The following is a 72,089-nucleotide window of genomic DNA, read 5'->3' on the forward strand; positions in this document are numbered from 1 at the left end:
TAAATTGCACAGTTTAGGGAATTGGAGAGGATTAAAATCCATAGGGCAAGTTCAGGGTGTCCTATTGGATTGTTTGGATTACAACATGAACATATCGAATCAAACCTAGCCTGAACCGTTAAGATTGATCAAAAAAACTGGACCGAACCGAATCGATCCTCATTGGATTGTTTGGATTACAACATGAACATATCAAATCAATTTTCTTGTTCTTTGTTGTATATTTGATTTGGGGAAGGTGAATTTAAATATTTTTATCGAATATTTCCTCACTCTAAATTATAAATTTAAGATTTCATTGTGGTTCAAACTCGAAAACAAACTGATCTAAACCGGCATTAACCCAATATTGAAAAATCATAATAAATCGAAACCGCACTAGACTGAAACCGATACCGATACCAAAACCAAACAGTTCCTTATTGGATTTGTTTTGGACTGGGGTATGACGGGACCGGTTGAAAACTGGACCGAACCAGATCGATCTGACCAAAACCAAAAACCAAAATTTTTTAATGCTTTCGGTTTTGGTCTCATCATTCCGAGACCGAAACCAAGCCGAACTGACCGTTTGACACCCCTAGGGCAAGTCTATGTTGTTGTCATGTGCTGTCCAAGAATAGACCTTGCATCCCTGAAATCCCCTTGTTAACCATTTGATTCCTTAAGATTGATAAGGTCAACTATTTGATCCTACAAAAATTCTCATGTTAACCATTTGATTCCTTGCACTGACAAGGGTCTGTAAATCATATGGTCCCAAATTAATCCATAGTGCTAGTTTATAGGGTAAATTCATTGGTGTTTAGTTTTGTAAAAATCAGGTCAAACTGTTTGTCCTAAGTAGATTGATTGACAACCCTAATTAAATGGTTCCAAATCAATCTATGGGACTAGTGTACATGCATGGTTTTAAGAGTCAGTTGATTTGAATTGAAACCGGGTGATTCTTATTCATTTTCTTCATTAGCCATCTTGAATCGAACCGATTCATGGGCCGATTCTCGAATCCATCATCAAAAAAACCCAAAATTTAAAGACATTCAAAATCTGAACACAAATTTGATGAAACCATAGAAATCCCGCCAAAAATCCCGCCAAAAGAGTGGAAAAGGAGTAAATGAGGTCGCATACCACATTTCATCACTCTCCACACTCTCTCTCTCTGCTTCCCGTCTTCATTTTCTCACAAGGACGTTGCTGATAGCCTGAAAATAATTGTGATTATGCTACTGTTATGTGTGATAAAATCCAAACCCTATAACAATCAAAACAAGCATTTTGGTTATCGACCTCAGTTCTCATGATTTCAGGTACAGAATCGTCAATTTTCTCCCGTTTGATTTGATTTAAATATACTCACATTCTGTGAGGAGAAAGCTCAGGAGCTCTAATTTATCAAAATTTCAAGGAGTTAGGGCTTCAAAACTTGTCGACATAAAGTGCTCAATATGTTGTTTTGGACGTTGGAGATTTGAGAGGCTCCTTGAAGGTAAATGCTTGTCAGATCTTGTTTTGTTTAAATACTTATGCTGCTTAAAAGTTTGATTTTCGTCTTCTATGGTAATTTTTAGTTTATTTTTTATTTTTTATTTTTTTATTTCGTTTTTCTTTCTCCTTGTCTGCATTGGATGCTTGGAAGCCGTGGATTATAACTGATTTGTGTGAGTTCTGGAGTTAATATGACCTTGAGTTCTCGTGAGGTTGAGTTGGAAAATTAGCATTTTATATTGCTTTATTAATTGACAAGTGATTCTCTGAGAGTGATACTATAGGAGAGTGACCCAATAAAATCTCACAATCAAAGGAAACCCAATCTATCCGGACTCCTAAAAATCAGAAATTAAATTAATCCCATAATCAAAGGAAACTAAAGCTATTAACCAAAATAACAAAATGACAACTCAACTCCAATAGAGCAATGTAACTCAGTGAATGTATACCATTTCTCCCTAGTATTGTGTATCAAATAATTATGTGTACCTGATGTGCACATCAACACTATGTGCTCCTGATGTGAACGGCAACACAGTGCACCTTGACTGAAGTCATGTCAGGACTCGGGCAAACCAGTTGGTTATAGTGAATGAACCACTTGAATTATCTCTTACAAGTGGCTTTTAATAATTTGATCAGTTCCATAACAACAGACAGGTGAATTATTTTTTGCAGGTGGCTTTTAATAATTCAGGAATTCTTACAAGATGAGATCATCCACCACCTTTACATAGCCAAAGAAGAATTTACTAATATTCTGTTGTATCCTGTTGTTCTTTCTAAGACATGTTCACTTTGTTAGCAACTTTTGTTCTCTGTATATAATCAACTCAACTACCCAATATCCTGGCTAAATAAGGTCGGTTATGGATCTTGTTTCACTATCTTTACTTGGGAGGCCTATTGTACTCTGGCCTCTCCATCTTCTTTTGTTTGCACTTTCTTTTAAGAACTATTATGTTGTGAGATGTGGATTAAATAATGACAAATTACTTCATTATGGGATTCATATTGCTGTCTAATGAGAAACAATTCCCCATTATGTTGTGCTATAATTTCCTTGTGCTATGGAGCAACTCAAGATAATGTTGTTGAAACTGTTGGATATTGTTGTTGCAACTCTAGGATAGAATTGTTGCTTGATTAAATGGTTTGTTGGCTAAGTTATTAGTGCTTTTTTTGTTGTTTTATTCTATATATTTTAGATTTAGTTGCAGGGTTGCATGTGGTGAAACTCTAGGATATGGTTTTTCTTCAGTTTCTACTGAGGTGGTAGGTCTTAATGACTCATACTGTGGCAATTTGTAGATGCTGGAGAAGAGGAAGTGATTTCCAGACGCGAAGAAGACAAAGCAAGCATCCATGGTGATCCTACCGCCGTCCATTAAACCCCCCCCCAATCCTTCCCTGAAACCCCTCTATCTTATCTAAAACCCTAACTTGCAACCCTCCCCTGCATGAGACCAAGTTCAAAGTCATGCTAGCAAAGATCAAGGTTGGTTAATTAACCTTGTATGCTTTTCTTAAATTGTTGTTTCTGATTCTTTTTGTTTGGGAAACTAAGGCTCCAACAATAAGCCCTGAGGGCTGTTTCTTCTTCTTTCTCGTGCTTGGACCTGCATCAGAAATTCAACTAGTTTGAAATCTCTCTAGACTATGGATGACGATAGGAATTACTGGGAGAGTAGCATTTCATGGCATTTTTAGATCATGATAGTTCCTTTTATTGTGTCAAATTTGGTATTAGAATCCTCTCACCCCCCCACCTCTAAAAAAAATGGTGGGAGTTATCTATATAAATCACTAGAGATTTTGAAGTACTAGAACCTGTGTATCAGCATGACAATCCAGATCGCTTGTTCTATCATTCTATCAACATTTTCATTCGTAAGTTGGTTATTTGGCTTTTGAAGAGATGCTTAATGTATTTCTTTAGTGCTTGTCAGTTTCTTGATCAAAATAGGATTAATTTGTTTAAAATTTTTTTGCAGGGCTATGGATTGGTGGTTTCATGATGCAAGAAATGCAGGTTGGGGGCTGGTGAGGGTGTATGTGGGCTGCTCCTCTAATTATTCATGTCATGTTTGAGTCCTGTGGAAAATTCTTTGGGAAGATTATGAAATAAAAGCTTTCATTATGCTTCTTCCCTAAGTGGCTTCAAGATAATGTTGTTGAAACTGTCGGATATTGTTGTTGCAACTCTAGGATATTATTGTTGCTTGATTAAGTGGTTTGTTGACTAAGTTAATGGTGCTTTGTTTGTTGTTTTATTCTACACATTTTAGATTTAGATGTAGGGTTGCATGTGGTGAAACTTTAGGATATGGTTTTTCTTAGTTTCTACTGAGGTGGTAGGTCTTAATGACTCGTTTATTGATGCAAGGATGATCATGTTTTAAGGCAACTAAATTTGAATCCCAACTGATTTGCTTTGGCTATATGAATCTTGTTTTGCATTCCCTTCCATTGAAGCCATAGTAGCTGTCAAGTTGTTACAGCTCAAAATCAGACTATAAGATTTGAACCTAAGAAGTTGAAATGTATGTCCAAGAAGGGTCAGAAACCAACTGTCTCAAACAATATCCCTCTTTCTCTAGTCATGTTCCATTGATGTTTAAAGTTTTTGTTTGTTTCTTATGTTCTACTGTAAATATTCCTTTGAGTCTATGGTTTTGTTATTAATGGATTTTTTCATTTTACAGAACTTTCCGTGTTGAAATCCCACAAAAAGGAACAAAGGAAACACAGCATGAAATGCATGAAAACCTCAATGGTCATCCCTGAAGTCATTGTGGAGCTTCAAGAGCAAGAACTCCGAGAGACTGCCCTAAGATATCTCAGTTCATTCCTTGTAGAGGTTTTCTTCTTCAATCTTGCTTTCACATTTATAATGTCAAAGTTTTTGGAAGTCTGTTTTGAGATTTGGGATTTTGAGCACTGTATACTCTTCAATCGTATGTGTCTGAAAAAGTAAGAATTTTGCACGTGAGGCTTCTTCATTCGTGTTGTTTTTCTTCTCCTTATGTCAGTTTCAGGGTTTCTTGGCTTGTCTTCTCTGTTGTCGTATTTTAGTTGTACCCTTTTCATTGCAAGGATCAGATGTTGCTATATCAAGATTCAACAAACTCAGTGAGGGGGGGGGGGCATTAATCTAATATGATCTGATGGATCAGTTAGCAGCAAAAGGTCTTTTGGTCCTCAACCCGTCAAAGAGGTCCTTGCTGAACATTTCCTTTGCCTTCCATTGGTGATCTCATGGTGGAGTAGCATATTGACTTCAGGACCCCAGCCTTGGGTCTGGGTGATTTTACATTTTATGGATTCCTTATTTTGAAGTTGTCAGATGGAGAGATAGTCTAGGTGGAATGCAAGACTTGCAATTATATGTAAATGAAAGTTTTGCTCTATCATAATCTTGATAACAACTTCTTTTAGATGAATCCAATAGACTTCCAACTGGTTTTGGACCATTGCATCTTCTTTTAACCTTAGATTTGTTGAGCATCATGAGGATTTTTTATTGGGTTTGGATGCCCTTTTGGTTTTGCTTTCTGAATTACTGACTAGAAAGGCTTTTTTATTCCATTTTGCAGTATTTCAGAATGAAATTTAATTTGATTCTCTTACATATGGTTTTGAAATTTGATGTTCTTTACCTTTCTAAATGACTTTGAAGAACCATAACGCCCATTGATCACATAACACCATACAGGGTATATAATTTGCTTAGTTTAAGATCATTATTTTTACTTTACCTGTTAGAGTGTTTTAATTGTTATAAGCTATAATGCTAGAAAAACCTTATATTTGACATTTAAAGATCTTACCCAATGCATTCTAGACAATTCTAGGAAGCTCAGGGCAATGGTTGAGGAGAAGGATACCTCAAGAGGAAAAGTGAAAGGACAGGGGACAGGGACAATGCATTCTAGCCAATGCATTGGCTAGTTCAAGTATAAATGCTGCCATGCTACAGTTTTGAGTGGTGATATTTTTCAATTTTATTTTTGGTTCTATTAAAAGCTTCTGATCTTCAGTTTCTCTTTGTTCCAAGCTTATCGAGCAATCTTTCACATCTATTTGAAACTTGATGTAGGTATTTGCACAACACAATGATTTCATCGATGAAATTACCTTAGCACTTGGTTTCATCAACACAAATCATCATTGGGAGGATTGTTGCTCTCTCATTGTTCTAGCCCTAATATTTAAAAGAAGCAGCTATTTTGGTGGACACTACTAGTCAAGTTCAGGATATCCAAGAAAATAAACAGTTGGAGGCACTTTTTTTTCTGCTTCTTTCAATTCCCATGTATTGGAGATGAATTGAATGGAGAGCTGAAGGATTCCCAACCCTGGATTGGGTGCCATTTTGTGCAGAATGTCTCATTGATTGCTTTTTTTTTTAATTCTCCTCAGCATGTCTCATTGGTTGCTTAGTCCTTTCATTTGAGCATACCTTATTTTGGAGGTAGCAAACAAGATTGAGACTGGCTGTGCATGTTTAGAGGTTGGAAGACCAGAAAAAATTTTCAAATCATGCAAAAGTCGACGGTCATCATGGGCTGGAAAGGTCAAGGGCCTTGTCTGGGACTGTTATCTAAAGGAATAGTTCTACTGCTCGTACTTCATAAACGTTGAAGTATGAATTTGCTCAAATAATCAGATCAAAATGTTGAAAAAGAAAAAAGGATGGTGAGTGGTGCCATGTCTTCATATGTAGTGAGATTTATCAAAAAAAAAATAAATGAAATAATGGTGAGAGAGAGGAAGGTGAACCTACCTTCTAACTAATTCCCATTAGGAAGAAGAGGCCATCTCACTCCAAGGCTGGTGGTAAATCTTGTGAGTGAGAACTAGGAGAACCCACATTTGAAGTATTTCCCAAGAGCAAGAAGAGGTCAGCTCACTAAAGCTGGACAAGGATGGCCAAGTGTCATGTGAAGAGAAGATGGGTTATACCGGTGTTCCATCCTAGTTGTGGTGGAAATGGAGAGGGAAGCGGAGGGAGTAGTGTTAATGAGGAATGAACCCGACTCAACCATGATCTTTTATGGCCTCTAAAGATTTCGGTTTTCCCAAAATCTGTTTAAGCTTGCTTTTTTAATTTACGTCCTCCACCATGTTTTTCAATGAACTACAATGTGTCATGTATTATGTTGGTAGTTCTAATTTTTGTTATTATGGTTATGATTTTGTAATAAAACATGTATGAAAGATTTGTTATTATTTATGACAATCTGAGATTATTAATGGGCAATGAATCAAGCTAGTACTATTTCTACCCGCTAACCGTATCTAGTGTTAGAGAGTGATCTTGAATTTAATCATCTAATTGAGAGCAGTCTTGAAATGGGTAGTGGTTTTGATATTGAGCGTTAATTTTGTTGATCTCCTGTTTTGATTTTACATGTATCTTGCAATTCAGCTCCAAGCCTACAACACCGCAATTTTCACTTTTCAGCAACCGTCATTGTCACAAGCTTGGAATCCACTACTCCAGCTCCAACACCCCAATTTACAGCAACTCAAAGTGTTTTCTCTCCTGTTCTCACTGTAATATTAACCTCCCCCCCAAACCACACCACCCAAAAAAACAAATGTAATGATGGTTGTTTCAGCTCAAGGAACAAAAACACAAAAAATGGAGGGGATAGAATTTCAACATACATAATATAAACCAAAGTTGGTTTGTGATTTCTTGCAAAATCAGTGGAACACAACTTGCTGGCTTTTAAAATTCAGCTTATCCACAAAAAAGAAAATGGCAGAATCAAATAACAAGATTTCCTCAATATAACAGTTATTTTATGTAGACCATATTTATTCCCTAATTGGCTGAAAAATACTTACATTCCAATACTAGAGAAATTATGGAAGCATCTTGTCAATTACATACGGTTACAACCATGTCTACACCCCCAAACCAACCCAACCCAACCTCCTCCCCCACCACCCACACACAAAAAAAAAAAATCACCGGACAACCATGTCTGATATAGTGATATATATAGAAAACTTCACAGTAGACAGTGTAGCTCATAGGAGCCTTCTAGCAATGGAATGATAGAACATATGAAGCATCATATTGCTTATTGAGTTGGCCTGCTCTTTGGCTGTCTCCATTAAAGAATCCTGCAACCAAAACATTTTTCACCTCAACAAACACACAAATCTTGTAGAAAGAAGACAGTTTCAACTGATCAAAAATACCTGTGCAGCTATAGAACATGGATTAGATTATACATAGCCTCAAAATCAAGTATCTGGTATTCTAAGATCCTGCAACCAAAACAAGCCTGCTCTTTGTTCGGTTTGGTACTTTTTCTGATCACCTTGCTCAAGCTTGAGTGCAACTATTTGCATCTTCACATAAAGGATTGGCTCCTCCATACACAACTCCCTTGTCACACCTTCAAGATAAACTATGACAGCAAAATGTGCAAGCTTGAGCAAATTAATCTGTCTTAAAGTCGGTGGTGAAATTTTGATACAACTGTATTAGAGCATCACCCGCCTGAAAGGAAACTTAAGGAAACAAGTCAAACAACAATATTTTTTAGCATGTCATCCAATTTACGCAGAGAGGCAACTGAGCACATAGAATGTAGAATGCACATCTGTGAAGGAAATAATATACAACAAGATCAAGTCAACAACAAACTTATGCAGAAGAGATGACAAACAGCAGGACATCGTGTTACAATTTACTTCAACTGACACATGAAAACCAAGGTAAATTAGCTGGATCCCATCCACACTTAAAAATAAAAGCTATTACGCTCCAATTTTATCACATTTTCACATGCAGAGGTATGACACCACTTTTCATCAGGCTTATGCCATAGAGAATTCCACAATATATGCAAACTTAAAGGACAAGGCGATAGTCAGCTTGCAAGCTGTACTTGTTCCCAAAATTTTCAAGATGCAAATGGAATAGGAGCGGGATATGACCAATTGTCAACAGTCAAGGCATTAGATGGTATTAAAAGATTAGTACCTGTGCTCGTCATGATTGCTTGAATGTGGAGCACTGCTCCTCACTTTTCTCAGCAAGCAAATTGGAATATGAAAAACCTGTACACAAAAAGAAAGATAGATACTCTGCAGTGATTTTTTGATAAATTACTGGTCAGATTATCTTTATTTAGACTCAACAATTTTTTCTTTTGTATGTGAAATAAGATTGGTGTGGCTTTAATAGGGAAAAAGCATCGTTTAGTTGTTTTTCATTTTTTCCCCTAATATTCAGTGAATTTACAAAGAGTTCTTGGGTTACACCTAGCCTCCTAATTTCCTTCAGCTCTTCCTTTTTCTTTGGTGAGGTAACCTACTTCAGTTTGTCTACAAAACCAATTATGCATAGGGTTATACCAAATGCAACAGTGCTCCTGAGATTCAGGAATAGAGAGAATTTATTCTCTCAAGGAACTATTCCTCCAAATCATATTAGTTGATAGAAGTGGCCAAATAATCAAATCTACGATCCAACCAAGGTGGCCGACTTCTTCGTGGCAGACAACATTATCGCATCTGTTTGGAACAAGAATAGAAAATTTTGTACCTTTGAATGTATCCTCACAACTCGGAAGCCATGGAGTACAATTGACGAGCTCCTTGTGCCCAGGAAGCCTGGTCAAAATCTGGGCAGTATGGAGGCAAAATCAAAGAACTGAATCTATGAAAAATAGAGAAGATTTTAAGTAAATATTCATGGAACTTTAACTTTAAGAATAAAAATACAAAAACAACCACATATGAAGGTCCGACCTTGAGGCAGAAAATAGCAACTGCGTTTTGGGCGCCAAAACAGGGGACCTGCCATGCAAGCAAATCTGGGCTTCCTCAATGCTGCAACTTTGGTCTTGCTCGACATTCTCATCTCTTGCACTTCGGGAACTTCTGCTTCTTGCTCTAGTGCACAATGGATGTATTTTCTCGCACAGTTACTGAGGATAGGATTTTAGAAGCAGATATTGGAACCGTAGTGGTCGATTATACCAACAGTAGCAAAGGAGGGTTTAGAACCTTCAAAGCGTTCATAGGTAACTAAAATTTCACCCACACCTATGCTACAAGGAGCGAACTCAAAACCCTAGCAGTTGCAGTGAATAATATGTGTGTGTGAGAGAGAGCGCCAGAGAAAGAGCGAGAGAGCGAGAGAGCGAGAAAGAAAGATAGAGACAGCGAGAGAGCAAGAGAGCGAGAGAGAGAGAGAGCAGACGTAGTACCTGTTGCTTCTCCTACAGGTTGTTGATGACATTCCAAGTGGGAAGCACGAATCAGCTGAGAACCCTAGGAGACTGAGGCGAGAAGACGAAAGGGTGTTTTACGTTTTTAAGTGTATTAGGTATTTCTTTTTCGATTATAGATAGGTATTTCATTTTTGGTAAGACAATACATATTTCGTATAAAAAAAAATACGTATTTAAGTGTATACCATTGTATACCAAATCAATGCATCATATTTAACTGTTTTAATCTTACGGTTCGAAAATTACCCCTCAAAAGATTCTTAAATGGGCTGGACAGACCAGGAAACCCCGCCCCATATTTTATAGTATAACTTAAAATAGGGTAGGATCGGGCTGGGCCAGGCTTAGCCCAAGGCCTTAACCTTGATCCGGATCTGACCCTAACAAAGGGTCAGAAGGGTCAGAAATTTCCAGCCCTGACTCGTCTCACGGCCAAATATCTCAACCCAAGCCCTGTTTGTGCATATTGTCAGGGCGGGTTCGGGCCCACAAAGCCAAACTTGCACCCCTAGGAGGGAGTTTAGGAGAGAATTGGATTTTAGAAAAGATGGGAGCTTAGCAAAATGGTGGAGGGATTTTTAGGAGAGAAAAGAGAGAAGATTTAGGAGAGATGGGATAGATAAGTGGGCAGCACATGTGGCTCTTTTCTAGCTCTTTAAATCCCATTTTTGCCCTCTATCTTCTATTTTCTTCCTTCATATCCTCTAACCCATATCATCCACATAAAGCCCAAAATCTCAATATTGAAATTGAAACTTGCCCATCTCCGAGCAACATTGATGCCGCGTATTAAAATAATCATGAATATTAAATTAACATCATGCATTAAGCAACATTATTCATGTTGTATAATATATTATATGTCAAGATAATAAATGATAATATATTAGGTGTTATTTTATGTAAATTTAATAATTTCTCCCTGACCCTCAACTTAGTTCAATTCATGCATCTCTCCCTTCCCCCACTCCATGATCAGGGTCAAACAAGGTCAGTCCGGCCAGACCCTAAAGGCAAGTTAGGATTGAATTTTTTAGGCCCTGAATTAGGGTTGGATCGGGCCTGAGCCCAGCTAAAATCACTCAGGGTTCAGCTAGGGTTTTAAAAAACCCAACCTGACCTAGTTGCAGCCCTACTAGTGACCACCTCATCCACTACACATACCAAACAATGCCAAAAGTCCTTTTTGTTTCTCCACTGATTCTTTTTTTCGCTAAAGATCAGATTGTATTAATATAAGATAGAAGGAAACTACAAAAGCACCTCAACCTGGACAACCCCAGATGAGGAGCAGAAAAAATAAAAAAAGATCTAGCTCCCCAACCTTTGGCAATGCCATCAGCAGAGGAGCTAAATCCCAACAAACCTCAACAAAAACGGAATCTAGATTTCCCACTGATTCTGCTTTCCACTATACGCTCACTTTTAATATAGTAAAAAACACAATCACATACCTTCCATCACCGATGTTCTTTCGTCTCCAACCAAAACTCCATGGCCCTAGGACCTCATCCAAGACTTAATCTATATCTCTGATAAAGCGACAGATATATGTTTTTATTATAAAGAAGACTCCTTTCGTATAGCACTAGCTAAGAATTTGGTTAGATATGGCCAACTTAAGAACTCCGTATACGTTTGTAACTTTTAATCTATCTTTATCTTTTCCCATCAAAAACAAAAAAGCACAATCACATACATTCATTAATTATTGACTAGTGGCCTGCATGGTTGAAGCTGACTGTCCACAACTATTATAAAGCCTCAGTTTATTTTTCATAGATTGAAAGGGGGGAGGGGGAGGGGGAGGGGGAGGGGGGGGGAGGGAGCAATTTGGGGGGCGCAAAATAACAATTAATCCAACCTCGAGCAGTGTGTTTGGGTAGGATGGTTAAATCATCATTTCGGGCCATATGAGGGGACAGCACTCTGCTGTCGGGGCTGCGGACAGCAGAGGATAACATTCTCTCTCTCACACACAAGTATAAATGTTTCTGAAAACAAGGAGGAAGAAATAAGGTATGGGGACTTTAAGTACATTTGGTTCTTACATGGCCATGGTGGTGGTACAATTCGGTTATGGTGGAGCCACCATCCTCATGAAGATTGCCCTCAATAAGGGACTCAGTCAACTTGTCTTTATAGTGTACAGACACCTAATTGCCATGCTCTTGTTAGGTCCTTTAGCCTATTTCCTTGAGAGGTAATTAATTAAGCTCTTTTCCGTCTTGCTTATAACCTCTGCCCCTTCCATTATTCAATTCTCACACTCTGCCATGCATGCTTTCTCTTATAATTGCAGGAAACAACGCCCTTCTCTTTCACTTCCCTTGATGATCAAGATTTTCATTTTATCATCACTTGGGACTACTGTCCATCTCAATGTCTACTATATTGGCCTGGATTACACTTCCCCAATTGTTGCTAGTGCCTTAAGTAATGTCATCCCTGGCTTCACATTTCTCATGGCACTTCTCCTCAAGTAATGCTTCATTAAGTACTATCCGATTCTTATTTCTACAGTTTTTTTTTTAAAGCACAAATATTATCTGGGACTCGGGAAAGTCCCTAAATTTTATTAAGATATAAAGCCAATAAGAACAAAGGAGGGGACATAACCCACAAAGAAATTATTATTTTCATAGCAAGTGTTGTCAATTTCTTTCTTAATACATATATCAATTGAAGTGGCCAGAGAACATTTTCAATTCATTCAGGTTGGAGAAAGTGAGGATTGAGAGTGCCAAGGGGAGAGCAAAGATCTGTGGCACATTGATATGTACTGGTGGAGCTATGATTTTTATATTCTGGAAAGGAGGTTACCACTTCAAAAGCTTCACCAGAAGCCCATTGATCGACATTACTAGAGGTTCTGTTCATGGGTCAACATGGCACCACAAAGAGGACTGGATCAAAGGTTCACTTCTTATTCTAACCAGCAATATTGCCTGGAGTGCATGGCTCATACTACAGTCACTGGTCTCCAATGTCTATCCAGCGCCATTTTCATTGAACACTTTGATTTGTTTCTTTGCATTTTTGCAATCTTATGTTCTCGCTCTCTTTTTCGAAAGGGACTCAACATCAGGGAGACTTGAGTGGAATGTCCAACTCTTGACCATCATCTATTCTGTGAGTTATATATTTTCTATTTCTGTAGTGGAAATTAGTTGTTACACGAATGGGAGTGTCAGAATGATAGAATTTGACATCTTCTTTTAATTATCTCGTCTTAGTCACAAACTTTTTTTTAAATTAAGGGTATAAAAGAGTTTTCGAAAAAAAAAATTGAAAAGAAATTTTTATCATCTCAAGTTTGCAGTGCACCTCACTTATGCATTGGATTTTTATCCTCCCACGTGCATTGGCCACCGTCCGATGCACTTTAAAGGTGCACTGGACATAGCACCACACTTGAGAGGATGAAAATGTATCAATTATCATGCACATTTTTTTAGTATACATGTGAATGACAATATTTACTCTCATTGGAAATAATTTTAAGTTATACTTAAAAGGAAAAAAAAAACTAAAGTTAAAAATTATTTGACACCTCGAGGGGTATCAATAAGAAAATCCTTAAGAAAATATTTGTATGATGATATTTGATTCTTGACAGGGAGTTGTTACCTCAGCATTGGGGTACTGCCTACAAACATGGTGTATCAGCCAGACGGGACCAGTTTTTGCAGCCATGTTTTCTCCTTTGAAACTGGTGATTGTCGGCATATTCTCAGCCATTGTCTTTGCAGAGCGGCTTCACTTGGGAAGGTAAGCAAACAAAACATGGAATGGCGAGGGCCATTGAAGTGGGATCTCTACTCCATCTGACGTGGGGGTCAAATGTGTGGGATTCAATTTCATTGGCCTTCAACCATGTGGGGTAGCACCCCACATGGGTAGAGGATCTAGATTCTATTCCTACTATAGCAATTTCTATGGATCATGATCCTTTACGGTGCCCTGCCCGTAGCAGCCTGTGCGACCCAGACAGAGCGCCACGCGCAATGTCCGCCTTACCCCTACCAGAGTGACTTGCCCAAGCAGGGGTAAGATGGACATTGCACGCAACGCTTTGTCTGGGCCACACAGGCCGCTACGAGTAGGGCGCCGTAGAAGATCTGTATTGAATTTCTACAGCCTCAATCTTAGATGGGTATGGATTGCTTTTGGTCTCTTGCAGCTTGATCGGTGCATTACTCATTGTCATGGGTCTTTATACCGTATTATGGGGCAAAAGCACAGACAGTTGCAGTGAAGGGAAGGTTGGGAACGATGATAAAAGTTCTACTTTTGATCATCAGACACTAGAGATCTCCATATCTAATCAACCCTTAAGCATGACCCACCCAACCACAATTGGAAAAAACTGACCACTCTTTTGCGTTCTACTTCAAAGAGCTTTCTTGTATACAAAGGAATCATTAAGTGGTACATGGAATAAGAAAATGCATTTTGTAACTGCACCATAAAAATAAATGCATCCTATAACATAAAGGGAAATAATGTAGCAAACAAGAGACAACTATATTCACACACATTCAAATGGAGAAGCTTAATCTATCTCCTAATCAAAGGTTACAAATGAAATGTGCCAACTAAAAATTCTTCTTGAAAGTTGTAAATAGCTTGTTACTAGCTACAAAGGCTACTAAATTGGCAACCTCAAATCCATTCCGGATTAAATTCTACTCGGCTTGTCAACTTAATTGATATAGATATTTGTTTAACCCGAATATTACCTAGGACCTGGGTAAGCCCCTGAGATTTTATTAACCGACAAAGATATTGCCCCTACCAATAAGCCATCGACAGTTAGAGAGGAAAACATCTCAAATTTGTAACACTTTCCCCCAGGTTCTAGACACGATACGGCCAGGCTGAGCCAGAACGATATGCTCCCCTTTCAGAAATTTTGCTTTGAAAAAATCAGCCCACAAAGATTTTTCAGATGTCATACGCCAAAGTCTTTTTAATATAAAGGTTGCATTCATGTCTTCTGAAGAACGAAGGCCAAGACCCCCTTCACCCACTGGCCTACAGATCTCCTTAAAGCTCATCCAATGATGTCTATTGTCATAATCTAATGATCCCCAAAGAAAGTTGGAACAGATCGAATAAAAACTTTTTATAACCATTTTTGCCACCTCAAGATAGGATAACAGATAAACTGGAATCGAAGCCGGTACATGTTTAAACAAAAGCATCCTTCCCCCCGCTGAAAGCAAACAACTCTTCCAACCTGCCAACTTAGCTCTAATCTTATCTAGCATACCATCAAAACAATTAATTTTCAGCCTACCAGTGTAAAGGGGAGTGCCTAAATAAGTAGGGGTGGTGGACCCCACCGTGGCAGAGTGTTTAGGCAGGAGTAGAGTGGTCATTCCAGCCCCTTCTTAGAGGAATTGGAAAACTGGGCCAGATAGGGTACTGGAGGAGATAAAGATTCCCCAAGTCTAGTGGCCACCATCTGATGCACTTTAAAGGTGCAGTGGACATTCCACCACACTTGAGAGGATGAAAATTCATCAATTATCATGCACATTTTTCGAGTATATATGTGAAATAACAATATTTATCCTTATTGGAAATAATTGTATATTAAAAGGGCAAAAAACTAAAATTAAAAATTATTTGATACCTTGAGGGGTATCAACAAGAAAATCCCTAAGATAACAAGCATAAACTTAGATAGACAGAAACAATGGGTAATCTTTGTTTGATGACATTTGCATCTTGACAGGGAGTTGTCATCTCAGCCTTGGTGTATCGGCCAGAAGTTAGGGACCAGTGTTTGCAGCCATGTTTTCTCCTTTGCTCCTGGTGATTGTCGGCGTATTCTCGTCCATTGTCTTTTCTGAGCAGCTTCACTTGGGAAGATAAGCAAACAAAACATGGAATGGTAAGGGTGCCACCCCACATGGTGAGGACCAATGAAGTGGAATCTCTACTCCATCTGAAGAGGGGGTCAGATATGTGGGATTCTGTTTCATTGGCCCTCAACCATGTGGGGGTGGGGTGGCACCCCACATGGGTAGAGGATCAGACTCTATTCTACAACCTCAATCTTAGATGGGTATTGATACATCCAATATTCACCGGGCCAACCAACGACCGCCACGTGTCACAGACGACCGGCCCCATAGCCAAGGGGAACGAACCGGAGTCCCAGCCCCACTCGGGGGCGGCCACTACTCGGGCGCGGCCACACATCCGGGGCGCGGCCTCACCCAGGCGCGGCCTCCTCACCCAGGCGCGGCCCCCTCACCCAGGCGCGGCCTCCTCACCAGGGCGCGGCCTCCTCACCCGCGGCCCCCTCACCTAGGCGCGGCCTCACCCAGGCGCGGCCTCCTCACCAGGCGCGGCCTCCTCACCAGGAGCGGCCTCACCCAGGCGCGGCCTCCTCACCCAGGCGCGGCCTCCTCACCCAGGCGCGGCCTCACCCAGGCGCGGCCTGCACCCAGACACAGCGTGGGCACGTGAGGTGGGGGCCACCCATCTACGACCCTTCGTATCGCTAAGACTCATGTCACTACCAGGACTCTAGACCGCCGCTTAGAGGTCACGTCATCCAGACGGATTCAAGCACCAAGGACGTTATCACCACACGCAGGTATCTATCCACCAAGGATCCTGATGCCACCAGGACACTCCCTCCCACGGGGAGATGGCCAATCAGGATAGAGCCCCGTTACCCCAGGGCCTCTATCCACTCAACGGCACAATCGTCAATCAAACGGGGACTCTCCACACAGCCATATGCTACTATAAAAGGCAAAGGTACACAACCCCATAGGGGACATCTAAACTCATACTGAATAATCATTATTCATCTGTTTGCGCCAGGAGATCTAACTTTGGCGTCGGAGAGCCCTAGGCCGGGACCACACCGGTTCTCTCTGAGTGACCCCTTTGGTCCACTTGCAGGTGACGGCACTCGCAGGACCGCTCGACGATTTCTTGACGCAACAGGTATGGATTGCTTCTGGTCTTCCTCATCGTCATGGGTCTTTATACTGTATTATGGGGCAAAAACACAGACAGTTGCAATGAAGGGAAGGTTTGGAACTATGATAAAAGTTCTACTCTTGATCATCAAACACTAGAGATCTCCATAGCTAATCAACCCTTAAGCATGACCAACCCAACCACAACTAGAAAAAACTAACCAGTCTTTTGTGTTCTACTACAAAGAGCTTTGTTGTACACGGAGGCCGGACTCATTAGATAGTACATGAATGAAGCAAATGCATTTTATAATATAAAGGTAAAAAAATGTAACAAACATTAGACGAGTATATTCACACATATTCAAATGGAGAAGCTTAATCTATCGCATAATCAAAAGGTTACAAATGAAATGTGCCAAGTAAAAATTCTTCTTGAAAGGTGTAAATAGCTTGTTACTAGCTACAAATGCTATTAATTTGGCAACCTCAAATCGATTCTGGATTAAATTTTACTTAGCTTGTCAGCTTAACTGATATCTATTCTACAATGTAATTAACTAATTTAGAAGATTCTACTAAATCCTATGCTTGTCCCCCTCTGTTGGCTCAAGTTTTTGACTGTTTTAGGCTCTCCATCCTTTTGTTTCTCTTTGGTTTCCTCTCAACTTGATTTGACTGAGATAGGCAGTTGTTTTGTTGTGGAGCTTTCTCCTTGTATTATTATTTTTTCTTTCTCAAAAAAAAAAAAAAAAAAAAAAAAAAAAAAAAAAAGAAAAGAAAAAAAGATTCTACTTCTTTGATAAGTGTTGAATTAATCACTTCATGATTCTAACAAGTGAATCCAATGGAAGCAATTGATGATTGAGTTGAGAAATGATTTTTTGCAATATACAAATAGTTCCACAAATAACAATCCATGTATAAATAAATATCTGAGTATTGGACCCTTGGATCAGAATCTGAGTAGATCTATTCTAAAAGGTAGTCTTTTGTTACATATATTTTAGATTTGATTTGGCAGGGTAATACCAAACTACCCACTACTTAAGTTCCAATTAAAAACTATATTTGATCTATAGTTTTTTTTTTTTTTTTTTTTGGTTCGGAATATTGACCTATAGTTACATATCTATAAAGAAGTTAAGGGGAAATTAAATTGACGATGGAAACGGCTTGTGCCCTCAATTATTGTTGGTCTCATTGTAGAAATATATTTCCCTTTCGGAGAGGATGGAATTGAAACTTAAATAATTTTAGAAGCAAAACTACCTATGATTCCACTTTTTTTGTTAAACGTCGGCACCTGATTTTATTAAAAAGGACTGGAAAATACAACCCAAATAAAAGAGAGAACAAAAATATTGGGTCACTGCTTCACCTTGGACATGGCCATCAGTAGAACAACAACTCAATCAAAGGATAACAAAAAATCAAGTGAATCTATATCTGGGTCTCATTTGGGAGTCCAAGCTAATATCATGGAGAGTGAATGAAGGCGCATTGTCCTAGATTGAAAATACTGTTGTTGATGCTGTATATTTTGCCAACTTATCAGCCACCACATTTGCTTCACGGAAACAATGTGAAATATGCCATGAAATATTATCCAAAAACCCTTTTAAAGAAACTCCATTCTTGTTGAAAGCACCATGGGATTTTATTGTTTTTGATGCAATCGACAACTGCTTGAGAGTCACAATCAATCCATAGCCTATCTACATTCATCGGGGAAGCATGATGCAGACCTACAAAGAATGCAGCAAATTCAGCCATAAAATTGGAACCAACTCCTTCATAGGAGGCAAAGCATTTTTGGGGATAGTCAGTGCTATCCCTGAAAATCCCACCAGCTCCTGATCGACCTGGATTGCCAAGAGAGCACCCATCAATATTCAACTTATGATATCCTGCGGGCCTGCGGAAGATACCTATGATTCCATAGGCTCTGTTTGTTTTCTCATTAAATTTAACTTGAAAAATATTACATGTCAAATTTTACGTGTTGAAATTTTTTCCAGTCTTTGTTTTCGAAACGTAAAACAACATGCTCAGTCTTGTGATTTGGCATATTAGCACATTTATACTATCGTTTCTTATTCAGGAATTTTTTCAACCATGTTTCAATCTCTGCCAGCGATTTCATCGATATGAATCAACCAACAGATTACATTGCCTTCTTACCTATGGGTGATGTGGAGACTATTCTCCAACCGGTTGACTTCCCAGAGGAACTTTGTAAATTGGTTAAGGGAGATGCTGATTTCTGTATCTACTATCGGTTGTAATTTCCTTATTTTTTGGCACTTTGGTTGATGCGGGGCCTGTCCCCTTTTAGTTAGAGGCCTCCCATTTCCCTCTTTTAAGCTTATTTTAAAGGGGTTCTAGGCTGCATCTTGTTTTTTGTATATATAGTTCTTCCATTTTTTTTAAATATAATTTACCTATCCTAAAAAAAAAAACCTCTTTGGCTATGAAATGCTAGAGTTGTTTGTGAACGTATTGTGTGCAGGTCCTGAGGCTTCGAAGATTGCCTGCAACTTTAGAAACTTCCATTCCAAAGAAATATAGATGTAACATTTTAATCAAAATAAGATTGAGATGGTGTGATTGTTGAGTTATTACAGATATTTTGTCGAGCATCTTGATTCTTGAGTAGTACCATCAACTTTGCTCTATAATTTTGGCTCTTTCTTTGCTTTGATGTTCTATGAATAGGCACTTGATGGCTCCATACTGTTAAGACAAGGATATTATTGATTGCAATCCATAAGTAAATCTTGTATTACATGTGATTCAAATAGTATAAGAGGGAACCCCAATCGGTTGAGTGATACACAATATCTACAGCTATTATCACATGTGATAATAGTTCTTATAGAATGTTACACCTTTGCATACTTAAAATATATTCAATCAAATCTTCAATTATCTTCAATCAAATCCTCAATCATATATAGAATTACTATATTGGAGTTGAACTCTATATACGTCCATACACCCCCTCAAGTTGGAGGGGAGAGACAGCGAACCTTCAACTTGTCCCGCATGAACTAGAATCTAGCCGTGGGAAGTTCCTTGGTTAATATGTCCGCTATTTCATCTACAATGGAAATAAACTGGACCAAAAGTTGACATTTGGCAACTCGATCACGGACAAAGTGAAAATCAATCTCTACGTGCTTCATCCGGGCATGAAATACAGGGTTTGCCGATAGGTAAGTGGCACCAATATTGCCATGAACTCTATATACATCCATACACAAGCCCCATTTTAACAAAACTCCCAAGAGAAAACTGAAGCAAATGAAGCAGAAACCCTAATGATGTACCAATAGTGGATTTGCATCTCTCCTTCGTCATAGTTACAAAGAATCACCGAAAGATTGTTGTGACTGCAGATCTATGAGCAGAGTAACGATGGGACCTTTGATTCTCTCTCTTGCATACCTTTGTGATAACAGATCTCGGAACAAAGAACTGTAGGAGATCAGGTTCTTTGTTGCAGACTTTCAAAGAACAATTGTATTATGTTCATGAGCGAGTGGATCGTGATCGTCTATGGCGCGCTGCCCGTAGCTGCCTGAGCGGCGTACAAATAGGGCGCAGTGCAATGGCCGCCTTACCCCCGCTCGGGCAAGGTGCTCAGGCAGGGGTAAGGTGGTCATTGCGCTGCGCCTTGTTTGTGCCCCATAGTTGTCACGGCGTCACGGCGATCCAAGTCGGTGGAAGGGTGTCACGTCGATATATCGAGCATGTCGACCATGTTTAATTTTTTATTTTCTCTATTTTTAATGTCATTGAGTATGCTATAATATATGTCCTATAACATCAAAAATCAACATGAAAGTGTACTACACTACTAATAATATACTATGCCACTATGGTTTAATTCATGAAAGTGTAACTAATATCCATTAGTATATATGAAAGTATGAAAAATTGAAAATATAGATAACCTATCAAATAATTGAAAGCAATAGTAAAAATCAAATGATAGGCTAACCTGTTTACTGAAGCTTGATAGCAATAGTCTTTCTTCAGTGTGTGTGATTTGGAGTAAAGCAACCTGAACAAAGTAATAGGTATATATTAATATATATGAATTTGATGAAAGAGGAGAGGAAATTATGTATTCAAAAGCAAAAAAATAATTTAAGATAGATAACTGAATATAGTAATCAAAGATCAAATTATTAAAGTCAAGTAATCAACCAAATATAGATAACTTTAAGTCCTTAACTAATCTTCAAAGATCAAAGTTTAAAGTTCAAACTTCAAAGTTTAAACAATCCATAATCATAATATCCAAAAGGACCAAAACTAATTAATTATCATATTCATCTAAAAGATCTGCATTTGGCAGATTTTCTTGTCGTGGCTCTTCGACACCAACATAGTCATCTACGACATTCTCATCGTCATTCACATCATCTTCCTCTTCTTCCTCATCTTCATCTAGCTCAGAGTCATCTTGAACATCAGCCATCCTTAAGCTACCTCTCCCTCTAGCATGTCCACGGCGTGAATATGTCACATCAGCTCTAGAGGTTGATGCTTGAGTTCTTCTTGGTCGGATGGGGGCTTCAATCGATGTCCCTATTGCTCTACCAACATCATCCCACATGAGATCATCATTGGGATGGACTAAATCTTCCTCTGATTGGGTAACCATCCACTCACTAGACCAATCCAGCTCATCAAGAATTAGTGGATCATATGTTTTGTTTTTGCCTTCCAGCTCACGTCTCTGTTGAAACCTTTCATGGAGGCGGCTATTGTATTGAACATAGACTAGATCATTCAAACAAGAATGTTCCAGTCTATTCCTCTTTTTGGTATGAATCTGAATTCATAAACAAGAGAGAACAAAAAAGTCATTTTTCAATAAAAAGACATAACAAAAGTGAAAAAAAAAAAGTCTAAAAAATAAATTAAAAGTAAATGTAATCATGTAAGTTAATACTTAATACTTACAAACTCAAATGTGCTCCAGTTGCGCTCGCAACTAGAAGAAGAGCAACAAAGGCCTAGTATGTGTCGTGCAAGCTTTGAAAGCTCAAAAGCACGACCTCCATTTGTACTCCACCAAGTAACTATAAAAATATAATAAAAAAACTGAATTAATAGTAATACATCATAGACATAGTAGCATACAACGTAGGTACAAACTAAAAATACTAAGTTACTTACTAGGATTTATGGTTGTCCGTTGTCTAATCGCCATATCCCTCCCAAAACAACCCTTTGAATATCTATAATCATCAATTTACAAAGTAATTATCTTGTCTTGTATAGCAGGGTCAACTACCAATCTGGTCATGACATCAACCAATGAGATGTGTAGATTGGCAATCAGTTTGCCATTTTCATTTTCCTTGAACATGAAAAATTTTCCGGGATTAAGAAATAGTGCGGCTCCATACAATGGACGCTCCATCTGACACTCCCAACGCCTGTCAATGATACTTATAATTTTCTTCCATAGCCGTTCTTTATGTGCTAAATGTTCAAGTATTTTCTTTTTTGCCTCTTCCATAGCAACATAAACTTCAGGCATTGCAGGCCTCTCATCACCATCAACAATCCTCAAAACAACAATAAGTGGCTTCGATGCTCTAATAAAATCCTCCACAGTGCTCCAAAATGGTACAGCAAACACCGTTTCTTCCACTTTCTTTCCAGCCTCTGTCTTTGACAAATTAGAACCCTTCCACTCATCAGAAATAAACAAATGCTTCAATGCATCCTTATGCCTAACTAAGCTCTGACATGTCAAACAAGCAGTTGCAAATCTAGTAACTGCAGCTCTCACAAGATCCTTTTGTCCAGTTCTTTTCCTCATTGCATCAAGAAGACGTGTGTGCCTATAGATGAAGGTGGTTATTTTTTTTTGCCTTACCTATCACATTCTTAAAGTCTTTCAGACCACCTATATCCTCCAACATCAAGTCTAGGCAATGGGCTGCACAAGGAGTCCAGTATAGCCTTCTTCTCTTTTCCATAAGCATCTTACCAACCAATTTATAATTTGAAGCATTGTCAGTCACAACTTGAATGACATAGTCCTCACCAATCTCATCAATTTTGCTATCAAGCAATTCAAATAGCATTTGTGCACTTTGAACCATACCAGATGCATCAACAGATCCCATGAAATAAGTCCCCTTTGGACAGTTAACTAGAAAATTAATTAAGTGCCTTCCCCGTTTATTTGTCCATCCATCAGACATAAGAGTGCACCCATACTGCTTCCAATATTCTTCATATTTTTTCTTCATCTCTGCAGTTTCATTCACAACATTTCTTAACAATGGCACTCTCACTTGATGATATGAAGGTGGAATATATCCAGAACCATATTGTGCAATAGACTCACACATCACCTCAAAGGTCCTTGCCTTAATAGCATTGAATGGGATACCTTGCTGATACATCCACTTAGCAATGTGATTATCAACTCTGGCTTTATGTTCTGGTGTCCTAAAACGGTTCTCTATAGTAGTCTAAGTAGAACTACTATTATGCCTCTCATTGACTACTTGCTCAGGAGTCCTTCTAACATGAGCATCCATGGGACCCCTTACTTGAGGCTGAGTAACCTTTCTTTTCTTAGCAATTGTCCCAGAGCTAGGAGCCACCCTAGCAGCTGTAGGAGTCTGGGATTGTCCTTCTAGTGTATCTTCTGATTGTACATGCCCTCCAACTTCTACAGCATCATCATCACCATCATCATCATCCAACACTTCTGTAACAGATTTCTTCTTTTTTTTATTTAGAGCTTCCCTCATCACTTGAGAAATAGCATCATTTGTCTTGGTACACTTAGTAACGTCTCCATATCCACCCACCAAATGTTGCTTCAATCTTTTAATCCCACAGCTCATTTCTTTGCCACAAAGGGAGCATTTAACAACATTCTTGTTTGTTAGATCTGGCCAATACCCATACTTCCACCCAGGGTCATTTGATTTGGCCTTCCTTGCTGGGTCTTTGCTTGGATCATATCCTGGAGTAGCTCCAGTACTTACAATATTTTCACCCCCACTACTAATTTGTGTAGAACCATCCATTAGTTCAACTATGAAAGAGACTACAAAAGTCACAAAACAAAAATAACAATTAAACTGGTTTTTAGGCTGAACTAAAACACAAAATCAAACTATCAAAAATCTTGGTTTTTCTGCTATAACATTAAGTTGAAGGGGAAACAAAAAACTGAATTATGGACTAATGGAGTTGAATATGTGTGCTGTTGTGTGTGGCTGTGTGCAGGGCAAGAAGAAGAAAAAAATAAAACACCTCTCATTCTCTGTCTATGTGGAAGCCTGCAACTGCAAGGCAAGAAGCGGAAAAGCTCAAAACCGAGAGGTTGTGTGCAAGCCTGCAATGCTACAAGTGCAAGGCAACAAGAAGAAAAAAGGAAAAAAAAAAAAAAATTAGAGGTTTCTTTGTAAGCAAGCTTGCAATCGCAAGGCAAGAAGAGGAAAAAAAAAAAAAGCAGTCATCGTGGTGAATCGGAATAAATCCCTCCCCCCTCTGTCTCTCGACTATCTCCCTGTACAAGCAGTTGCGAAGAAGAAAAAAAAAAGAGAAAAAAAAAAAACCGAGAGGCTCTCCACTGTCTCTCGAGTCTCGACTATCACCCTGAGTCCCTGTTCACAAAGACTGAACAAAGAGGTTGCGAAGAAGAGAAAAAAAGAGAAAAAAAAAAAACCAAGAGGCCCCCCTCTCTCTCGACTGTCTCCCACTGTACAAGTAGTTGTGACTTGCGAAGAAGAAAAGAGAAAAATAAAAATAAAAAAACCGAGAGGACTACTACCCCCTCTGTCTCTCAACTCTCTCCTGTCTCTGTGTGTAACATCAGAATCGCTATGTGTGGCTGTGCAAGACAAGAAGGGAAAGAAAAAAAAAAAACAATACTACTACTACTGGCTGGGAGGAGAAGAACTGAAGAAGAAGAAGAAGTTAAGATTAGAAGAAGAAGAGGACTACTGGGAGGAGAAGAACTGAACTCAAAAATCGAGTTGCAGAGGATTGGGAGGAGGAAGAAGAACCAATTTAAACAAAAATACAAATTACAAAATAATAAAAACTTACCGGAATGGAGTCCTGGAGGTTGCTGACTTGCTGGAGATGTTCGTTACTTCGAAGGAGTGAAGAACTGCTGCCGAGAGTTGCAGGAAGCTTGCCGAAATCTCGTCTCAACTCTCACGAACTCTTCCTCACTTCCTCTGTCTCGACTCTCTGAGGAGAACCTTAAAGTCTCGAACTCTTTAGCGTTTAGCCTTTTGCAATTTCGATTTCCCCCAAATTATTAGGGTAATATGTTTATTGTTGATAAATTGATAATGTGTATTGCAGGTGTATACTTTTAAGTTACACCTCCAATAGACATTAATAAAAAAGCATCTAAGCTATTAAATGGTTTAAAAAAAAAATTTTTAATCTAACTTTTATATGTACAAATATCGACCAATATGCCAACATATCGTGGTATGGCGTCCATGGCGACGCCATGGAAGCCATATCGAACGATATATTTACATCCACCATGGCGTAGCTCGATATGCCACCTCTCCCAGTGCCAGGACGCCATGGCAGCGCCATGGCGACGCCATGACAACTATGTTGTGCGCCTCTTAGGCCGTTACTGGCAGCGCGCTGTAGAGGATATGAATGAATAAAACGCGATATGTTTGGTGAAAGAAAAATGTGATGTTTACGAGGGAACATTTTACGCCCAAATATAGTGTAAAATTTTCCAAGGCCTTTTCTGGTAAAACCATCGATTTTGGTAAACTTTTCTCTAAAACAAATTTTATAAAGTTCAAAACAAGCAGAAAATCTAATTTTATGGTAAAATTTGTTTTACCGGCTATTTTACGTCGAAACAAACGGAGCCATAGTAATTTAAAGTGTATTATTTTGCAAAAATAAAGTAGAATAATGGAATGTGAAGCTTGCGCATTATGCTTTCAAAGCTAGGATGGAAAAAAAATTTGGCCCCATTGTACTGGAGGATCAATGTTTGCCTGATTACGTTTCTTTTTTTTTGTCCTTCAATGTATTCAAGACAAAAGGTACAGAAACACATTCACTACCAAAGGTTGAAGGCTTAAGCTGATGCTCCATAACTATTAAAGCCTTCTATGTGTGTGTTTCTAGTGGCTGAGACTTATTTTCCATATCTATTAAACCCTATTACAAAGCTTAGTACTTATTATCCTATTTTTAGTGGTTTAGGTTGATGTTCCATTACTATTAAACCCCAATTCCAACTCTGATATTCCATTTAAATAGTAAAACCTACAGTAAAGTTTATTCTCTACCTCTCTTTTGCTCCATTATAAGGTTTGGAGACTTATTCAATCTCTTTCTATCTCACTTCGGTGTTTTTCTATGATTATGGCGACTTTAAGTACATTTGGTTCTTACATGGCCATGATGGTGGTACAATTGGGTTATGGTGGATCCAACATCCTCATGAAGATTGCCATCAACAAGGGACTCAGTCAATTTGTCTTTATAGTCTACAGACACCTAATTGCCATGCTCTTGTTAGGCCCTTTAGCCTATTTCCTTGAGAGGTAATTAATTAAGCTCTGCCACTCTGCCATGCATGCTTTCTCTTATAACTGAAAGTGCCAAAATTGCAGGAAACAATGCCCTTCTCTTTCACTTCGCTTGATGATCAAGATTTTCATTTTATCCACACTTGGGACTACTCTCCATCTCAATGTCTACTATATTGGCCTTGAGTACACTTCTCCAAGTGTTGCTAGTGCCTTAAGTAATGTCATCCCTGGCTTCACATTTGTCATGGCACTTCTGCTCAGGTGATGTCTCATTAACTATATTATCTGGGACCCGAGGAAGTCCTTAAATTTTATTAAGATATAAAGCCAACAATAACAAAGGAGGGGACGTACATAACCCGCCTTCCCCCTATATACCCATGAAGAAATTCTTAATTATTTTCACTTCATTCAGCTTGGAGAAAGTGAGGATTGAGAGTGCTAAGGGGAGAGCAAAGATCTGTGGCACATTGATATGTACTGGTGGAGCTATGATTTTTATATTCTGGAAAGGAGGTTACCACTTCAAAAGCTTCACCAGAAGCCCATTGATCGACATTACTAGAGGTTCTGTTCATGGATCAACAAGGCACCACAAAGAGGACTGGGTCAAAGGTTCACTTCTTATTCTAACCAGCAATATTGCCTGGAGTGCATGGCTCATACTACAGTCACTGGTCTCCAATGTCTATCCGGCGCCATTTTCATTGAACACTTTGATTTGTTTCTTTGCTTCTTTGCAATCTTCGGTTCTCGCTCTCTTTTTCGAAGGGGACCCAACATCATGGAGACTTGAGTGGAATGTCCAACTCTTGACCATCATCTATTGTGTGAGTTATTTTCTATTTCTGTACTGGAAATAGTTGTTACAGTAATGGGAGTGTCGGAATGATAGAATTTGACACCTTTTAATTGTCTCTTGTCATATTCACAAACTTTTTTTAAAAATTAAGGTTATAAAATAGTTTCGAAAAAACAATATTTGAAAGTGACATATCATTATGTCAATATCGAAGAGGAATTTTTATCATCTCAAGTTTGTAACTTGTGCATTGGATTTTTGTCCTCCCACGTGCAGTGGCCACCGTCCGATGCACTTTAAAGGTACACTGGACATAGCATCGCACTTGAGAGGATGAAAATGCAGCAATTATTATGTACATTTTTCTAGTATACATGTGAATGACAATATTTACTCTCATTGGAAATAATTTTATGTTATACTTAAAAAGAAACACAACAAAAAAAAAAAAAAAAAAAAAACTAAAGTTAAAAATTATTTGACACCTCGAGGGGTATAAATAAGAAAATCCTTAAGAAAATTTTTGTATGATGATATTTTGATTCTTGACAGGGAGTTGTTACCTCAGCCTTGGGGTACTGCCTACAAACATGGTGTATCAGCCAAAAGGGACCAGTTTTTGCAGCCATGTTTTCTCCTTTGCAACTGGTGATTGTCGGCATATTCTCAGCCATTGTCTTTGCTGAGTGGCTTCACTTGGGAAGGTAAGCAAACAAAACATGGAATGGTGAGGGCCAATGAAGTGGGATCTCAACTCCATCTGACGTGGGGGTCCCACGTCAGATGTGTGGGATTCAATTTCATTGGCCCTCAAGCATGTGGGGTAGCACCCCTCATGGATAGAGGATCTAGATTCTATTCCTACTAAAGCAATTTCTACAACCTCAATCTTAGATGGGTATGGATTGCTTTTGGTCTCTTGCAGGTTGATCGGTGCATTACTCATTGTCATGGGTCTTTATACCCTATTATGCGGCAAAAGCACAGACAGTTACAGTGAAGTGAAGGTTGGGAACGATGATAAAAGTTCTACTCTTGATCATCAGACACTAGAGATCTCCATAGCTAATCAACCCTTAAGCATGACCAACCCAACCACAATTGGAAAAAGCTGACCAGTCTTTTGTGTTTTACTTCAAAGAGCTTTGTTGTATACAAAGGAATCATTAAGTGGTAAATGGAATAAGCAATTGCATTCTGTAACTGCACCAAAAAAAAATGCATTATATAACATAAAGGTAAAAAATGTAGCAAACATGAGACGACTATGTTCACACACATTCAAATGGAGAAACTTAATCTATCTCCTAATCAAAGGTTACAAATGAAATGTGCCAACTAAAAATTCTTCTTGAAAGTTGTAAATAGCTTGTTACCAGCTACAAAGGCTATTAATTTCGCAACCTCAAATCCCTTACGGATTAAATTCTACTCAGCTTGTCAACTTAATTGATATAGATATTTGTTTAACCCGAATATTACCTGGGACCCGGGTAAGCCCCTAAGATTTTATTACAACCAAAAAGCAAAGGAAAGAACTAGAAAGGGGGGGGGGGGGGAAACGCACCTTACCACTACCCATAAGCATCACACTCTCACCTCAATCTAAAAATCCAACTCCTTCCCAACAAATAAAAATCTTTACAACCAGAATACAGGAAGCCCCGCTTTATGTTCCCTAATAATCCTACTAAGATCTTTTGGAATATCATGCCCTGAGTGAAATATAGTGTTCACAGACTTTACACAAGCCAGATTAGCCTAAAAAATCCGTCGCTTGATTACTTTCTCTATAAGAAGAATAAACATTAATCCCTTGAGAGCCAGCCAAGTCAAGGACCTCTTGGAACAGTAACCAACAGTTCCACAAATCACAGGATTTGTGAAGGACGAAACGCACCGTGGTTGCAGAGTCTGAACTGACATGACATCCTGAGAAACCCATGTCAGCGCAAAGCATAAGACCATCACGAAGAACCCGCATCTCTGCCACCGCATTAGAACAAAAACCATAAAAGTTTGAGCACGAAATGATCAAATTTCCTTCATAGTCCCAAATAATAACCACCCCTCCCCCACTCAACCCTGGGTTTCCTTTACTCGCACCATTAATATTTAATTTAACCCTATTAAAAGGGAGGCACCAGTACACCGGTCGAGGTGCTTTGACTTTGTAGATGGGTGGGACAATATTGAGCACTCGTAGAACTAACGTATCCTTCATAGAGAGAACTTTTTTTGAACATGGTTGGGTAGTTAAACTCCTTCAACCACAAGCCAACCTTGGCTATGATCATCGTTGTTGTCCTTCTATCTTCACCTTGTCTCCTATTATTCCTTTCCTTCCACAATTCCCACACTAACAAAGAAGGCACCAGGCCTATAATATAATGACACCCCCCCCCCCCCGAGAATTAGCATTAGAGTGCCAAAAGATAATTCTGCTCTTAGTATCCTGGGTCGGACAAATCTGCATGTCAAACAATCTTCCAGAAAAATCCCCCAGTCTAGAAGCAGTGCCTCCAAATAGTAAAATATGGCTTGAGGTTTCCCTCTAAGGTTCACCACAATAGTTGCATTGCCCCTACCAATAAGTCATTGACAGTTAGAGAGGAAAACATCTCAAATTTGTAACACTTTCCCACAGGTTCTGGACCCGATACGGCCAGGTTGAGCCAGAACGATATGCTTCCCTTTCAGAAATTTTGCTTTGAAAAAATCAGCCCACAATGTTTTTTCAGATGTCATATGCCAAAGTCTTTTTAATATAAAGGTTGCATTCATATCCTCTAAAGAACGATGGCCAAGACCCCCTTCACCCACCGGCCTACAGATCTCCTTAAAGCTCATCCAATGATGTCTATTGTCATAATCTAGTGATCCCCAAAGAAAGTTGGAACAGATCGAATAAAAACTTTTTATAACCATTTTTTGGCACCTCAAGACAGGATAACAGATAAACTAGAATCGAAGCTAGTACATGTTTAAACAAAAGCATCCTTCCCCCAGCTGAAAGCAAGCGACTCTTCCAACCTGCCAACTTAGCTCTAATCTTAGCTAGCATACCATCAAAACAATTAATTTTCAGCCTACCAGTGTAAAGGGGGGTGCCTAAATAAGTAATAGGCAAAGCTTTCTGAGTAAAGCCCGTAACCGTTCCCATCATTCTTACCCTTGCTACAAAAACGTTAGAGCCACACAAAAAAACAATTTTTTTGCTTATTTACCAACTACCCTGAGTAAGATTCATACCTGGAAATGAAGTCCATAATCCTTTTAAGAGGAGACTTGACTCCTTTTGAAAAAATGATTGTGTCATCTACAAACAGACTATGTGAAATGCCCGGGCATCGACGAGGAAGTTGAAAATAAGAAACACACCCCTCTTCAAACAAACTACACAACTCTCTATTCAAAACTTCCTCTGCTAAATAAACAGAGACGGAGACAGAGGGTTGCCTACTTAACTGATATTCTATTTTACAAAGTAAATAATTTAGAAGATTCTACTAAATCCTATGCTTGTCCCCCTCTTTTGGCTCAGGGTTTTGGCTGTTTTGGGCTGTCTCTCCTTTAAAACAGGGTCAGGGTCAAGGTCAATTAGGGCCAAGACAGGGTCTATCAGGGCCGGGTCGGGTTAAGGAAAACCTTGATAGGGTCGGACTGGGTTGAGGGTATATTAGGCCCTGACAGGGCTGGGTTGGGCTAGGGTTTAGGGTGGGCCCAGCCCAGCCCGGCCCATTGACACTCCTACTCATAAATAATGGTTAATTTAATTACATGCTATTAGAATGGGAAATTCTGAATCGGGACCCACCATGAAATCCTACCCAAGCATTTGCTTACAATATTAACCAATACTTACACAACACGTGAATATACCAAAAAACTTCCAATTTTAATAGTTAATCATGCATCAGTCCCTCCACTGTATTTATTTACTGTCAAAACCTTAGTCTATCAAAAATGTAATTACAGAGATTCTATAATTCAGATTTGGAACTTTAAAACATTTTCAAGAATGTTTGTGTAAATTAATATTAATAAATAATATTAGCTTTCAAAAACTTGTAAAATAATTTTAGTAAAATCCCACCAGATCCAAATTTGTCCCCGATCTATTACAGAAAGTCAATCTCTTCGATATTCTCCTAATTAGGACAGTGCATTCCATGTTGGATGTTTCTATCAAATACAGCTGAACATTGCAAATCCAATACAACGATATACAGTCATAGAGACATCAATTATTGGTGTACCAAAATTCACAATACATAACCGCATCGATAAGGACCCCTCAAATTAAGGGACTGATCATGCACTATTAATGAGTGTTTCGTTCCAAATAAACTGAAAATAATGCATATGCAAAATTCATGTATGATCTGGTTTAATGTACACACAATATGTATACTTGCACTTGGGCCTAGAATCTCCATTCTTAGGTACATACATTATAATGACCATATGAACAGAGTGTCCAGTTATCTTCTTAGTCGTGAATAATTAAGTTAGTTTACCAAGGAAAAATAATTTTAAGTTAAAATCTAAAGACTACCAAGAACCATTATTAAATCACGCTTAATAATTATGTAAATTAAATTTTTTTAATCTAAATAATTGGTTTGATGGATACTCTCTCTCTCTCTCTCTCTCTCTCTCTCTCTCTCTCACACACACACACACACACACACACACACGCACGCACGCACGCGCACACACACACACACACACACACACACACACACACGCACGCACACACACACAAAGCACACACACACACACACACACAGAGAGGTGCGCATATGTACAAATAGCTGGGGCTGATATTCCATTATAAGCTTTGGGAACTTATTCAATCCCTTTCTATCTCACTTTTGTGTTTGTCTGGTACCTATAAATGTTTGCCTGATCGTGTCGTTATGGGATAAAAAAAAATATTAATTTATCCTATTGCTACTACTAGAACAGTGGTAAGAAGGCATCGAATGCATGGAAAACTGGAAGGCTAATATATTTAAGATGATGTAAAATGATTTCGAATACAATTCTCTAAAATGTAATTAAAATAAACTATGAACTAATGAACAAATAAAAATCGATGAAGAAGAAGAAAACGATGAGAGAAGACTGTCTTTATGTTTCGGATCCAAATTAATCTTTATTAATTAATTACTAGTGCACACTTCGGTTCATTATAGCTATAAGCCTAATGAAACCACACTGATAATTGTAATTCATTGTAGTTATAGTCTATCTTGCCGATCACTATCATCTTTCACATACGCTTTGCTCGTTTAGTTTAGTCAGATATAAACTATCATCGGTACAACAATAATTACAATAAAAACCATTGTTTAAATTGAAAATATGAATCACATAAACAAATCTTTTAAACTAAATTAATAAATTAAAATCATTCACATGGAATGGTCTACACATCAAGCAATCAAGTATACTAAAAATCAAAATTTAATTAACAACGTTCAATACTTCATCTACACCTAAAGATAGAAAATACTTAGCCACTCATGGGGCTAATTGACAGAGGACAGCAACTATTCTTCATAGTGCTGAAACACAGGTGAAGAACTGGAGCGGCTGCAATGGTGATGATCTGAAATGTTGGTGAAGGCTGCTGGTTCCCAAAGTAAAACGTGAGGTTGCTGTAACGGGGGTGGTGAAGCGAGGCTACTTGAGAACTCCTTGTTGGTTCCAAGATAATTCGTATGTGGGAGAGAGACGATCAGCCAGCTTTTCACAAAGGAAAACCCGCGGAGTAAGAGGAGAGATGGAATTGAGAGATCGTGGGCAAGTTTGGGCAAGAAAACCGCGAAAGAGAGAAGTTTAGGAGAGATGGGAGTCTTGGACAGCATGTGAGAGAAGAGAGAGATTTTAGGGGAGATTGAGAGAGAGAAAAAACGTGGATAGAGTTGGGAGAGAGATATTTTAGGAGGGATTTAGGAAAGATAAAATGAGAGGGTTTTAGAAAATCTAGGAGAACCGTGTGCAGGGCATGGGAGAGAGATGATGTGGAGGGAGTAAGGTTGTAACAGGATCGGGTTGGACCGGGCTTTATAAAAGCCTAATCCAACCCTCAGTCCATTTAACTGGGCCCAGGCACGACCCGACCCTGACTCAAGGCCTGAAAAATCCAAGCCTGACCTGCCGTCAAGGTCGGGCAGGGTTGACCCTGATTGGCCCTGATCATGGGGAGGGGGAAAGAAATGCAGGGGCCGGAATGGGTCGAGGAGAAAATTATCAATTTTACTTAAAATAACACTATAATAAAATGTATTATATCACTTATTATCTTCATACATAATATATTATATAATAAAATGTGGGTGAAGTTTCAAGTTTATATATATATATATATGAAGATAATAAGTGATAATATATTTATTATAGTGTTATTTTATGTAAATTTAATAATTTCTCCCCGACCCAACTCAACTTAGTCCAGTCCATGCATCTCTCCCTTCCCCCACTCCATGATCAGGGTCAAACAAGGTCAGTCCGGCCAAACCCTAAAGGCGGGTTAGGATTGAATTTTTCAGGCCCTGAATTAGGGTCGGGTTGGACCAAAACCCAGCTAAAATCACTCAGGGTTCGGCTGGGGTTTTAAAAAGCCCAACCCGACCCAATTGCAGCCCTACTAGTGACCACCTCATCCACTACACATACCAAACAATGCTATAAGTCTTTTTTGTTTCTCCACTGATTCTTTTTTTTGGCTAAAGATAGATTGTATTAATACAAGATAGAAGGAAATTACAAAAGCACCTCAACCTAGACAACCCCAGATGAGGAACAGAAAAAATAAAAAAAGATCTGCTCCCCCACCTTCGGCAATGCCATCAGCAGAGGAACTGAATCCCAACAAACCTCAAGAAAAACGGAATCTAGATTTCCCACTGATTCTGCTTTCCACTATATGCTCACTTTTAATGTAGTAAAAAGCACAATCACATACATTCCATCACCGATGTTCTTCCGTCTCCAACCTAAATTCCATGGCCTTGGGACCTCATCCAAGACTTAATCTATATCTCTGATAAAGCGACAGATATCTGTTCTTATGATAAAGAAGACTCCTTTTGTATAGCACTAGCTAAGAATTTGGCTAGATATGGCCAACTTAGGAACTCTGTACACGTTTCTAACTTTTAATCTATCTTTATCTTTTTCCATCAAAAAGCATGGTTGAAGCTGAATGTCCACAACTATTATAAAGCCTTAGTTTATTTTTCATAGATTGGAAGGGGGGGGGCAATTTTTATCCTCTGTTGTCCGCTGCCCGGACAGCACAGTACTGTCTCCTCATATAGGCACGGAATGACGATTAAACCACTCCTCGGGCAGTGTGTTCGGGCAGGGTGGTTAAATCATCACTTCACGCCCATGTGAGGGGACAACACTCTGCTGTCTGGGCAGCGGACTGCAGAGGATAACGACTGTCTCTCTCTCACACACAAGTATAAATGTATCTAGAAACAAGAAGAAAGAAATAAGGTATGGGGACTTTAAGTACATTTGGTTCTTACATGGCCATGGTGGTGGTACAATTCGGTTATGGTGGAGCCACCATCCTCATGAAGATTGCCCTCAACAAGGGACCCAGTCAACTTGTCTTTATAGTGTACAGACACCTAATTGCCATGCTCTTGTTAGGCCCTTTAGCCTATTTCCTTGAGAGGTAATTAATTAAGCTCTTTTCCGTCTGGCTTATAACCTTTGCCCCCTTCCATTATTCAATTCTCACACTCTGCCATGCATGCTTTCTCTTATAATTGCAGGAAACAACGCCCTTCTCTTTCACTTCCCTTGATGATCAAGATTTTCATTTTATCATCACTGGGGACTACTGTCCATCTCAATGTCTACTATATTGGCCTTGATTGCACTTCCCCAATTGTTGCTAGTGCCTTGAGTAATGTCATCCCTGGCTTCACATTTGTCATGGCACTTCTGCTTAGGTAATGCTTCATTAAGTACTATCCGATTCTTATTTTCCCAGTTTTTTTTTTAAAGCCCGAATATTATCTGGGACTCAAGAAAGTCCCTAAATTTTATTAAGATATAAAGTCAATAAGAACAAAGGAGGAGACATAACCCGCTTTATCCCAACCCACAAAGAAATTCTTATTTTCATAGCAAGTGTTATCAATTTCTTACTAAATACATATATCAATTGAAATGATTAGAGATCATTTTCAATTCATTCAGGTTGGAGAAAGTGAGGATTGAGAGTGCTAAGGGGAAAGCAAAGATCTGTGGCACATTGATATGTACTGGTGGAGCTATGATTTTTATATTCTGGAAAGGAGGTTACCACTTCAAAAGCTTCACCAGAAGCCCATTGATCGACATTACTAGAGGTTCTGTTCATGGGTCAACAAGGCACCACAAAGAGGACTGGATCAAAGGTTCACTTCTTATTCTAACCAGCTATATTGCCTGGAGTGCATGGCTCGTACTACAGTCACTGGTCTCCAATGTCTATCCAGCGCCATTTTCATTGAACACTTTGATTTGTTTCTTTGCTTCTTTGCAATCTTCTGTTCTGGCTCTCTTTTTCGAAAGGGACCCAACATCATGGAGACTTGAGTTGAATGTCCAACTCTTGACCATCATCTATTGTGTGAGTTATTTTCTATTTCAGTAGTGGAAATAGTTGTTACGCTAATGGGAGTGTCTGAATGATAGAATTTGACACATTCTTTTAATTGTCTCGTCTTATTCACAAACTTATTTTTAAAATTAAAAGTATAAAAGAGTTTCAAAGGAAAAAAAAAATATTTGTAAGTGACATCATTATGTCAATATCAAAAAGGAATTTTATCATCTCAAGTTCGGTGCACTGCCTAGTACATCTTTAAAGTGCATCGGACGGTGCAGCTCACTTATGCATTGGATTTTTATTCTCCCATGAGCATTGGACAGTGCCACTGTCCAATGCACTTTAAAGGTGCACTGAACATAGCACCGCACTTGAGAGGATGAAAAGCCATCAATTATCATGCACATTTTTCTAGTATACATGTGAATGACAATATTTACTCTCATTGGAAATAATTTTATGTTGTACTTAAAAGGGAAAAAAAACAAAACTAAGATTAAGAACTATTTGACACCTCCAGGGGTATCAATAAGAGAGTCCTTAAGAAAATCTTTGTATGATGATATTTGATTCTTGACAGGGAATTGTTACCTCAGCGTTGGGGAACTACCTACAAACATGGTGTATCAGCCAGAAGGGACCAGTTTTTGTAGCCATGTTTTCTCCTTTGCAACTGGTGATTATCGGCATATTCTCAATCATTGTCTTTGCCGAGCGGCTTCACTTGGGAAGGTAAGCAAACAAAACATGGAATGGTGAGGGCCAAGGAAGTGGGATCTCCACTCCATCTAACGCGGGGTCAGATGTGTGGGATTCAATTTCATTGGCCGTCAACCATGTGGGGTAGCACCCCACATGGGTAGAGGATCTAGATTCTATTCCTACTATAGCAATTTCTACAGCCTCAATCTTAGATGGGTATGGATTGCTTTTGGTCTCTTGCAGCTTGATCGGTGCATTACTCATTGTCATAGGTCTTTATACCGTATTATGGGGCAAAAGCACAGACAGTTGCAGTGAAGGGAAGGTTGGGAACAATGATAAAAGTTCTACTCTTGATCATCAGACGCTAGAGATCTCCATAGCTAATCAACCCTTAAGCATGACCAACCCAACCGCAATTGGAAAAAACTGACCAGTCTTTTGTGTTCTACTTCAAAGAGCTTTGTTGTATACGGAGGAATCATTAAGTGGTACATGGAATAAGCAAATGCATTCTGTAACTGCACCCAAAAAAAAAAATTCATTCTATGACATAAAGGCAAAAAATATAGCAAACATGAGACGACTATATTCACACACATTCAAATGGAGAAGCTGAGTCTATCTTCTAATCAAAGGTTACAAATGAAATGTGCCAACTAAAAATTCTTCTTGAAAGTTGTAAATAGCTTGTTTCTAGCTACAAAGGCTATTAATTTACTGGTGTACACTTCGGTTTATTACAGCTACAAGACTAATGAAACCACAAAATGATTATGGTAATTCATCCTAATTATAGTCTATCTTGCCGATCACTATCGTCTTTCACATACGCTTTGCACCCTTAGTTCAGTCAGATATAGACTATCATTGGTAAAACTAGGGATGTAAACGAATCGGATTAGTGCTATATCCGCATCCGCATCTGATTAGCTTTCGTACGGATTGAGATAGTGCTAAACGGATATGGACGCGGATACGGATCAGTTATTTTATCAGTTTACATGTAAATATAGCTTTTTGGATAGCTATAGCCTATCCGCATCTGTTTAGCTTTCAAATGGATTCCGCTGTGTGTGCTAAACGGATACGGAAATGGATTTCGGCTATTCAGTTACACCCCTAGGTACAACCACAATCATAATAAAAATCGTTGTTTAAATTGAAAATATCACAGAAACAAATATTCTAAACTAAATTAATAAATTAAAATCATTCACATGGAATGGTCTACACATCAATCAGTCTAATATACTAAAAACCAGAATTTAATTAACAACATTCAATGCTTCATCTACACCTAAAGACAGAAAACACTTAGCCACTCATGGGGCTAATTGACAAAAGGCAGCAGCTATTCTTCATGGTGATGAAACACATGTGGAGAGCTGGAGCGGCTGCTATGGTGATGATTCTGAAACGATGGTGAAGGCTGCTGGTTCCCAAAGTAAAACGTGAGGTTGCTGTAACGGCGGTGGTGAAGCGAAGCTGCTTGAGAACTCCTTGTTGGTTCCAAGACAATTCGTGTGTGGGAGAAAGACAACCAGCCAGCTTTTTAAAAAGGAAAACCCATTGAGTAAGAGGAGAGATGGGATTGAGAGATCATGGGCAATTTTGGGCAAGAAAACCGTGAAAGAGAGTAGTTTAGGAGAGATGGGAGTCTTGGACAGCATGTGAGAGAAGAGAGAGATTTTAGGGGAGATTGAGAAAGAGAAAAAAACGTGGATAGAGTTGGAATTGGGAAGAGTTGGGAGAGATGTTTTAGAAGGGATTTAGGAAAGATAAAATGAGAGGGTTTTAGAAGATATAGGAGAACCGTGGGCATTACATAGGAGAGAGATGATGTGGAGGGAGTAGGGCTGCAACAGGGTCAGGTTGGGCCGGGCTTTATAAAACCCTAACCCAAGCCAACTCCCCTTAATTGGGCCCAGGCATCTAACCTTTACTCAAGGCCTGAAAAATCCAACCCTGACCCGCCCTCAAGGTCGGGCCGGGCTGACCCTGATTGGCCCTGATTATGGGGAGGGGGAAAGAAATGCATGGGCCGGAATGAGTTAGGGAGAAAAGTATCAATTTTACTTAAAATAACACTATAATAAATTGTAGAATAAATTACAGATCACCCCCTGGTTTTTGAAAAAACTCAAATCACCCACTCGTTTAGACCCCAAAATGATAAATTAGTCTCTAACGTTAGTTTTATGTTGTTAAGTGATGATGTCAGCCAGTTAAATAAATTTAAATCCCTAAACTACCCTTGACCAATGTTGAAGATGAAGGAAGGGTAGTATTGTAAATTTAATTCTAATGTTTTAGTACAAGAGTAAAATAGTCCTTTCACACCAATAACTAGCAACGAACTAACACCGTTACTGTAAAGGGGGACATTTGAGTTTTTTCAAAAACCATGGGGTGATCTGAGTTTCGATTGAAAACCAGGGGGTGATCTGTATTTTACCCTAAAATGTATTGTATCACTTATTACCTTCATATATAATATATTATATAAAAAAATATGGGTGAAGTTTAAAGTGTATAATATAGATATTATATTAATATATATTTTATAGTATAACTTAAAACAGGATCGAGCTGGGCTAGGCCAGGCTTAGCCCAAGGCCTCAACCCTAACCCGACCCAATCCTAACACAAGGCTAGAAATTTTCAACCCTGACCCGCCCTCAGGGCCAAATATCTTAGCCCGCCCTCTTATCTTCAATTTTCTTCATTCATATCCTCCAACCCATATCTGCCACATCAAGCTCAAAATCTCAATATTGAAATTGAAACTTGCCCATCTCCGAGCAACATTGATGCCGCAACTTCTCGAGCCCAATAGGCAGCATGCCAATAATGCCTCAAATATATGGGTTAGCATTGATCACCTGCAATCACAAAAAAATTTACAAAGAGGCATTAAAATAATCATGAATATTAAATTAACATCATGCATTAAGCAACATTATTCATGCATATTTATGGTACGATCATTGCCTTGTTGAAATAACAAGGAAGAGATAAGGTATGGGAACCATAAAGATATGGGCTCCGTCTATGGCCGTGTTGATGGTACAGATCGATCAGTTATGGTGGAATCAACATCCTCATGAAAATCTTTATAATGTATAGACACACATTCACCAATAACCGCAGAAGGCTGAAAATTTTTGGCTCTGAGTCAGGGTAGGGTTGGGCCAGGGTTTGAGGCCTCGGACTGAACCCGGGCTAACCTTGGCCAGGCCCGACCCAGCTTGACCCTGTTTTAAGTTAATACTATAAAATATATATTAATATACTAATATATTATATTATATATGAAGATAATTAGTGATAATATATTTTATTATAGTGTTATTTTATGTAAATTTGATAATTTCTACCCGACGCAACTCAACTTAGTCCAGTCCATGCATCTCTCCCTTCCCCCACTCCATGATCAGGGTCAAACAAGGTCAGTCCGGTCAGACCCTGAAGGCGGATTAGGGTTGAATTTTTCAAGCCTTGAATTAGGATCGGGTCGGGCCTGAACCCAGCTAAAATCACTTAGGGTTCGGTTGAAGTGTTAAAAAGCCTGACCCAACCCGACCCAATTACAACCCTACTAGTGACCACCTCATCCACTACACATACCAAACAATGACATAAGTCCTTTTTGTTTTGGTAAGAACAATGCCATAAGTCCAATAGAACTTCCGTGGTATATTTCTCCACTGATTCTGCTTTCACTTTTAATAAATTCAAAAGCACAATCACATACATTCATTATTGACTAGTGATTGAAGCTCAATGTCCAATCTACCAACAAAAAAAAATTGAAGCTGAATGTCCACAAATATTATAAAGCCTTAGTTTATTTTTCATAGATTGGAAAGGGGGGGTAAATATCTAGCAAAGCCTTTTATATTCTTCCCCAACTGTTGCTGGTGCCTTAAGTTATGTCATCCCTGGCTTCACATTTGTCATGGCACTTCTGCTCAGGTGATGCTTCATTAATCTGATTCTTATTTCCATAGCCTTTTTTTTTAGTCCGAATATGATTCCATTTTTTTTTTGTTAAACGTCAGCAGATGATTTTATTAAAAAGGAATGGAAAATACAACACAAACAAAAAAAAATAAAAATATTGGGTCACTGCTTCACCTTGGACATGGCCATCAGTTGAACAACAACTCAATCAAAGGTTAACAAAAAATTAAGTGAATCTACATTTGGGTCTCATTTGGGAGTCTTAACTAATATCATGGAGAGTGAATGAAGGCGCATTGTCCCAGATTGAAGATACTGTTGTTGATGCTGCATGTGTTGCCAACTTATCAGCCACCACATTTGCTTCACGGAAACAATGTGAAATATGCCATGAAATATTATCCAAAAACCTTTTTAAAGAATCTCCATTTTTGTTGAAAGCGCCATGGGATTTTATTGTTTTTTATGCAATCCACAACTGCTTGAGAGTCGCATTCAATCTATAGCCTATCTAAATTCATCAGGGATGCATGATGCAAACCTACAAAGAATGCAACAAATTTAGCCATAAAATTGGAACCAACTCCTTCATAGGAGGCAAAGCATTTTTGGGGATAGTCAGTGCTATCCCTGAAAATTCCACCAGATCGACCTGGATTGTCAAGAACCCATCAATATGCAACTTATGATATCCTGCATGCGGAAGATACCTATGATTCCATAGGCTCTGTTTGTTTTCCTGTTAAATTTAACTCGGAAAATATTACATGTCAAATTTTACGAGTTGAAATTTTTTCTAGTCTTTGTTTTCGAAACGTAAAACAACATGCTCAGTCTTGTGATTTGGCATATTAACACCTTTATACTATCGTTTCTTATTGAGGCATTTTTTCAACCATGTTTCAAGCTTTGCCAGCGATTTCATCGATATGAATCAACCAACAGATTACATTGCCTCCTTACCTATAGGTGATGTGGAGACTATTCTCCAATCGGTTGACTTCTCGGAGGAACTTTGTAAATTGGTTAAGGGAGATGCTGATTTCTGTATCTACTATCCGTTATAATTTTCTTGTTTTTGGCACTTTGGTTGATGTGGGGCTTATTTCATTTTAGTTAGGGGCCTCCCATTTCCCTCTTTAAGCCTTTTTAAAGGAGTTCTAGGCGGCATCTTGTTTTTTGTATATTTATTTATTTATATATATATTTTTAATATAATTTTCTTATCCGAAAAATAAACCTCTTTGGCTATGAAATGCTAGAGTTGTTTGTGAACCTATTGTGTGCAGGTCTCTGACGCTTCGAAGATTGCCTGCAACTTTAGAAACTTCCAAAGTTTAGATTGAGATGGTGCGATTGTTGAGTTATTACAGACATTTTGTCGAGCATCTTGATTATTGAGTACTACGTACCATCAACTTTGCTCTAAAATTTTGGCTCTTTCTTTGCTTTGATGTTCTATGAATGGATACTTGATGGCTCCACACAAGCCCCATTTTAACAAAATTTTCAAGAGAAAACCGAAGCAAACAAAGCAGAAACCTTAATGATGTACCAATAGAGGATTTGCATCTCTCCTTCAAAACATATTCCTAAACTCTAACGATTTGGTGAAGAGGAAAGGAGGAGAAAGAAAAGCCAAAACCTATTCCAAAACTCTAATGATTTGGTGAGAAGAATTACAATTTTAAATGATGTACCAATAGCGGATTTGCATCTCTCCTTCGACCGTCGTAATTACAGAGAATCACTGAAAAATTGTGGTGACTGCAGATCTATGAGCAGAGTAACGATGGAACCTCAGATCTAGGAACAAAGAACTATAGGAGATCAGGTTCTTTGTTGCAGACTCTCAAAGAACAATTGTATTATGTTCATGAGCAAGTGGATCGTGATCGTCTACTGTGTGCTGCCCGTAGTGGCCTGAGCGGCGCACAAACAAGGCGCAGCGCAATGACCACCTTACCCCGCTCGGACAAGGCGTTCGGCAGGGGTAAGGTGGTCCTTACACTGTGCCCTGTTTGTGCGCCTCTCAGGCCACTACAAGCAACGCATCGTAGAAGATCTGAATTGTGAGCAAGTCCATCGAATAAAATGCGATATTTTTGGTGAAAGAAAAACGTGATATTTACGAGGGAACATTTTATGCCCAAATATAGTGTAAAATTTTCCAAGTCCTTTTCTGGTAAAACCACTGATTTGGATAAACTTTTCTCTAAAACAAATTTTACAAATTTCAAAACAAACCGTAAATCTAATTTTACAGTAAAATTTGTTTTACTGGCTATTTTACGTGGAAACAAACGGAGCCGTAGTAATTTGAAGTGTATTATTTTCCAAAAATAAAGTAGAATGGAATGTCAAACTTGCGCACTATGCTTCCAAAGCTAGGGTGGGAAAAACTTTTGGCCCCATCAGTACTGGAGGATCAATGTTTGCCTGATTACATTTCTTTCTTTTTTCTTTTTTTTTTTTGTTACTTTTCATAAATTTAGGAAAAAAACAAAGATGGCTATATGGCATTAGGGTGATCCTTCAATATATTCCAGACAAAAAGGTACAAACACATTCACTACCAATGGTTGATGGCTTAAGCTGATGCTCCACAACTATTAAAGCCTTCTATGCGTATGTTTCTAGTGGGTGAGACTTATTTTCCATATCCATTAAACCCTATTACAAAGCTTATTATTTGTTATCCTATTTGTAGTGGTTTAGGTTGATGTTCCATTACTATTATACCCCAATTTCAAAGCTGATATTCCATTTAAATAGTAATTAAAACCCACAGCAAAGTTTATTCTCTACCTCTCTTTTGCTCCATTATAAGCTTTGGAGATTTATTCAATCTCTTTCTATCTCACTTCTGTGTTTTTCTATCAATGTTTCTTGATATAACAAAGAAGCAACAAAGTATGAGAGCCTTGAAGATATGTGCTCCTTATATGGCCATGGTGGTGGTACAGGTTGGTTATGCTGGATTCAACATTCTCATGAAGATTGCTCTCAATAAAGGACTCAGTCAATTAGTCTTTATAGTGTACAGACACTTGATTTCCATGCTCTTGTTAGGCCCTTTAGCCTATTTCCTTGAGAGGTAAGCCCTTTTGCCATCCTTATACACTATCATACATTTTCTTCTTCTCTTCATGGTAGCAAGCACCAGATCATTGATATGTACATGTTATGTATGTCTCGAATTCTTGTACCTGTTTCAAAGAATAACCCACTCTGACAATTTTCGGTGGCGACCTGTATGGAATTTTTCTGAGATTTGTGATGGTAGCGGAGGGCTTGGGCCAGGCCCAACCCAACCTAATGGATCAAGAGTGAGATTTGGGATTTTCAATTTAGGGTTTCTAGGAGAGAGCAGCTAGCAATGCCATTTTTGGGTGTTCTTGAGAGATCTCCATTGTAACTTTCTCCGATTTACATAGTGAAACATCTTCACCTTCGTCCGTGGACGTAGTGCACTATATTGATATGTGAACCATGTTAAATCTTCATGTCATCTGTCTCTGTTTTTCGTTTTTATTCGTGTTTTGTTTGGTGTTTGTTCTAACAGTACAAGGGTCGTATATTTGCAGGAAACAACGCCCATCTCTTTCTATTCCTATAATGATAAAGGTTTTCTTCCTATCAACATTTGGGACTACTATTTGTCTCAATGTCTTCTATGCTGGCCTTAATTACACTTCCCCAACTGTTGCGAGTGCTTTAGGTAATGTAACCCCAGGTTTCACATTTGTTATGGCACTTCTGCTCAGGTTGGAGAAATTGAGGATCAAGAGTGCTAAGGGGAGAGCTAAGGTCTATGGTACATTGATTTGTATTGGTGGGGCCATGGTTTTTATATTTTGGAAAGGAGGGTACCACTTCAAAAGCTTGACTAGAAGTCCATTGATCGACATTGATGGAACCAGCGGTTCTGTTCATGGGTCAATAAGGCACCACAAAGAGGACTGGATCAAAGGTTCACTTCTTATTCTCATCAGCTTTATTGCCTGGAGTGCATGGCTCATACTACAGTCACTGGTCTCTGATGTCTATCCAGCCCCGTTATCATTGAACACTTTGGTTTGTTTCTTTGCTTCGTTGCAATCTTCTGTTCTTGCTCTATTCTTGGATAGGAAACCAACGTCGTGGAGAGTGGAGTGGAATGTCCAGCTCTTGATCATCATCTATTCAGTGAGTTATATTTTATGTTTGTAGTGGAAATAGTAGTAACTTTTGGGTTTGTGTGGCAAAGTTTAAAATAAACTCTTCTTGTGTTTTTGTTGGAAAATTTTTGAAACAGAACATGTATGTGACGTCCGATCTGTTTTATGTTTTTGTTTTTTTTAATGAATCAAACCAGATAACATTTTTCGGTCATTGGAGAAACATATTTGATGTTGTTTATAAAAAAATAAATAAATAAATAAAAAACAACTTAAATTTATATAAAAAATTTATCCAATAAACTTGACTTTCGAGCTTGCCTCTCTCTATCGCCACCAGCACTACCTCCACCACCGCTATGAAGATATACCTTTGTTAATATGTATTCTATATGTGTTTCTGTTCTTTAGTGTTAGAAATATTTTCAAAAATAATTCTTACTCAGAAATACTAATTTGAAATAAAAATGTTGTCAAACAGAAAGTCTTAATAGCCATAAGCTTAGGTGGCCAATCACAGTAGGTATTTTAGTGGCTAGTCTTTGTTTAATGATATTTTCTTCTTCACAGGGAATTGTCAACTCAGCCTTAGGGTACTACCTACAAACATGGTGTATCAAAGAGAAAGGACCAGTTTTTGCAGCTATGTTTTTTCCCTTGCAGCTGGTGATTGTCGGTATATTCTCAGCAATTGTCTTTGCTGAGCGGCTTCACTTGGGAAGGTGAGCAACAAAAACATAGAATGGTCATTCCTATTGGAAATTTCTAAAGCCTCAATCTCTAATGGGTATGGATTGTTTCTGGTCTCTTGCAGCTTGATCGGTGCATTCCTCATTGTTGTGGGCCTTTATACCGTATTATGGGGCAAAAGCACAAACAGTTACAGTGAAGGGAAGGTTGGGAACGATGATAAAAGTTCTTTGGATGATCATCAGACACTTGAGATCTCCTTAGCTAATCAACCCTTATGCCTGACCATCCCAACCACAACTGAGAAGAACTGACCTGTTTTTTGTGTTCTACTTCTAGGAGCTTGTCATACACTGACTCGATCATTACATGGTACATGCATTAAGCAAATGCGTTCTATAATTTGAAAGTAAAAAATATTGGAGAGAATTCAACTGGGGAAGCTTTATCTATCCCATATGTTTTTTGGATGAATTGACATATATTCAATAAGCACAAAGAACATTCAGCCTCAAAAGGGAAAGGAAAAGAATGGGCGAGGGACGGAGACGGACGGGATGTATCTTTGGGTAAAGAGAGAACGAGTGGCTAGGGATCAGATTAAAGCACGTCAAACAATGAAGCTATTCATGGGAATGTGATCTTTGAACCAAACGATATGACGCTAAGTGACCTAAAGGGTTCCAGTGCGGAAAAGATTCCCGGCCGAGGAGGAGAAGAAGAACTCATTTAAAAATTCTTTCCAAATGCCAAGGTCACAAAACCCCGAGGCCGACGGGGATATCAAGGAGGGTATTCTATGTATCAATCAGAGAACGATTTTGCCATTGGTGATGGATTTAATTTGATTAAATGGCTTCAATTTGGTTTTCAACTCCCTCTGCCCTCACTGCACTATGTGACGATTTTCTCCCACTAAATATGGAGTGTACACATCATACTATCTGAGGTTCAGAGAATGATTTTGCCATTGATGATGAATTGTTTTAGGGACTTAGGGTCTCGGATTCTGCGTAGGAGAAGAGGTGGATGCGCTAGAGACGCAGAACTGGAAGAGGAAGTATAAGATCGACCGCAGTTGCCGGAGCATAAGAATCTAGAGTAATAATTTAGCGCACCAGATCATGAGGGCCACCTCTCTACAGTTTGTTGTCCTCCCAACCCTGGCCCCGACCCCGCTCCCCACCCCTGACCATTCTCCCCTCGTCTGGATCAGGTCCAATAGCATGTACCGTCTTTGGGACCTGATTTGAGCTCATTTGGAATCTTGAGCCGATCTATGGGGCCCAATGATTCCACATAAGTTTGGATCAGGTCCCAAGGACGGTACATGTCATTGGACTGAACCGAGCTGTCTCCCCTCATCCAGTCCACCTCCTTTGCATCTCCCCTTCCCTACTGCATTTTGCTTTCTTATGTTAGTAAAATCTCCCATACAGAATCTTTCCACACTGCATTTTGCTTTTTTGCTTTCACTAGAGTTTCAAAATGTGGTGCGTAAAAATCCATTGCTACCAAGAGGTCTTGGGTTCAAGTCTCCTGGTTCACATCTTCCCTCCCCCTACCTATAAAAAAAAACTAGAGTTTCAAGCAAATAAAGAGAAATAGATTTTTCCTTGTATTAATGCCCCATGAAGTAGAAGTTCAATTGAATTTGAATCTCTGATTCCAATTAGTAACTTCTTTTAGTTATAAATCTAAATGAAACACAATAAAAGTAGGGGTCATAATCCCCACTATGTCGAACGGATTTAGTGGATTTAATAATGTTGTTTTGTCCTTGGAGTGCTCAAAGTCCTTTTCTTTTTATATGTGATTAGTGTAATCAAAATCATCATTGTTCTTCAATTATAGTTTAACAATCTAAGATGATTTTGTGAACTATTGGTTAAATGATGGGATACCATGATAGCATTGCGTTAATCAGTTGCCCATTAGGAATAGGATTTATATATTGTTGTTCCACTCATTGGCATGTGAATCAGTGAATGTAATAATTGTTTGGTGAAGGCACTGGTCTGGGCAGGGGAACAAGTGAAGAACCATTGCTACCATCCATTCCTTGGCTATCCTGAAGATTGAAGATTTGCAATATTAGTGCATAGAACCTTCCAATAATTTGTTTATATTGAATTTATAATGTTTCTAGCTTATTTTTTCAATTAGATAAAAGGAAATTCCTATTGAGGTTTTGCATATCTTGATGACCGAAAATATTGTATTTTGGCTCCCTTTAACTGGTATTTTACTAAAAGATGGGGTCATACTCCCCACCAACGATTTGATAAAAATAAATAAAAAATAAATAAAAAAAAAAACTCTATAGGTTATTGGATCCCAATATGAAGTAATGTTGTCCTGCAGATAGGAATGTACATGTAGAAAAAGGGGAAAACAATAGCTTGAACATAGTTTTCAATGAAGAAATGGATTAGACAATATGGTTGATATCTCAGTCATTAAAATAGGTGAGTCTTTAGCTCAAACTGAAGAGCACGTGGGGTTAACACCCATGGGATGGCGATTCAATTCCACCAGGGCTCAACAACAATTTTTTCTTTCATTTTTATTGTCTGTAGGCCTACTTTTTTTTCTTTCTTTTTTTTTTGGGTTCCTCTAACTGTGTTCTTATAAGGTGATTCAGTTTTGATATTTTTCTTTGTTTTCAAATTATTTAACTTCAGTTGTGTACAAGGCTTGAACATTGCATTGATGTGAAAAACTATGCTCATCTTATCCCTCAATTTTCTTAGCTGCTCATGGGTTTCTTTCCTAATGATTTATGTGAAAAACTAAGATGTCACAGTAGTATAAGAGCTTTAATTATATTTTATTCATGTAATTGATGACAAGGACAGTTATTGGATAGGAACTCTATTAACGGTCATTTTAATTCAAGTTTAAACATTAGTTGCATGCAAAATTTCTTCATAATTGTTTCATATTCTAGCCATATAGTAGCCAATGTGTTGACATGATCTATCTGAACCAAACAGTTTTACATACAGATTCAAGCTAAATCCAACTGACAGACTCAGGGAAACCAAACAGTTTTTCATACAGATTCAAGTTGAATCCAACTGACATACTCAGGGTAACCAAACAGTTTTTCTAGAAGATTCAGCTAACGGACTCAGAGTAACCAAACAGTTAATCTGTCAGGACAACGGATCAACTGGTGCACTATCAATGGATTCCTCACCAATATCAACACAACCGCCTAGGTGAGGGTGTGGCCGCACCTGGGTGAGGCCGCGCCCGTGTGGGACCCCCGATTGGTTCTCCTTGGTTCTGGAGTGGGTGGCTCGATGACACGTGGTAGCCGCTGATTGGTCCGGTGAATCTTGGATGTATCATGCCCCTATCGGTGTCCGTGTACATCACGTCTACGTCCACGATGCCACGCCTAGGTACAGGCCGTGCCTGGGTACTGGCCGCGCCAGGGTGGGACCCCCGGTTGGTTCTCCTTGGTTCTAGAGCGGGTCGCTCGGTGACACATGGCAGCCGTTGATTGGTCCGGTGAATCTTGGATGTATCATTTGCCCCCACTCTCTTGAGATAGGATGTCCAAGAGAGTAGATGCCTTTACATAGTGAGGGGTCCGCTGCGAATAAACTTTCTTTGCGAGGCTTGCCTGTAAATCTATTAGTGAGGTAGGAGAGTTTGGGGGTTCAAACCTTTCCTCCTACACTTTTTCTTCTCTTGTTTTCTGTAGAGATATGTTCCTCTCCTTCACCTTCTCTTTTTTCACTTCTCACTTCTCTTTCTTACTTTTTGTCTCCCATTTTGCTCTTCTTGAATTTCTCCTTTGCATTGCACTTTTATCTTTTGTCCTCTTTTTGGTGCCCACCATGTGCTTGTCTTTGGGTCACCTGGACTAGTATCCATTTTGCTTGATTTTGGGTCCTTGTGTTTACTTTGTGCTCACTTGGTGCCTTGTTTACTTGGAGTGCTTGAGTGGTGCTTGGCTTGAGTGCCTTGCCTCTGGTAGTCTCTGTCACTTTATCGTGCCAGTGGTGTGGCCGCGTCGTCGTGTGCCTGCCTCTCCTTGCGATCGCCTTCCCCCTGAGGTAAGTTCGACCCCTTCTCTTTCTTTTTCTTTCTTTATTTATTTATTCTTTTTTATGCAGGGCTGCGCCTAGGTGAGGCCGCGCTTGCGAGTGTGGCCGCGCCTAGGGTGGTCGTGCCTGTGGGCGTGAGGCCGCGCCTGTGGGGCGTGAGGCCACGCCTGGATCGTCGGGCCTGTGGGTCGTGAGGCCGCGCCTGGGTCACCGCGCTTGTGAGGTGTGAGGTCGCGCCTGGGTGGCCGCGCCTGCAGGCGTGAGGCCATTGGGTCGCTGCACCTGTGGGCGTGGGACCACGCCTGTGGATGTGAGACCGCTGGGTTGCCGCTCCTATGGTGGCAGTGGCGTGGGTGTAATGGACCCTTATGCTTCTCCACTTTTCTTCTTCTTGTCTGTGATGGATCTGCTGTTTATACTTTGCAGGTGGCCTTCATTTCATTTTTTTTGCTAGCTTCTTGTCTGGGAGATCGCTTTCTCGAGTAAGTAGTCCATTCCTCTCTTGTCGTTCAAGTCATTTTCGGGTGACCTTGGCCCTGCTTCAGTCAGGGTTGGATCTTCAGAGGAGCGTTCCCCAGGATTGCCTTCTTCTGTGGGTACTCCATCCTCTATACCCTCCCCCAGTGCTATTGATGGGGGTGTGGGACCTTCTAGTGTCTCTGGTCCCAGTTAGGGATCGTACGCCCTCTGGGGCGGCGTCCTCAGTCACCGATCCTGCTGATAGGTTGGGTCATGTTGCTAGCATCTTGTCTCCTTCTGACTTGGTCTCCCTCCGTGAGGAGTTCCATATTCTCGCTGAGGTCGTGTTACGTACTCCTTGACCTGGCGAGTATGCCTTCTCTCACCGTGCGGATGAGATCTGTCTCTACCGTTTCTTTTTTCTCCAGGGCCTTCGCCTACCTATCCCTCGCTTTGTCGAGTTGGTGTTAGAGCAATGGCACCTCACCCCTGGGCAGGTGTTGCCCAATTCTTGGAGGGTGATCTTGGGTTTCTATGTCTTTTTCGCCCGCCTGGGGCGTGTCGCCACTGTTCCCTTGTTCTCCCACTTTTATCTGTTGAAGAAAGGGAATCATGGATGTTATCACTTTGCTCGTCGCGTGCTCAAGGGGTCCTATGCCTCTGTGGAGCTTCTCACAGGGATCACAAGCAACGTCAAGTATTGGAGGGATCGCTTCCTTTTTGCCATGGTCCCCCGATGCCCACTACGGACTGTTAGGGAAGTCATTGACCTCAAGAGGGTCAACCAGGGGCTTGAGCTGAGTGATTTCAAGGGTGACTCCCTCAAGCTGTGCCTGGGTCGCGATCCGTTCCACGTCCAGGAGTTGGACTCGGAGGCCTTCCTGTCCCTCTAGAAGGTGAGTCCTGGTAAGAGCACGATCTTTTGTACTTGATTGGCATGTTTGTATTTGAATATATATGTCATCTGACTAGTTGGGCGGTCTATGCAGTGGATATGCGTTCGGACTTCAGTTTGCTCCATGGCAATCTACAGAGGAAGGCCGCTTCTCAGGGTGCTCCATCTGCTGGAGTGACAGATGTTGGTGGTCCTTCTGCACCTATGGCTATTGGGGCGAAGTGGAAGGGTGGTCCAAGACATGCCCATGTGACGAGCTCTGGTGTGCGTGTCCTCCTTCCCTTACTTCTCCTGATGATGATGCTATTTTGGGCTCTGTGCCTCTGCCTCCATCTGTCACCCCTTCCGGGTCTTCTGCATTGCCCCTCTCCAAGGGAAAAGGGGTTAGTTCCTCCAGTGGTACTGCCACTGATCTTCCCGCGATGGATGAGTCCCTAGTGATTACCTTGGGCGTGCCGAAGGGCTCGACCTTGGGTGGAGCCGACGTGTCGGGGGAATGGGTGGACAGGGGTAGGCTTCCTACCGCGAGGGTGGCCTTGCAAAGGCTTAGCGATTCATGTCTGGCCCAGACTCTCTACCATGATATGGCTTCGGTGAGTTATCCCTTTTTTGTCTTGTCATGTTCGCTGCTCCACTTATACTTAGAGTGTTTTATCGCTTGCCATGTTGATTGTAGGTCCATCACCGTGTTGCTGAGATGGTGCTTCGATTTGAGGGTCACGCTTCTCGCGAGGTGCAGATACAGCACACCCTGCATGATGTGGAGAGGGAGCTCCAAGGATAGATCGATGCCCGCGAGAGGGCCAAGGCTGGCGGGCAGAGAGCATCGGAGGACCTCACGGTGGCGTTCGGGAAGCTCCTGGAGGTGTCTGAGGAGCTTCGTGTGACCTCTACTGGTGCGGCCGAGAGCTCGACCAGGGTTCTTGCCTTGGAGGAGGAGCTTCATTCATTGATGGGGAGTCATGAGGCGGAGCTGGCATCTGCAGGCGAGCGAGTTGTGGCTGAGTTCCAAGCGTCCTCGACATTCTTGATGCTGTATCAGGCGTAGCTTTAGCTTGCCTATGAGGGAGGGGTCCGGGAGTTAGCCGCTTGTGTCCTGGAGGTGACCCTTGATTATGACTTCTCTGTCTTGGGGTTGTCTGAGTTTACTGCGGGGCTTCCTGGTGTAGCGGTGGTGGAGAGCGTTCCAGTGTCAGAGGTGGAGACTACCCTGCCTGAGGGGGGTGTTGCTGCGCACCTTCTCGAGGTGGACATGATGTTTCCTGCTGGGTCAGAGGTGACCCACCCCTCTGTGGTCCCTTGACCCTATGGCCGTACCGATCTTGTAGGCGTCTTGAACTTTTTCCTTTTTGAACTTGAGTTGTAACTATTATGACTTCTCTATGTGATAGTTGTTGCTTTTCTTTGATTGCATTGTCTCTTGGTGGTTGATTGCGTATTGATGCCCTATGACCCTTGATAGTCATGGGATTTTGGTAGTGGCGTTGCGCCTTGGTGGTCATCAGATCTTGGTGCCCTTGCGCCTGGGTGGTCATCGGACCTTGGTGGCATAACGCCTTAGGCGTAGAGCCTCGGTGGTGGCATGACGCCTTAGGCATAAAGCCTCGGTGGTGGCATGACGCCTTAGGCATAAAGCCTCGGTGGTGGCATGATGCCTTAGACATAAAGTCTCAGTGGTGGCATAACGCCTTAGGCATGAAGCCTCAGTGGTGGCATGACGCCTTAGGCATGAAGCCTCAGTGGTGGCATGATGCCTTAGGCATAAAGCCTCAGTGGTGGCATGTTGCCTTAGGCATAAAGCCTCGATGGTGGCATGACGCCTTAGGCATAAAGCCTCCGTGGTGGCCTAACGCCTTGGTGTAGTGGTAGTGACTCGATTGAATGGTAGAAGAAGACAAGTATTCCTGAAACACCTCTTTATTTTGAATGAAAATTTTCAAATTGCCCTTGAAACAGTGATGTCGTCTACTACTACTACTGCTGTTACCACTACCACTACTGCTACTACTTGACTGCTACTATTGATGGAGTTTTTTGCTTCTACTGGTAATACTTCTTTAGGTGTTCTGAGTTCCAGGTACGGTCTACCTTCTTGCCCCCCGGAGTCTTCAAGCGGTAGGCCCCTGGACGTATCTGCTTGGAGACTATGTAGGGTCCTTCCCAATTGGCTGACAGCTTCCCTGCCTTCTATGGCTGTGATGCACTTGCCCTCCGTAGGACTAGATCTCCCTGGTGGAATAGCCTTTCCTTGACCCTGGCATTATAGTACTTGGCAGTACGTTGTTGGTAGGCGACATTCCTTAGTAGTGCTCTCACGGACCTCATCTATAAAGTCTAGGTTTGCCCGTAGTCCATCGATATAGGTACGTTCATTGAAGTGTAGAACCCTATGGGACATGGTGCAGACCTCTACTGACGGCAATGCTTCAGTGCCATATGCTAGGCGGAATGGGCTCTCTCTTGTGGGTGTCCGTACTATAGTTCAGTACGCCCACAGAACGCTTGGTAGCTCTTCAACCCATTTCCCTTTGGCTCCCTCTAGCCTTTTCTTGACTCCTTCCAGTAGTGTTCTGTTGGTGACCTCTACCTGACCATTGGCCTGTGGGTATGCTACCGATACAGGCCGATAGTCGATGTTGTAGCTGTGACAGAATGCTTGGAATTTGGGGTTGTTGAATTGTTTGTCGTTGTCTGAGACGAGGATCTGTGGTACCCCAAACTTGTAGATGACATCGTCGCGGACGAACTTCTCCATCTCTGTCTCTGTTATCTTGGCCAAGGGTTTAGCTTTGACCCACTTGGTGAAGTAGTCAATCGCGATGATTAGGTACTTTTTATTTCCCAGTGCTACAGTGAAGTTGCCTAAGATGTCCAGTCCCCACATGACAAAAGGTATGGGGTTGAGGATTGATGTCAGCTTGGTGACGGGTAGATGGGGTACTGGGGTGAACAACTGACATTGCTCGCACTTCTTGGCATATTGGATGGTCTCCTCTTGCATTCGTGGCCAGTATAGTCCCTGGCGGAGGATTTTGTAGGCTAGGGCTCGTCCCCCCATGTGGCTTCCACATATCCCCCCATGGACTTCTGCTAGGGCGTACTCTGCCCCCTTGGGTCCTAGGCACCGGAGTAATGGTGTTGTTGCCCCCCGCTTGTATAGTACCACGTCTAGGACGGTGTACTTTGCAGTTCTCATCCTGATCTTCCTTGCCTTGGCCTTGTCTTCTGGTAAGATGTCGTTCTGGAGGTAGTTGAGTAGAGGGTCCATCCAGCTAGGTCCCTCCTCGATTTCGTTAACCTGCTTTTCCTTATACGTTGGCTCATGCAGGATCTCAACATAGACTGCACTAGCCAAATTTTGGAGTTCCTCATTGGCTATCCTGGATAGGGCATCGACGACGGCATTCTCGTCCCTGGGAACTTGAACCATCTCGAACTTCATGAAACCCTCGATCAATGCTTGAGCACGTGCTAGGTATGATGCCATCCTATCATCTTTCACCTCGTACTCTCCATTCATCTGATTCACCACAAGCTGGGAGTCGCTCCGGGTGGATAGGTGTGTGACTTGGATAGCTCTGGCCACCCGGAGTCCAGCTAGTAGTGCTTTGTATTCTGCTTCATTGTTGGATGCTTGGAAGGTGAATCGGAGAGCATATTGGATACGGAATCCTTCGGGGCTGGTTAATATGAGGCCAGCGCCGCTTCCCACCAAGTTACTCGACCCATCCACGAACATGTCCCATGATCCGTGATCCTTCTCCTCGGGCTCCCCTATCTCTGGTTCGATCTCAGACAGGGTACACTCTGCAATAAAATTTGTAAGAGCCTAGCCTTTGATGGCTGTCCTTGGTTGGAAGCTGATGTCATGCTCACTTAACTCCACCGCCCATGCTATTAATCATTCGGAGACATCTGGCTTGTGGAGTATCTTCTTTAGAGGTAGGTCTGTGAGGACCGTGATGGTATGAGCTTGGAAGTATGGTTGTAGCTTCCTAGCTGCGATTACCAATGCATAGGCTACCTTCTCGATCCTAGTGTACATGGTCTCTACATCGATCAGAACATGGCTGACGTAGTAGATAGGCCTCTGAACTTTGTCTTCTTCCTTCAGCAGTGCTGCGATGATCGCGACTGGGGTGGCGGCCAAGTAGAGCTGCAACTCTTCGTTAGGTTTTGGTCGCCCAAGCAATGGTGGACTCTCTAGGTACTCCTTCAATTCTTCGAATGCCTTCTAGGACTCTTCTGTCCATGTGAAATCTTTAGGGCTCCGGAGGTTCTTCAATGTTTTGAAGAATGGTAAACACTTATCACCTGATCGTTACAAGAATCTGGAAAGGTCGGCGACCCTTTCATTCAACCTCTGCACTTCCCTGACCGTCCGAGGAGGTGCCATCTCTTGGATGGCCTTGATCTTGGATGGGTTGGCTTCTATTCCGCGTATTGAGACCATGAACCCCAGGAATTTTCCTGACGTTACACCGAAGGCGCACTTTATAGGGTTTAACTTCATCTGGTTCCTCCTCAGTACTTTGAATGCTTCCTCTAAGTCGGTCAGGTGTTGGTTGGCGTGGATGCTTTTCATGAGCATGTCATCCATATATACCTCCATGTTGCGCCTGATCTACTCCTTGAACATCTTGTTGACCATCCTCTGATAGGTGGCCCCTGCATTCTTCAACCCGAACGGTATAATGTTGTAGCAGTAGTTCTCTTTGTCTGTTCAGAATGCGGTGTAGGACTCATCACCCTTATGCATGAGGATCTGGTTGTACCCGGAGTAGGCATCCATGAAACTCAGCATCTCATGGCCAGCTGTGGTGTCGATCAATAGGTCGATCCTGGGCAGTGGGTACTCATCTTTTTGGCATGCCTTGTTCAGGTCGGTGTAGTCGACACACATCCTCCACTTCCCACTTGGCTTTGGTACCATGACCACGTTTGCGAGCCAGGTTGGGAACTTCTCCTTTCTGATGAACCCTGACTGGCTTAACTTCTCGACCTCTTCCTTGATTACTACTTGTCAGTCGAGGGCAAAGTTACGCCACTTCTGTTGAATGGGCTTCCTAGTTGGGTCGACATGTAGTCGGTGCTCTGCTATGGAATGTGGTATTTCTGGCATGTCAGAGGTCGACCATGCAAAGACATCCAAGTTCGCTTGGAGGAGGTGTCCAAGCCCTTCTTTCTGTTCCTTGCTTAGTAGCGAGCCAACCTGTACGACCTTGGAGGGGTCGTCCTGGGTGAGGGGCCATGGGATGAGGTCTTCCACTGGTCTTCCTCTTCTCTCTGTCAGTTCATCTCTCTAGTCACTGACCATGTTCTCTAGGCAGAATGCCATTCCACGGGTGTTACCATTGTTCTTTTTCATGAAGGTGGCGTAGCACTCCCTTGCTTTCTTCTGATCTCCTCGAATTTTGCCTACCCCATTCTCGGTGGGGAACTTCATCTTCAGGTGAAGTGGTGATATGACTCCTCTAAAGGTTGTCAGAGATGATTGCCCTAGGAGGCTGTTAAAGGACACCACGGACTTGACGACCATGAAATTCACCATGATAGTCACTTGTCGAGGGTGTATCGTAAAGGTAACGGGTAGTTCTATGGTACCGTACCTCTGATGGAGGCGGTGGCACCTGAGAATCCATAGAGGTACATAGGCTCTGGTTTAAGCTAATCGTCCCCGAACCCGAACTGTCGATAAGCGTCCAAGGAGAGTACGTCAACAGACGCCCCTGTGTCTATTAGTACCCTATGTACAGGTTGGTTGGCTACCTCCACCTGTACTACCAAGGCATCCTCATGTGGGAAGTTTAGTCCTTCCAGGTCTTCATCCGAGAAGGAGATCATCGCCTTGGTCTTGGCTATCTTGCTTGGCTTCTTTGCTACTCCCATGAACTTGGCATGGGCTTTAGTTTTTCTGGTGGACTCTTGCCCCGGTCCTCCAAGTATGGTGAGGGTAGGAGGTCCCTTGGTGCCACTAGGTCCTGTTGCATCTCTCCTCTCTTCTGGGTGGTCTCTCTCTTGATCTATTCTCCTTTCTTCTCATCTTGGTTCCACTCTGTCTCCGTCACGACCTCTGTCTCCTTGGCCTGAGAGGTTGTCACGTCTCCCCTTCACACACTTGTTCAAGCTTCCTGCTCTTACAAGTTGTTCTATCTCTCTCTTCAATTGATAGCACTCCTCTGTGTCGTGCCCATTCTCTTTGTGGAAGAGATAGTACTTATTAGGGTTTCGCTTCTCTGGTCCGGCTAGCATGGGTCGTGGCCAATGGAGTAGGTCACGGTCTTGGATCTGCATGAGTATTTGGGACCTGGTGGTGTTCAGCGGTGTGAACTCAGGGGTACTTGCCCTCTCACTTCTCTCTGGGCGATGGTTTGTCCTCCCAGATGGGTGGTCGCCCTTCTCTTATCAACGCTCTGTCCTCGACCTCTTACCTTCTTTGCAATCATCAGGTGCTGACGTCTTGTTGTCCTACGGCTTGGCCTCGATTATCTTCGTTCTAGCTTGTAGTACCTCGACCATATTTGCAAACGTGTTGCACCACTCCAGGAGCTCTTTTATAGTCCTGGTCTCATGATGTGCCAGGTCCTTGATCAGGTCCAGGTCCCTAATGCCTCCTACTAGGGCTGCATGCTGTGTCTAGTCGTCCAAGTCTCAAACCTCCAGGGACTCCTTGGTGAACCTGCTAATGTACTCCCTGAGAGATTCCTCAGGGTTCTGTACCACGTTCAGTAGATTGACAGTGGTCTTCTTCTGCTTGACACTGCTCTGAAAGCGGGTGATGAACTGTTCGCATAGCTCCACGAACGAGCATATAGATTTCGATCGTAGCCTGGAAAACCATGATGTGGCTGCTCCCTTGAGGGATGCAGGGAATGCCCGACAGGAGACCACGTTCGACCCACCATACAGCATCATCATGCCATTAAAATAGTTGATGTGGTTATTAGGGTCAGTGGTACCACTGTAAAGTTCAAAGGGGTAGTCAGAACCTGGAAGGTAGCGTGGCTGACATGATCTCTGTGGAGAATGGGTGTTGTCCAAGTATAGAATGTGTCTCGCCTTTGGTCTGCTTCTTCAGCCCTTCCAGGTTCTCATCCAGGTCGTGGAGTCTTCGATTGAGCTCCTTGTCCCGTGTCTGTCCCTCATGCCTGGCCAGACATTCGCTGCGACCCCGTTCATGCTCTCTCCTGGATGTCCCCTCCCGCCTTGAGTGTTGGTGGGATGGTGAATGGTCACGCCGTGATGAACCCTATCGTGAAGGTGAGGGGCTTTCCTCTCTGTAGGTCCAGCTTCGTCATGGTATGTGACCTTCTTCAAGTCATCCGTCGAACACAGACCTCCGAACCGATCTCTGCGGGCTAGACACCCTCGCCCTGGGTGTTGGAGTCCTCTCACGTTCTGACCGTGGCGAGAGGTCTCTTGTTCTCCTAGGATGCTGGGAAGGCTCCCCCCGCTGCGGAGTAGGGGTTGCCCGTTGCGCAAGTCTCTCTGACCCACGCCCCTGGGAGATGATCTCCTAGGGTTCTGCTCTTGTCGAGGTACGGACTCCACCCTTACTGATGGCGACATCCTTCGGTGGTGAGACATCTCACGCTGTGTCAAGTATTCTCAAAAGAGTCATTGTTCATCGAGGATCTATCTTTGTAGGTCGTTGATCTGACCCACAGTGGCTGGAGCGTTGGGGTCAGGTATCACCTCCACCACCACATCGTCTGCCTCATCATTTTGGGCTCGTCGACCACAAACTAGTCATTGAGGGGGATCTCTTCCTCCAGAGGGACATGGTCCTGGTCATTGGCTCTGCGGCGAGAGCACTTTGGGGTGGTGATCCATTCCTTGCTCCGTTGTTGGTGGTGGTAGTCTTTCTTCGTGCCATTGAATGAATATGGAAGCGAGCTAGTAGCTGTAATGGCTAGCGTCATTCCCACAGACGCCGCCAATCTATTGCATCAAGAAATCGTCAAGCGGTCCTACGAGTGCAGTCACCTGCAAGTGGACCAAGGGGTCAACAGAGAGAACAGGTGTGGTTCTGGCCTAGGGCTCTCCGATGCTAAAGTTAGATCTCCTGAGCAAATAGATGAATAGTGATTATTCAATATGAGTTTAGATGTCTTGCAATGGGGTTGTGTACCTTGCCTTTTATAGTAGTGTATGGCGATGTGGAGAGTCCCAGTTTGATGGTGATTGTGCCATTCAGTGGATAGAGGCCCTGGGTAATGGGGTTCTATCTTAATTGGCCATCTCCCCGCGGGAGGGAGTGTCCTAGTGGTATTAAGATCCTTGGTGGATAGATACTCGCGTGTGGTGATAACGTTATTGGTGCTTGAATCCGTCTGGGTAACGTGACTTCTAAGCGGTGACCTAGAATCCTGGTGGTGACATGAGTCTGTAGTGACACGATTGGATCATAGACAAGTAGCTCCGGTGTCCGTGTACATCACGTCTGCGTCCACGATGCCGAGCCTGGGTGTAGGCCGCTCCTGGGTGAGAGGCTGCGCCTAGGTGCAGGCCACGCCTGAGTGAGAGGTCGCGCCTAGGTGCAGGCCACGCCTGAGTGAGAGGCCGTGCCTAGGTGCAGGCCACACCTGAGTGAGAGGCCGCGCCTGGGTGCAAGCCGCGCCTGGGTGAGAGGCCGCGCCTGGGTGTGGTTGCCCCTAGGTGAGGCCACGCCTGAGTGCAGGCCGCGCCTGGGTGCAGGCCGCGCTTGGGTGAGGCCGCGCCTGGGTGAGGCCGCGCCTGGGTGCTTGCCGCCCCCAGGTGGGACCCCCAGTTGGTTATCCTTGGTTCTGGAGCTGGTCGTTCGGTGACACATGGCAGTCGCTGATTGGTCCGGTGAATCTTGGATGTATCATGCCCCTATCAATGTCTGTGTACATCACGTATGCATCCACGATGCCGCGCCTGGGTGCAGGCCACGCCTGGGTGAGGCCGCGCCTCGGTGCTGGCCGCACCCGGGTGGGACCCCCAGTTGGTTCTCCTTGGTTCTGGAGCGGGTCGCTCGGTGACACATGGCAGCGGCTGATTGGTCCGGTGAATCTTGGATGTATCACTTTTGATTTGATTTCTTCTTTTCCTCCTTTTTTTTTCTTCTATTCTTCACCTTTTCTTCTTCCTTTCATCAATCGATGCCCACTTCTCCGTCTTCTTCTAGATTTCTAAGTCCTAACCGTCCATATATAACTGCCACCACCACACATTACCTTTGTTCCCATTTCTTTCTTTGTAACCGTATAACCCTCTTCTCCCTCCTTTCTACTTTTATTTTTATTTTATTATTACTATTATATCTAAAGCTAATCTAAAATCCCAGATTTCACTCATTCCATTTGAATCGACACAGATTGATGTTGTATTTCAGGAGATTTATGTTAGAGTTGATTTGGAAAGAAGATAGGTGATGGGAGAATTTCTTCACCTACCACTAAAATATTTGGGCTTTGGGTCAATTTCTCTAAAAAAAATCTGATTTGGACCCATTTGTTCAAAAATGTCATAACAATTATTTACACATAGGTAGTTACCAAACTTATTTTTCATTCTACAATCTATTGTGTTTAATAGTTACCAATCAGTTTTTCATTTTTGATCAAAATGGATTTTAGTGATGATTTTTTTAAAATAAACCAAAATGACAAATGACAAATGATACCAAAGAGAGCCTTAGGTCATATTTGGTTGAAGGTATTGCAGGAGTCGGATTCTGATTTTGGATCGGATTCTTACAAATCTGGTTCATGTGGATTCGTAGTTGAGAAAAAAAATTGTTTGATTACCCTGATTCTGTTAGATGGAATCCTGTTGAATCCATCTGAAAAACTATTGGGTTACCATGATCCTGTCAGATGGAATCCTTCTGAATAACTGTTTGGTTACACCACCATTACACAAAAACGAAAATTCCACAAAATAAAAATTACAAGTGAAATAAAGTTCATTAGCAACAGATTCTTCAGTAGGAATCCAATTCCAGTTGAGTTAGTCAAAGGAGAATGCAATACTAGTAATGGATTTGAAAAAAAAAAAAAAACAAAAGGTGTAATCAACAGGAAACCTCTTCATAACAGTAAAAATAAAAAATATAACCAACAAATGGTAACCAGCACATTCCACTTTGGAACGCAACCGCATAAATAAAGGGAGAGAGAGAGAGAGAGAGAGAGATGGAATACGATGTTGTGGATGGATTGATTCAATCTATATTCGAGAGATGCACTTGTGCAAGTAAACCCGATTTTAAGGTTTTATCGTCATGGAAGTGAAAAACAAGGGAATGGGAGTAGTAGAAGATGAAGATGAAGCTACATGTTGTTTAGAGAAGAAGCCACTTGGATTCGAAGGCGATCTTGCATACAGAGGAAGTTGCTGGCGAGAGAGAAAACTTTGGGAGGTTGAATGACTTGAGAGGGGAGGTTGCAGACGAGATGTCAAGTGTTGAACCGAAGGTAGAAGGCGATCTCCTACTGAGATAAAACCGTGATAGACTCTAGGAGAGGTTGATGAAGGAGACTGTTTGAGTTAAAATAATACCGCAAGCGTACGGGTCAATCGTAGCTACGGGTCGAACATGAGGAGATATACGCCACCCTATTTTACTCACTTTAAAGTAATGCAAAGTGAACCAAATTAAAGTGTTAAATTAAACTAATTAAACTTATAAACTAATGGATCCTAACTCACAAGCATCTAATAAATTAAATTGGCATGAATTAAATTGGCATCCTAACACATATCCATCTAACCTATCAAACTAAGGCGGTTTGGAAGGGATATATTGCAGCCACGCACCACAACCACATAAAAACAATAAAAGAAGAAGAAGGAGAATGAGATAGAAGAAGAGAGAATGAGATAGAAGAGAGGGAGACTGAGTTTAAGAGTTTAGAGAGTAAAAACCTAGATACTTGAACAAATCTTGCGTGGCTTCCTCTTCTAAATCTCCAAGTCTTGTCATCAACTTAGGAACTTAAACTAGAAAGCTTAAAACTAAACTAGAATTATTACAACCATATTGAAGACATAAAATTAAAGCATGAATCAAAAGCATTACAACTATGGAATTGAAAGCATGAAATCAAACTAGAACTTAGAAAGCTAAAAACTAGAAGAAGAGAAGAAAAATTTTACTAATTAATTGAAATAAAAACTGAATTAAAACTAAACTAAAACTAACTTAAAAACTGAACTAGAACTAACTAGTTACAATCCAAAGGGCAAGGGGTATTCATAGGGGGAAGGGAGAAGAGAGAAGAGGGAAGTGGGAGGAGAAATATTCCCTAAGAAAAGAGAATAATTTCTTCTCCTTTCTCCTTTACAATGCCTTGAATCCCAAGAAGAAAAAAAAATTAGAAAGAGGGAGAGACAAGAACCCTAGATACATAAACCTTTTATTTATTAAAAAGTAACTTTTTAATTCTAACTTGTGCTTCTTTTTCTTTGTAGATGTCTTCTCCAAGCAATGAGATCAAGGCATCTTTGACTTTTCAACCTTCCATAGATGAGAGAATATCTTTCAAAAAAAATCTATCCCAAGTAGAATTTCACCGGTGCCCTTGAAAAGTTGGAGGAGAGAGAGAACAAGGCTGATGACTTGGATTCCACTCACAATTAATGAAATGCCAAATCTATCCTTCAAAAAACGTGGAGCATGGGATGCTTATATGGGCCTCACCGTTGTATTTCTTACGAAAAATCACCCAAAATAGAACCAAATTTCGTCCAATTTGGAGTTTGGGAGCCTAAGATATCTCAAGTTGAAGTTGGACTGCTCCAGAGCCTTCCAAATGGAATCTTTCGGATGACAAAAAAATAACTTCTGATAATTGCGCTGAGGCTCCTAAAATTTGAACTTCCGTTTTACTTTGTCCCCGGTCGATTATCGATAATTATAAATAAACCCCTATCCACGGAAACTGCCGTAATTTCTTCATTTCAACTCAGAATCAAGTACCGTTTGAACCGTTTCGAAGCTGACTCGACGGGCTACGCATCCATACTATTAACACCTCAAAATTATGCTAAGGGGGCCACTATAATCACATTCAAATTTGATTGATTGGCATGATTCTTTCAGTGCTCAATCCAAACTTGATTTTCTCGACTCCTAGGCGCTTCCGGCTATTCTTAGCATCTTTTATTCTATTTTCACAAGAATTCACCTAAAACTTGAAAAGCACAAGAAAGCACCGAAGTAACTATGTCCAATGTGGTAAAATGTATGCTTTATGCCCTAAGATTTCACACATAAATGTGCTCATCATATTCTCCCACACTTGAACGTTACTTGTCGTCAGGTAAAGCAAAAAGAAAAACTAACCTAGAATGCAAAAAATCCTAACTCACTTTCGTAGGAATCACGGTTGCACTTAGCATGTGCAACAAGCCTTTGAACCCCTAGGTTACCCCTAGTGGACGAGTTGTGTCACGTGAGTGTTTGCAGTGAATATACACCCAAAATTCAATCGTAAATGAATGTTGCAAATTTTAATCATGGCATAAGTAGGACAGTGCACATAATCCCCAAAAAATGCTCAACTAAAAATCAAAGAGCCAAAGGTTCCCCCACATTTGAATTTTATCACCCCACATCAATTCAAGTAACAAGCATGCATCAAGATTAAGAGATTTCCTCATATTTTCTGAACATTACTCACTTTCAGGTAAACCACTCATAGCATCAATGGAACCAAAGACTTAGGCTTTGAGTATTTTTTATCATACTTTCTTCCCGCATTAAGACAAAAGCTTTTTTCTTTCTCAACAACGAACTCTATTTCTTCTCCATTACTGTTCTTTGAATGACATGGTGGAGCATACACTAGGCACCCAAATACTTGGTAGCTTCGCTTTTTGCATATATCCATAAAGACTTTGAGACATTGATGCAAGAGTTTTTTGAGTTTCCTTCCAAGGAATTTCGATTAAGTCACCCTGCTTCATGAGGCACAGTGCCCTGTCTAGTCCCAAGGAATTTCACTTTTCTTTCTTCTTTTTTTTTTTTTTTTCTTTTCTTTTCATTCACTTTCATGTCTGGCCTTGCCTTGCCACAAACAAATTGGTCTCAACTACTAGCCAAAAGATCAAAGGATTCATAAAATACATAGAGAAATCTAGACATCAAATGAAATAGTGCTCATATTTTTCAATTCAATTCCTCTCACCGAATACATACCAATTACCGTATTTGAAAAGGGCTTTTTTTATTATTCTGATGCTAGGGCACCTAATTCCCTCTCTCTCTCGCTTCGCAATCAAAGAAATATATGCACAACACCAAAACTACCACCACAATCAAAATTTACCAAATAAGCAAGCTCACACACCCCCCCCCCCCCCACACTTAAGTCATGCAATGTCCTCAATGCATGCAAAAAATAAAAAAAGAAGGACAAGGGAGGAGATGAAAGGGCTTACCAGATATAATCAACAAAGAGGATCATGAAGAATCATGAGCTCTACAAAAAGTACTTGGGGCATCAAAAGAAATCTCAATCTATTGCCGGCAAATGTAGAAAGAGCTTCAGAATCAGAAAACACTCGACCATGAATTTTAGTAAAGCGAGAAATAATATAGAAGTTAAGAAAAACTGAGAAATATCCAATAGAAAAATCTGTCCTCATGGGACAGTGAAAAATGAAGGCATTAAAACTCATGCCATAAATCCTCCCCTTCTCTCCCGTTTGCAATGTAGAACACATGTCATGTTTAAAAAAATCAACCAAGAATGAATCGTAGTAAACATCAAAAGGATCATAAATATCAGTAACCTCATCAAGATAATCATAAAAAATAGGAGGTTTACTCAAATCAATCCTAGCAATAAAACTATCCGTTCTTTGCAGAACTTGGTTTACCAAATAAGGATCACGATAATTTGCTTCAAAAGCATCATGACTAACATTGTCCTCCTCAATAAAATCATCAATCCTAGGAGATTTGGACAAATCAACATGTGAGACGATGGAATCTTCAAAATGACAATTATTTGGGTTTTCCAAAGAGAGAGGGGGAGATTGAATTTTCAGTGTTTCTATGCTATCATAAAAATCTGATTCTTAATCAGTGGAAACACTAGGTTCACTACGATCAGAAATTTCAGGCAAAAGTTGGATGTCCCTAGGTAGCTCATCATACTCCGCTTCACTAACATATTTAGGAGACTCAATCTTAACAAATAAATCATCATGAAAATCATCATGTTGAGGTTGACTCTCGTTAACCTCAAACTCGAGTGGTGGACTTTCAACATCAATAAGCGGGGGATGGGGTGGTTCATTCAGAACTGGAATCTGGTAACAGAGATTAGGTTCAGGCTGACTAGGTAATTTACCCGTTTCCTCCTCTTGCAAGATTGTGACAATCTGGGTGAGTTGCTACTCTATAAGGGCAAGCCTGTTCTCCATCTCACTCATGCTTGTGGAATTCATTGGAGGGTTGGGCATTGGAGGACCAAACTAATCATGACATTGGAAATTGGGTGGTCCAGCTTGGTTATTCCATTGATCCCATGAGAAATCGGGATGATCACTCCACCCTTGATTGTGAGTGCCAAAAGAATTGTACTGAAATAGAAGACTCATATTCTCATCACCAACGCTACCCCCATAAAGATTAGGGCATCCTTCCACAACATGGATAGTTTGGAGATGTGACCAATCAAAATTTTTCAAAAGCCCATAGTTGGGTTGGAGAGAAAAATTGTATTGGGGTGGTGTAAAATTGTTCTCTATCTCACTACTTTTGGGTTCCCTAGCCTGTTTAAACATTTCCCCCAAAGTCATGGTTGCCTTAGCATAGTTCCATCTTTCCCCCAAAGTCATAGGTGAAAGTGTATCTCCCATTATTCTAAACTAACCACCTATCCCAAATTGAGGTCTCCCTTAGAAAAATTAAAGAAAAATAAAAGACTAGAAAAAATTCACTAAAAACATGAGGGAATAAATAAACAGTTGGTGCATTGCCCTCAAAAATTGAAATAATGATTCCAAAGATGTAAGGTTGCCATATAGGTTGACAGCAAGGGAACCCATATAGTCTTCAAGAGCCACCTACGGACGACTCCAATTGGATTCTAATGTAGAGTGGAGGACTACTATACGTTTCTGTTTCCAAGGCACTCACTATGTCGCTTTCCTGTTATCAAAGTTGGTCACCTCCAAAGATAAGTCATATGCCATTCCACCCAACCAAGTCAAGATGCAGCGTCATAGGTAACTTAATCCGATGAGGGACACCAAAAGAGGTTGGGTTTGAGCATAAGAAGGACTTTAGATTGGGCACACAGTCTTTGAAACAGAAGAGAAACAAGATGAGGTTTTCAAAAACTATTTTTTTTTTTTTTTAGAAAAAAAGGTAAAATAAAATAAAGCACTTCGAATTACTTAAAAATCAGAAAAATAAAGTAGACAATAATCTCCCCGGCAACGGCGCCAAAAACTTGTTTGAGTTAAAATAATACCGCAAGCGTACGGGTCAATCGTAGCTACGGATCGAACACGAGGAGATATATGCCACCCTATTTTACTCACTTTAAAGTAATGCAAAGTGAACCAAGTTAAAGTGTTAAATTAAACTAATTAAACTAATAAGCTAACGGATCCTAACTCACAAACATCTAACGAATTAAATTGGCATAAATTAAATTGGCGTCCTAACACATATCCATCTAACCTATCAAACTAAGGCGGATTGGAAGGGATAAATTGCAGCCACACACCACAACCATATAAAATAAAATAAAAGAAGAAGAAGGAGAATGAGATAGAAGAAGAGAAAACGAGATAGAAGAGACGAAGAATGAGTTTAAGAGTTTAGAGAGTAAAATCCTGGATACTTGAACAAATCTTGCATGGCTTCCTCTTCTAAATCTCCAAGTCTTGTCATCAACTTAGGAACTTAAACTAGAAAGCTTGAAACTAAACTAGAATTATTACAACCATATTGAAGACATAAAATTAAAGCATGAATCAAAAGCATTACATCCATGGAATTGAAAGCATGAAATCAAACTAGAACTTAGAAAGCCAAAAACTAGAAGAAGAGAAGAAGAAATTTCACTAATTAATTGAACTAAAAACTGAATTAAAATTAAACTAAAACTAACTTAAAAACTGAACTAGAACTAACTAGTTACAACCATAGTACTATATCTCGCGATATATCGGTATCTCGGGCCTACCGAGATATCCAAAATTTGGCAAAATTTTGCCAAAATATTGCATTTTTCTGTAATATTTCGGGAGTCCATCTCGGTGGGTATTTGGTGGCCTGATACTTCATGGACACCCTTATTTAAGCTAAATAAACACATTTAAATTTTCATATTGCAAAAAAAAAAATGATCTCAAAGTGGTATTTTGGGTTTCCACCCTTAATCGACTGTATACGGTCAGACCCTGTTGTATAAAATAGTTAAATACATATTGTTTAAGTACTAAAAGACATAATAAAAAATTTAAACATAGTAATAAAACAAAAATAAAGTCAAATGTAGCCTTTAGTTTAAACTCATAAAGTCATAAGTGCATAAGTCATAACTCATAAACTTCATAATAGTCAATAGTTCAATACTCAATATACAAAGTATTTTTACGAAATTTATCGAAATATATTGCTCAATACACAGTATTTCTACGAAATATACCAAAATTTATCAAAATTTTGTCAAAATTTGAACTTTTTTCATTTCGGAAGCCCATCTCGTCTCGGTAGTGTCGAAATTACCGAAATTTTTTGGCGATATATCGTGAAATTTTGTTCCATTGTTACAACCCAAATGGCAAGAGGTATTTATAGGAGGGAAGGGAGAAGAGAGAAGAGAGAAGTGGTAGGAGAAATATTCCCTAAGAAAAGAGAATATTCCCTTCTCCTTTCTCCTTTACAATGCCTTGAATCCCAAGAGAAAAAAAAAAAGAAATAGAAAGAGGGAAAGAAAAGAACCCTAGATACATAAACCTTCTATTTATTAAAAAGTAACTTTCTAATTCTAATTTGTGCTTCCTTTTCTTTGTAGGTGTCTTCTCCAAGCAATGAGATCAAAGCATCTTTGAATTTTTAACCTTCCATAGATGAGAGAATATCTTTCAAAAGAAATTTATCCCAAGTAGAATTTTAAAAGTGCCCTTGAAAAGTTGGAGGAGAGAGAAAGTAAGGGTTATGCTTAGGATTCCACTCACAATTAATGAAACGTCAAATCTGTCCTTCAAAAAACTTGGAGCATGGGATGCTTATATGGGCCTCACTGTTGTATTCTTTACGATAAATCACCCAAAATAGACCCAAATTTCGTCCAATTTGGAGTTCGGGAGCCCAAGATATCTCTAGTTGAAGTTGGACTGCTCCAAGACTTCCAAATGGAATCTTTCGGCTGACGGAAAGATAACTTCTAATAATTGCATTAAGGCCCCTAAAATCCAAACTTTCGTTTTACTTTATATCCGATCAACTATCAATAATTACAAATAAACCCCTATCCACGGAAACGGCCGTAACTTCTTTGTTTTAACTCAGAATCCAGTGTTGTTTGAACCGTTGCGAAGTTGACTCGACGGGCTACGCATCCATACTATTAACACTTCAAAATTATGCTAAGGGTCCCATTGTAATCACATTCAAATTTGATTGATTGGCGTGATTCTTTCAATGTTCAATCCAAACTTGATTTTCTCGACTCCTGGGCGCTTCCGGCTATTCTTAGCATCTTTTACTCCACCCTCACTAGAATTCACCTAAAACCTGAAAAGCACAAGAAAACACCGAAGTAACTCTGTCCAATGTGGTAAAATGTATGCTTTATGCCCTAAGATTTCATACATAAATGTGCTCATTAGAGACTTGTTGCGAGAACGACAGGTTCCTTCAAAAATTTTTAGATCATGATAGGAGGACTTGCATGGATTCTGGGCTCTAAATACCAAGGTGGATTCCTATGGCATCCCAACGGAATTCGCCCAAAGGAGTGAATTCCATTGGATTCTAAAATTTAGTTGTAACAGAGGATTCTCGTGGATCTTGTGTATTCGTACATGGAACATGTTCCGAGAAACCAAACAACAAAAAAAACATAGAATCCAGATTCGACGGATCCCTATTTATCCGACACCTTCAACCAAACACGACCTTAGGGCTCCCATATGTCCAAATTAGTACTTAGGTGTGATGGGAAACCATCTCAATTTAGATTCTCTATTGCCGCCTGCTCGTGCGGCCAGCATGCAGCCTCACACAGGCAGGGCATGGACCCCACATGAACCCCACCTAGATTGAATCCTAGGGAAGTGGGATGGGTGGTCATTTCGCCCTGCCTGTGTGAAGCTACATGCCAACTGCACGGGCAGACAGCAGTGGAGTTCTATTCCAATTTAAACAGTTTAATTTGACTTCAATAAACGATTTCGATTTGCATTTGACACCCTTTCTGGAGTGGGGACACGTACGGTTTCTTGTATCTAACATGTATACAAGTGAAGATGAAGCTAAGCGCTTCATTTGAATTTTAAAGGAATAAAATAAAAAATAAAGGCTAAGTGCTTCAAAGATATAATTTAAGAACTCTTGAAAAAGAAGGAAAAACTCCTTAATAATTAATTGGCATAATAAGGGAATTCTCCATCCACCCAACAGTCAATATATCAAACCATCACTTGATGACAAAACATAAATAAAATAAATAAAACATAAAATCAAAAAGGTATAGCACATCGGCACAATAACTGATAGATCTATAAATTATGGTTTTAGTGTACGGTATCGGAATAGGTATCGGTAACTTGCAAAATCGATATGGTACCGATATAGTATCAACTTGGATTGATTGTATTGGATAAAATTATCTTTGAATCTCCTTAAAAAACTGAGTTTTCTAACCATTTTACTCTTACCGTGCTAGCGATAGAGTATCGACACGGTATCGATATCGATGACTAGCAAAACTGGTACGTTATCAAACGATACGATATCGATACTTAGAACCATGTCTATAATTAAAAGAGAATGTTTTCTTCCACTGCGTCAAAGGGTTCAGCCACCATTTCAGGACTCTAAAACATCCCTCAATTTGTGATTGATTGAACATACTTTCTATTGTTAGTGCGATACTTTCTCTAACCCATTCGAAAGCTGTAGTCAAAGAATTCCTCTTTTCTGTGGTTTAAGAAAAACTCAGTCCGATTCTATGTTTTTTGGATCAGTTTAAGTCAACATCATTCCAAACGTCAATTAGGGCTGAAAGTCCAAAATTTCATGCCAGGCCTTGGCTGGTCTCATGTAGACTAGGCCTAATGTGTAACCTTAAGATACTTATACTCACTTGATGGCTTGTTGGATTTTATGTTTTCAAAAAACGATCATTTTGAAATGTTAAAGTATCAAATAAGATATGAAAAACCCCTTCCCTTCACTTTGTTTTGTGTGAAAACACTTGTGTGTGTGTGTGTGTGTGTGTGTGTATGGTGACTTGAACCATGGATCTCTTGTGTAAACTTATAAGAAAACTTGAAAAGGCATAAGAACCTCTTCAAGTTTAATCCCATATTGGTTATGGACAAGTGGAATGATGAGCTAATAAGAATTTATGTAGTTTACAAAGGACATAGGACTCCAAGGGAAGTCTTCATTGTTCCATGTGTGAGTTTGGTGTTCGGGATGCTTTTCATAGTCCAGCCAAGCTTAGTGTAGTTTTCTCTCTTTCAAACAGTATTGTTTTTATTCTATTTTGTTCCTCTTTCTTCTTTGGATTACTGAGTATTACCTTCAGATACTCTATATCGTAATCATTTTTGGGTGCTGCCATTAGTGATTGAAGTGGTTTTATCTTGGAGGTGAGAACATGATTCGTGATCTCAGTATCGGTTTGATCGGAATCGCCCAAACTCAACCCCTTATTTGTGCAGAACTGGGTTGACTTTCCCAACCCAACTCTATGTTCTCTTAGCTCAACTCGAGACCAATCCAGCCTGAGTTTGGGCTGAGATAATGCAATCCAAGCCCAGCCCATCCATGATTGACCATAATTGGGCTGGATTGACCCCGGCAGCTCTATTTTTCTCATTTCAAGGTTAAGCAAGGATGAAATTGGCTCTGTTTTGTGATTGTAGCCAGACCAGGCTAGGTTCAGCCTGAGGCCTCAGCCCAAGCCCAACCCGGCCATGCCAGGGGCCTAGAGATCTCAACCCTGGCCCAGCCCATGCCCTATCAAGGTCAGGGCGAGCTTGGGCGGGCTCAAGTCCGTGGGACCAAACTTGCACCCCTAGCCTAAACTATGATGAGATGGACAATTTTAGAATGAGACCCTCTACAATTTTTAATTAAGCTCAAATAATATTTTATAGGGAAGTAGTTTTATGTACGGCAGTGTGACCTATGCCAGCATTCCCATGTGCCTATCTCTCTCCTCCTTAAAACAAAAGGGCAGAGGTGTCTTTTCACATGGGAAGGAGAGAGATAGACTTATGGGAGTGCTGGCATAGGCCACACTCCCGGACAGAGAACTTTTCCCCTATTTTATATATCCAAGTAGGGGTGTCAACGGGCCAGTTTCGGTTCGGGCTTTTCGGTTTCGGTGTAACTTTTATAGAAACCGAAACCAAACCATTAAGAAATATTCGGTTTCGGTGCGGTCTGGTTTAGTGTCGGTTTCGATTTATGATAACGGGTTGATATCGGTTTGGATTCGGTTTGGTACCGGTTTTATATAACTAGTAAGGTCCGATTAGTGCTAATTTTTCTTCTCTTTCTCTTTTAAGTACATAAAATATTTCAAATACAATGCATCTTTGTATCCTATGTCCTATGGCCTATGGATACAATTGGTTGGGTAATCACTAACAAAGGATATGAGATAAAGTGAGAAACTATCACAACACATTTAGGGGGCAATGGGACATTAGGCATTTATTGATTTACTCATTTATCGGGTTAGATCGGTTCAATTTGGGTTCGGGCCTAACGGTTTGAGCTACCGATGCACTGTCGAGCTAGTCCAAACCAAATCAAACTGTTTGCCTTTTTTGATCCACAAATTGAATCGAACCATTAAGAGTTCAGTCCGATGTGATCCGGGCTCGTTCGAACTAATTCGGGCCGATTTCATCGATTCGGATTGGGTATTGACACCCCTATATCCAAGAAAAATAAAGTTAATTAATGACCGACAAAGAGGCTCTAGTCCAGGGGGAACATTACTACAACTTTTCTCTATTCACATTTCCAATTTTTTTCATTGGATTCCAGTTGGTTACCGCATTTGGTTTTCTTGTCATAATAATTGCTACTACACAGTACACATTCTCTTTCACTCTTACCCAAAAACAGAAAAAAACACTTTCACTTTTACGAAAAAAATAAAAGTATAAAGCACTTTTGATAAAAGTATATTTGTGATGGTAATTTCTTACAAGACTCCGGTCAAGCAAGATGGGCTTGTATAAATATTTTAAATCAGTCCTTTATTTTGGC

At 40.5% G+C, this 72,089-nt stretch overlaps 2 protein-coding genes and 1 long non-coding RNA gene across 6 annotated transcripts in view; all 3 read left to right on the forward strand.

Annotated features, from left to right (window-relative positions):
• The window catches only part of LOC122641453, a 17,000-nt gene extending 11,572 nt beyond the window's left edge, over positions 1-5,428 (forward strand). Inside the window, exons 2-3 of the long non-coding RNA XR_006329906.1 lie at positions 4,849-4,857; positions 5,358-5,428. This is a non-coding gene — a long non-coding RNA (uncharacterized LOC122641453). The remainder of the gene's footprint in view (positions 1-4,848; positions 4,858-5,357) is intronic.
• A 6,340-nt stretch (positions 5,429-11,768) lies between these two features.
• Positions 11,769-12,241, forward strand: LOC122642341 (protein WALLS ARE THIN 1-like). Its single transcript, XM_043835777.1, has 2 exons — positions 11,769-11,958; positions 12,058-12,241. The coding sequence occupies exons 1-2, from the start codon at positions 11,777-11,779 to the stop codon at positions 12,239-12,241; spliced, it is 366 nt and encodes a 121-aa protein (XP_043691712.1). The 5' UTR covers positions 11,769-11,776.
• A 13,885-nt stretch (positions 12,242-26,126) lies between these two features.
• LOC122641528 (WAT1-related protein At1g43650-like) lies at positions 26,127-45,640 on the forward strand. 4 transcript variants are annotated; one of them, XM_043834791.1, is made up of 6 exons: positions 26,127-26,292; positions 26,362-26,541; positions 35,312-35,412; positions 44,242-44,561; positions 45,104-45,255; positions 45,348-45,640. In XM_043834791.1, the coding sequence occupies exons 1-6, from the start codon at positions 26,141-26,143 to the stop codon at positions 45,535-45,537; spliced, it is 1,095 nt and encodes a 364-aa protein (XP_043690726.1). In that variant the 5' UTR covers positions 26,127-26,140; the 3' UTR covers positions 45,538-45,640. The 4 variants fall into 4 exon arrangements, with proteins under 4 accessions (XP_043690726.1, XP_043690727.1, XP_043690725.1 ...); XM_043834792.1 differs by lacking the exon at positions 35,312-35,412 and having other exon boundaries at positions 44,141-44,561; XM_043834790.1 differs by lacking the exons at positions 26,127-26,292; positions 26,362-26,541; positions 35,312-35,412 and adding an exon at positions 34,597-34,781 and having other exon boundaries at positions 43,961-44,561.
• Positions 45,641-72,089: the final 26,449 nt, after the last annotated feature.

This window comes from Telopea speciosissima, chromosome 10, assembly GCF_018873765.1.
Source record: "Telopea speciosissima isolate NSW1024214 ecotype Mountain lineage chromosome 10, Tspe_v1, whole genome shotgun sequence".
Lineage (NCBI taxonomy): Eukaryota > Viridiplantae > Streptophyta > Magnoliopsida > Proteales > Proteaceae > Telopea > Telopea speciosissima.

Bases quoted from the DNA above. Each gene is read 5' to 3' on its own strand.
- LOC122641528 (XM_043834790.1), top strand. From the start codon at position 34,600: ATGGGGACTTTAAGTACATTTGGTTCTTACATGGCCATGGTGGTGGTA. The intron at 34,782-43,960 runs GTAATTAATTAA...GTATATTTGCAG, and splicing joins TTAGCCTATTTCCTTGAGAG to GAAACAACGCCCATCTCTTT. The intron at 44,562-45,103 runs GTGAGTTATATT...TCTTCTTCACAG, and splicing joins TCTTGATCATCATCTATTCA to GGAATTGTCAACTCAGCCTT.
- LOC122642341 (XM_043835777.1), top strand. From the start codon at position 11,777: ATGGGGACTTTAAGTACATTTGGTTCTTACATGGCCATGGTGGTGGTA. The intron at 11,959-12,057 runs GTAATTAATTAA...TTATAATTGCAG, and splicing joins TTAGCCTATTTCCTTGAGAG to GAAACAACGCCCTTCTCTTT.